This window comes from Mustela putorius, unplaced genomic scaffold (assembly GCF_011764305.1).
Source record: "Mustela putorius furo isolate JIRA1106 unplaced genomic scaffold, ASM1176430v1.1 tig00000759_pilon_pilon_pilon, whole genome shotgun sequence".
NCBI classification, from domain to species: domain Eukaryota; kingdom Metazoa; phylum Chordata; class Mammalia; order Carnivora; family Mustelidae; genus Mustela; species Mustela putorius.
In genome coordinates this window covers 8,132,947-8,205,035 of record NW_025421467.1, presented here as the reverse complement: position 1 = coordinate 8,205,035, position 72,089 = coordinate 8,132,947, and the positions used below count along the sequence as shown (strand labels likewise).

Genomic DNA, 72,089 nt, shown 5'->3' with positions numbered 1-72,089 from the left:
CCAAAGCCCTCCCATGCTAGTCTCCCCCATTGTTGCTGTTGCATCTCTTTATTAGTGGCTCTTGGAGAAATAAGAAAATAAGAGTGATGAGTGCCTCTACTAAAGCCATTTCATCAGAAAACCTTGCCAACCAGTGTGTGGCTTCCACTGGTAGGAGCAGGACTGGAAGAAGGGCTCCTTTGTGGCTGCCATCTCTAATACACAGGAGGTAACTTCATGGGAACCGAGAATGTCTACAAGTGCCAAGCATAATATTATTTGTGGCCATTCCCTCTCTCTGACCTTCATGTAACTCTCCCACATGATCATTTCTCCCCTATCTTATACCATAAATTTTAAAAAGTGACATATTTGGAGGAAACAACGGGAGCTCTTGCAGAAGACCGCATTCTGCACTATTGTCTTTGGGGGAAAGAAAGCGTTTGTCATTGTGGCTGGCCAACATCTTAGGGATGACTGCCCCACAAATATCTCTTAGTGGCAGTGATGGAGTTTTTCACTCTAGCATGTAAGACATTCCCCAAACCGGCATGAAACTGCCTGAGTAGCTTTAGAATCTGAACGGCAAGCATGGGTCAAAACCATGGCGTGTCCATTTAACACGTGATGGTTTCTAGTCAGTAGCCCCTGTGGCTAAGAACAAAAACCGCCTTCTCAAGGTCCACTAAAATGCCCTGCAGAGGGCAGATGCTGCTTGTTTTCTGCCTACAATGGAGGAGGATATTGACCCAGAACTCAAATCTATACCCAGCTTAAACATTTTACCCATCAGCATGTCTGCGGTCACAAAACACTTCTTCTTTCTGTCACTTCTCGTTCAGACTATTGATAAGATCATTTGGCTGAATCTGTTTGGGACCTGTGTAATATTGACTAGGAGTTAGAAAAGATGATCAGATGTAATAAGCCCAGAAACTGCCTTTCAAAATGGACATTTATACTTAAACCAGTGTTCCAAGGAGGACTTTAAATACATCAGCAAACTTGTAAACTAACCAAACACTGCTTGGATGTTGCACTAACCCTAAACTGATTTTGGTAGGCATAACGTTCTCTCTAAGAATATCTGAAACAATCTGTGATTAGCATCACAGCCTTGAATGTCTTCCATACATTCTCCCCCCCACCTTTTTTTTCTCACCCTGTTTTAGAGCCTGTTTGCTTGCCTGAAGAGAAACAGACACTACTGTATAAACCATTGCAAAACCTATTTTTCCCTCAAAATCTAACAGAAGTAATACATGGGATCTACCAATAATCACTTGGTAAACACACATTTTGCATACTGTCAGAGATACTCTTTGTTGAAAGATACTTGTTATTTATTAAAAAGAATAATACCTTTAACTAAGCTTTGCATTTTTAGATACCAAATAACGTGAGCACATGTGCATAAAGATTAAAGTCCACCTAGTTCCACTGATGCTCTCAAAAAAAAAAAAAAAAAAAGCACAATCAGTTAAGGTAAAGGTGACCTGGAAAGATGTAGGGATATCTGCATTTATTTAAAAGGGATAAACATCTCTTTGTCAGACCATGAAATGGCAAACAAATGGAAGCTCAAACCCAATGACCATTTCAATTTAATGCTATAGGTGTAGTGACTGAAAGGTCTGGGACTGATAGTTTTTTGCAATGAAAAGTGAAAAAGAATCAGAACAGTAGTCTCTCTTAAAAAAAAAAAAAAAGCTCTGAAAGTTATAAACATGAAACCTGGCAGTATACGCATAAAATTTATTCCAAAACTTTATGAAGTATAAAGGAAGGGAAGTATTTTACACACAACTCAACTCAGTCAGTATAAGGTCTAGGGTTTTCTCCCCCCTTAAAACTTGGCACTATCTTTAAAAATAAAATAAAGATATTTCAATAATTAGAACAAACTATGAAGGTATTGTGCATTTCTGTTTTATGTAGATAATAAAATATTACTTTAACATAAATATATAAGGATCTCTGCGTTTTTATTTTCCCCACAAGCACAACCAAATGTACCAAAACAAAGTATTCTTAAAGAGACTGAACAAAAAAAAAAAATTACATCCCATATAGATTTTGCTCATCTACTCATTTAAAGCTACAGAAAAACAGTTTCCAGAACCTTTTTGCTTTGAAAGAAATAAATATACATTGAGGCAGGCCACTTAAAAATGATATGAAAATATTTCCCTGGGTAGCATTAAAAAAAAGAAAAATAGACAAAGAAACATTTAAACTATTTCTGCATTTCAAAAGACAGATATTAAACATATATACATAGTGGTAAGGTTCAGTGGTAACTTTCGTCTTAGTAAACCTATGAGAGTCAGAGGAGCTATGGACAGGTCCCCTGAACTCCAGCATCTGACCTTACTCACTTGGTAATAAGAATCTGAAAATTCATTTCCTCCCTTTACCATTGGCTATTTGCCCCGCTCTGGATTGCTTCACTAAAGGCCAGTCCCCACACCTCAGGAACAAGCAGCGTGACGCACCCCGAAGCAGCAACTCCGTGCCCATCTCCTTGTGACATTCGTTGGGGGAAATGAAATACAGGCAAATAAATATGCCCATTATAAGTCATCATTTATCTTGCAAAAACATTGAAAATGAAACAATCACAGGTGTTTGAAAAGACAATATAAAGCATATTTCCTAAAACCTTAACTACTGAGTGCAGTGCTAATCTTGATGCTGAATCATAATTTTATGGTACTGAGAATTTATTTTTTTAAATAAAAATTTGCCTAATACTTAACCAGAAAAAAAAAAGCCCCAAACTTTTAAGATTAATAAAAAGTGTTTTCCCTTTGAGCGCCCTTTTGTGCTGATTATTTTTAAATATTTTAACTGATCACAGTTTAATGGTATTTATTTTCAATACAGTTAGAAGTTTTTTCACCTACACTTCCCAGTAGAGTCTTTTGTTATGGAAGTTAACCATTTTCCATCAAGGTAAGGTAAAAAAACGCACTTAAAACTATTAACAAAGGGAGAAAAGGAAGGATAGAAAATAGCATTTTTTCCCAGTTCATTTGGCTTCCTTAGTGAAAGAGAGGGGAAAAGCTGTCCAGGTCAAACTGGTATTTTCTGTAATAAATTATGAGAAGAGGGTGTGGGACCCTAAATGTGATTTGATAAACAAATGAGCTAGTGAAGACAAAACCAGTCTAGAGTGGAGATATTCTCTTATTCATGTGGGTATTTGTGTGGTAAGAAACAGTCTATGCATACACCATTAAGTTCCCAGATTATTTTCTTTATGCTAAAAAAAAAAAAAAAGCTATTAGAGGAACAAAGTTTAACTGCTGCTGTCAGCACAAATAATTCCTCATAATTAAGTTATTAAAACCGAAGGCAGAGAACTATACAGGGGTTTCTGAAGATATATATTTCCCTAGTTCTCTTCAAAGTGCCACTTTCTGTTGGACAACTCTGGAAATATATTTAACCTCCACACTTCCTCTGAGCTCTTTCACAATGGGCCCGCCTGATAAAATGAAGCAATCAGTCACTCACTATCGATTTTTCTTTTTCTCCCCTCCACAACCTCCCCCAGAAACACTGCCTGAAAATGAAGTTTACTTTGTGGCTGGTAACAAAAACCAATGCTTGACTCATTTTTTTTGTATTCCAAACCGGATTCTTGCCTTGGATAAAGTGGGTAGACCATGCACGTTTCCTGAAAGCAGAGAATGCTTTATTTTGTATGAAGCCAATCATTTTTGCTTTGGTAAAAGAACCAAATAGATGGTACACCAATGTTGGGGTCAGGTGGGGGGGGGGCGAAGGTAACCAAAGTTCACAAACAGTGAGAAGAACAAGGGGCAACGCGAGAGCGTTGGAAATGGAGAGTAGCCAAGAGCTGGCTTCAACTCTCTCTGCTGAATAAAACAAAACAAAACCAAACAAAACCCGGCAATTTCAAAATTGAAAAGAAAGATACGTTCATGAATTTGTTCATGTAAACTTCAATTTTCCTGCAGTGCAAATTTATGTGGTTAAATTCTGACTACATCAAAGAACATGTGTATTTTCCCCTCTTTCCTGATGAGGATCCACATTGAATCAACAGAGCAGCATGTGCCAACTCTGAGCATCAGGAAGCTGTTTGTGTTTATCACGGTTTGGTGGATTTTTTTTTTTCTTTTTGGTAATTTATTTAGTTTTGCCAGGTATTTAACTCAGTGCTTGCCATCTCTCTTTCTCTCTCTCTCTCTCTATTACACACTCTCTCCTCACTCTCTCTATGAGACACTCCACTCCATTGCCTGGGTACTAGCCTGTAAAGGTCAAAACACATCATTACACCTGCTACCGTTTAAAGGATAGTCCAGTGCCTTAGTTGCTTTCCTTATTATTACTTTTTTCTTTTTAAGGGACGGGGAAATAATAATTAAAATAAAAGAACAATCAGAAGTTAGAGAGGGAACAAGGGGGCCAGGAAAGGGCCGTGGACCGTAGGGGAGGGGGAGCCCCGCGCTCTGCCCCTCCCCCCGCTCGAGTTCACTGGACGGGCGTCTGCACCCCGTGGTGTGGTGGCGTGTCCCTACTCCCCCCGTACACATCCTCGGCGCCCGGCAGAGTCCCTCCGGGAGGGGTCATCCTTTTCTCTTTCTGTCTCCTGTTACAAAACCAAACTCTCACCACCTCCTTCTCCAGCTGTAAGCTGTCCGCGAGGGAGGTGATCTCCTGGGCCGAGGGCTTGGGGCATTTGAGGAAATGGCTCTCCAGAGCCCCCTTGACGCTCACCTCGATGGAGGTCCGCTTTTTCCTCTTGCGCCCCTGCGCTGCGATCTTGTCTATGCTCGTGGGGCTGCCCGAGGACGAGTCCGCCTCCTCCAACCACTTGTTCAACAAAGGCTTCAGCTTGCACATGTTCTTGAAGCTCAGCTGCAGGGCCTCAAACCTGCAGATGGTGGTCTGCGAGAACACGTTGCCGTACAGGGTGCCCAGCGCCAGCCCCACGTCCGCTTGGGTAAATCCCAGTTTGATCCGGCGCTGCTTGAACTGCTTGGCGAACTGCTCCAGGTCATCCGAGGTCGGCGTGTCCTCGTCCGAGTGCGGGTCGTGGTGCGCGCCGGGGTGGCCCGGCGGGCCCTGCGGGGGTGGCGGCGGCGGCGGCTGCTGGTGCGGGTGCGAGTGCGGGTGAGGGTGGTGGTCGGCGTGGTGCGGCTCGTCGTGCGCGTCCCGCAGGCCGTGGTGGTGCAGCCCCGCCGGCTGTCCGCCGGCGCCCAGCATGCCGTTCACCGTGAAGCTGGGCTGCGAGTAGAGCAAGCCGCCGTTGGACGCTCCCATGGAGGGCGGGAGGTGCGCTGCGGCCGCGGCGCTCCGCCATGCCCCGGGCCCCGGGTGGTGGTTGGCGGCGTGGTGCACCAGATGCGGCGGCCGCTGCTGCTGCTGCTGCTGCTGCTGCTGCTGCTGCTGCTGCTGCTGCTGTTGCTGCTGCTGTTGCTGCTGCTGGTGCTGCTGCTGCAGGGCGCCTGGCCCGTGCAGCTCGTCGCCGCGGCCGCCCTGCTGTACCACCACCGAAGGCTTGATGTCCGGCTGGCCCAGGGGGCTGGTGGACCACGGAGAGCCGTCGCCGCCGCCCCCGCCGCCGCCCCCGCCCCCGCCGCCGCCGCCACCGCCCCCGCCGCCGCCGCCGTGGGACAGCGCGGTGATCCACTGGTGAGCGTGGCTGAGCGGGTGCCCGTTGCTCTGCAGCGCGCCGTAGTCGCCCTGCACCAGGCTCTGAGCCTCGCGGTAGCCCCCCGCGCCCTGCTGCATGCCGCCCGGCGGCTCGGCGTGCACGATGGAGGCGCTGGAGGTGAGCAGGCTGTAGTGGTTAGACGCTGCGGTCGCCATGACTCTCGGAGCCGGACTGAGCGCTCCGGTTAAAGGAGCCGCGCATTTGACAGTTACTTTTTCGCCTCGGGCTCCTCTGCTCGCTCGCTCTCTTTCTCTCTCCTCCCTCTCTCCCCCAGCGGGCAGCTCCGACGCCCGCTCCGACGCCTTCTGTTGCTGCTCCTGCTATTACTGCTGCTGCCGCCGCCGCCTCCCGCCCGCCCTCGCTCTCTTTCTCCTCCTCTCCCTGCTTCTTGCTCTCGCTCACTCTCTGACTAGCTCCGCGCTCCCCCCTCTCCCTGCTCTCTCCAGCTCTCTCCCGCTCTCTTGGCAGCGCCAGCTCGCAGCGGCACGCGCCTGGGCCCCGCCCCCTCCGCCCCCTCCCATTGGCTCCGCGCCCTTTGATTTACGTGGATACCGCTAGCAACCTCCCAGGCCGGCGCCACTGATTGGCGTAGAGGTGCCCCCTCCTCCTCCCTCCCGCCCCCGGGCGCCGAGTCCTCTCAGCCCTCCTCCAGTTCCCCCTCTCCACCCAATTCAGATTCTCTTAGTTCTCACCACCCTAGCTCCCCAACCCCGGGGCTCCTCCGCCCCTCTTGGATGAGCCCCGCCCCCCATCTGTCTCCCTAGCAGACAAGCTGGGCGCGGGGTGTGTGGGGGGGTTGGGGTGGCGGCGGGGTGCTGGCCTCGCGGGGGTGTTGGTGGTGGGGCGGCCTCAGCCCTCTTTCGACCACAGCCACTTGGAAGACTCGGATGTGTGGGGGGGAGGTGGCGGGTGTGTGTGTGGGTCTACCTTCTCTTCCTATTAGGGCTGGGGTGGGGGGTGAAGGAGAGAGAAAAAGAAAGGCAGAGTCTCAGGGAGCCAGGGGTAGTCCCATATTTATTCACCTTGGGACACACACACACACACACCAGTGTTTCTTAAACCTAGAGCCAGAAGCCAGACTTGTCCCCCTGTTGAAGTCTCCTCCCCGCCCCCCTCGCCCCCAAGGTTAAATTTTCAGTGTCCACGTGCTCCAAGACGTGCGGACACTTTTGCCCCCAGCAAAGGTCCTCTTCTTTCCCGTCCAACCCGCCGCTAGCGCAGGCTCTCTTCCCTTTAGGTTCCAGGTCCAGTTGTCTCCCAGCCCCTGAGCGGGGACCCCTTGAGAGGCTGGCTCAGCCTACGCTCGTCCTCGTCCGCTAGTGAGAACTCCTGTAAAGGCGCGGAACTGCTCGCTCTGACAGCGCAGCGGCCTGGACTGAAAACAAAACAAAACTCAGAAAGTCTCCGTCAGATTCACACACTGGGGCGCGCACACAGTTTTTGGTTTAGTAAACCAGGAGCCAGGAAGGGCGGACCTTTGCCTGGTGCAAGGCTGCGGGAGTGCAGGCTAAAGGTGCTCCGTCTCCGGGTGCGGTGGCGGCACCGAGGGCCGCTCCGGGAACCCGAGATCTGGGACTGCGTACTCGCTTCCCAGAGCGGCAGGCGTTTTTCGATGCAACTTTTCCGTTAGCTGCTTCGAAAGGGTGGACCGGTGTGTGAAGGAAAATGGGCTGATGCTAGGGGAATCTTCCTAATTAGTAACTTCTACGGGCGCCAGCGGGTGGGGCTGGTCTAACTCAGCTCTCAGGCGCTCGCTAGCGAAGAAGCTCCGGGCTTAGCCTTCAGCCTTGAACTCCAGAACAAGACTGTGGGACCGTACGCTGGCTGCGCCGCTCTACCCAGCGCGAGCGCGTCGCGCGGTCCGTTCCCCAGCCGCCCCGAGCAGGTGCCTGCCGCGGGTTTAGGAGCCTGCGAGCGGGGTAGGAGACACTCAGGCACGGACCCAGGCTGGCGCAGTGGGACCACCAAGAAGGGCCAAGTGAAGGGCGCGGATGCTGCGAAGAGAATCAAAAGTTGCTGCTGGGAAGAGGGGGAAAAAAAAAAGACCCCAGGGAAAGTGAATCGCGTCCCCACCTCTCACCCTTCGCCCTTCGCGTTGCAGCGCTGGCGCTGCCGGTGGTCTTGTGTTCGTGAAGGAAGCCAAAACAACGCTCAAGGGGAGCACTTTGGGGCCTCCGAGCATCTTAATCTAGACAGCAAAGTGGAGCGGGCCAGAGAATTCATCACGACTAACGAGGAACGAGCTCTTCGGGGAGTGGCTGAGCTGTTTATAAATCACCACGATGAGCACCCGCCCGGGCAAGGCGCTTTGGCTGAGGATTTCCACGTGCCCTGTGTTTATGAGAGAGTGTGTGTGTGGGAGAGAGAGAAATGGTTAGGGGAGGGGCGATCCCACAGGCCGCCAACCGGACGGACCTGCATCCCCCCACGCGCGCACCCGCGCGGCGAGGCGAGGACACACACGGAGTGGCGCTTGGTTCCAGCGCAAGCGCGGAGCCACTCAGGCCGCGCGCCTGGGGGCTGCTAGGAATCCCATAACTTTGCCCGGCTAGGAAAAAAAGAAAAAGTCCTAGCCTCAGAGCGCGCAGACTCGGCGGCTGGCGCCTGAGGCTCCTATACTGGGAGCGGAGGGGCTGGGCGGCGGGCAGGACCGCCTCCTCGCGACGGCAGCCCGGAGTTCCCCGCGCGGGGCGTGCGGCTCTGCTGGGGCTTTGGGAGCGCTCGGGCAGCGTGCCAGTCGCGTCCGGTCCGGGCCTGCCTCTCCCCTCTGCCCCACCCCACCCCACCCCACCCCCGCCTCTCTGCTCGGAAAACTCAGAGATCCTCAGATGGAAGAATCCAGCGGCCGCCGGGAAGGGCAGTGTCAGGATACTCAGCATCTCACCTCCCCCTCTACCCCCAACCAGGGCAGGTGTCTGCTATTCTCTGGATTTGATTTCACATTTCTCAAGGGACAAGGCCCTTTGCAGCCCTTGGGATGATACAGTCAGGGAAGAAAAGGGTTTCCAGACGCATCTCTGAGAGAACCGAGGCGGCTGGGCTCCGAGTCAGTTTACAAGTATCCCCACCGTCCTCTTCTTCTGCTCACTTCCCCCAACCCATGGCCAAGGGCGCGGGGTCGTGCGGGGGAGCAGGGGTGCGGGCAAGGATATGCTGCACGTGTGCATCAAAACTTCCTGTCTGCAACGGGACTTCACTGGCGATTTCCACTCTGAGATCCATACTATGTTGAGGTTCCGGGTCTCTACTCCACCCCACCCGCCCCCACCTCATTTCGCTGGCAGGCGTTGGCTCCAAAACGTTCCCAACAGGGTAACCCGGGTAGTTCTATGGGATTAATACACCCAGTAAATCCCCGGGAGTACACAAAGCAGTACCCAACCCCCGGGCCTCAGCCTCTGCACCCCACCCCCAACCTCGGAGCCCGGCCAATCGCCGGGCGGGCAGGGCTGGGCGCGCACTAGGGCTCTGTGTACCACCTCCCCCCGCGCTTCCCCCGACTCCCAGCTTGTCGCCGGAGGCCCGGGTGGCGCGAACGCCGCCGGGTCCTGGGTAGCCTCAGCTTCCTGTCTGCCTCCCGGCGCGACTCCTCCCTGGGGCTCTGGGAACCCAGACTATCGGGGATTTTAGCTCCAGATGGGAGCTTCTCCGTCTTTCCTTTCCCCCTCCCACCGTCGCGGGCTCCTTTCTTTGCTGCTGACCCTGCCAGGGCAGAGTCTGCAGGTCTGCCTGCCTTTCTCCAACCCGCATAAAAAGCACGTTGAAGGTGTCTCGGGGAGACACCTCCAGGTTTTGATTCAGCTCATTCCCTTTCACTGTTCAAAGCAGCTGTTCAAATACAGAGGCTGCTTACGTTGACGTGGAGAGGATTTCAAACAACCCTAAAATGCTTTGAACTGACAAGGTGTCTTGATATCTCCCTCACTCCAGTACAGCTCCCTGAGATCACTCTCTAGGACAATGGCTGAGCAGGCAGTTCATGGGGGCCTCGCAGCCTGGGGGCGGCTGCAGGGTCCCTGGAGCCCTTTTCGCGAGAACAGGCTTGAGGCACCCTAAGAAGAGATGCTAGAAACGGTGCTAGCCCGTGCCCTTCCCCTAGGTCCCAGGAAGGGCTGTGCTCCTTCGGAGTCCTGACCTGGACTGGTTTGTAGAAGTGGTGCGGACTGTCCCGGTGCCTTGCATACAGAGGAAACAGCTCAAGGTATCCGAATAAACCAAGGAGACCCCTATTTTATTTCCACACTGTCTCACTCCTTTAAAGAGTGATCTGGGCCTAGCACCTTAACCCATGGCCCCCAAAGTCTTCACTCGAATAACAGTAATGGTATCAATCCATGCACTCTAACATGAACGTAATTTATTAACTCATTCATCTACTAAACACACCCACACTATATGTTAAATATCATTTATTTATTTCTGTGTACCAGGACTTGGCAAAAAACCCACCATAATCATTCCCATACATTGTGCCGAAAGGAACAGTTATTAAAATACAGATGAGACAGTATTCATTTGATAGATTTTAATGTATTTATGTATTCCCATGATAATAGAAATCAGGAAACAAAGGGAAATTTCTTAGGAAGTGGCAACTGGCTTAAATTTGGGTAAAACTACTGGTGTTTCCTTTGTAGTGTATCCACCTTGGAGGAAGATTATTTTAATCCCTTCTTTTCCCACTCCTCCTGCTTCCCCCTCCTTCTCTACCTCTCCCCCTCCCTCCACCTCCTCCCCACCCCCACCCACAGTCATTCATTCCTGCCCTTTCTACTCTCCAGCTAGCCCCAGATTATGTTTTATTTGGTGGATAGCTCCCCTGCATTTGAATGGAACTTCTTTGCTAAGGGCCTACAGAATGTCAAAACTGAGGCTCCTACTTTAGAACTGCAGCTCTAAACAGCCAATCCACTCAAAGAGCCAGCTGGCTGCTTTAATGAAAAGCTCCTGAAAGCTTCAAGAACTGCAGGCTTGAAGATGCATTTACAAGGAGCCTGGAAAATGCATTTTCAAGGTGTCAATTCCTATGAGAAACACAAACATTGAACTTCTTAAAAAAACAGAAATTAATATCTTTAATTGTGTAGCATCACATTGTCTCCTCAAATTAAAAAACCTCATGCAGAATTATATAAATTACTGTCTATCCGTGTATTTTGTATCTATCTCTATATCATAAATGTGGATCTATCTCTATGTCATAAATGGTCCCGAAGAAGGAAAAGTTTTCTGAAAGTTGAAACTTCCATCCTTCCTTTGCTTGGCAAATCTGTTTGTCCACACCTCACATATAGATGATTCTATTTTATCTTCAATACTGTGCAAACCAGTGAGATGTAACGTTCTAAGTTCAGTATTTGAAATGAAATTATTTGAATTCATGGATATTAATCCCTTCCCCCCTTTACTTCCAGTTCTGAATCTTGTCATTAAAAATGATCCCCCCTTTGTAGTCCACAAGTGAATATTTTATAGACAGGCACGGTTTGAAGACTTCTGAAACCACATCACCCAAGCAATCTGGCTGGTTCAGGGATTACTTTGAGTAATTTATCAAAGGAAGCCTGCTAAATTTTGAGTGGTGAATATAAGGCCTTACTGGGGAGAAAGCATAAGGGACACGTTCTATCAGTGTGCAAGATAAATTCTATTTAGAGTTAATACAGCTTGTTTATATTGAAATATCAGGAACAGAACAGAAGGTAATTGGTGGTTCCTAGTTCCCGTCCAGGAATTTTGTTTTTAAAGGGCTAATGACTTCCTAGCAATAGAGCCCGAGGGTGCCCACCTCCACCTCCCCACACCCCTGTCTTAAAGCAGGTGGATAGCTCCTACCAGAAAGGAATGCCAATCTTTGATAAATTAAAGGGATTTCAACACAAACCTCCTTAACTCTAAAGCATTTGAAAATGAAGCTCTTGCCGCAGTCAGTTCCCTTTCTTATGCTCTGGAGTAATTTGAGAAGCGGAAGGCGAGGGGCGAGAGCACCCGCACACACCTGCGGAGAGGCGCAGGGGAAAGGCGTCCTCAGCTATTTCACTGGTGCGGCGTCCAACGGCCAGGGGTGGGTTTTGATCGCTGGGCGAAACAAGGCGGCTGTTAGGTTGATCTTGGGCTTCGGTTTTTTGTTTCTGGCTGCCCAGATCAGGAATGCAAATCCCTTCTAAAGTGTACGAATGCACTTGACAATTGTGTTGTTAGTGTCCGGGGGATCTCATCTAGCAGGGGAGGGGTGATGCATCCGAGCGAAGTTTTTCTCAAGGGCATTTAACCACAGCGGTAGTAGCTGTGGGCCAGGACTTTCTCCTCGGTTTCTGAGTTTTAGATCTGTCATTCTAGGCACCTCTGGATTTAACAAAGTTAAGGATGACTACTTTTTTTTTTTTTTTTTTTTAAGGCAGATATCCAGAATGTGGGTCCTGGTGATATAAAGGGTGGCATCGTCCGGAAGACGGCGTAGGAAGAGGAAGCTTTAGGCAGGATGGATCAATGAGAACGGCTCGCTCCTCTTGTCTTTCCTTCGAGTTTTCGATGGTAATCTAGGGCAGCCGGGTCCCAACATTAAATGCAAAGGAGGAACACAGGACACGGCCGAGTCACAGGCCTGATCATATTAACGCCCTAGGTCAGAGGGAGAGAATAATGAATAGGCACGGAGCTCAGTTCGTGGAGGGGAACCTAATTAACCTTGGGAGAGTGAAAGAAAAAGTCAGAGATCATGGCTGGGATCGTGGTTTAGGATGCTTATATTTACGTGAATGCGAGTGCGTGCGGGTGGGTGGGGGGAGGCAGGGAGTAGTCCGCTTTGCGCATTATACTAATAATTTTTTAATTCGGGGGGGGGAGGCAACTGGAGTTTGTGCTCCTTAGGACCATCCAACCATTCACAATCCTGCGGAGAACTCGGCGGTGGGAGCTCCCGAGCTCTGCCAGGAGGTTCTGTGTCTCTGCCTCCGCCTGGAGGGGGTGGGGGGTGGGAGATCAGCCCTAGTAAGTGTGAAGGGGCTGCGGCGTCCCCGCGCCCTGGCCTGACCTCGAGGAGGACTGCTAGGGAACTGAGCGGGATGGGGGTGGGGGCGTTCCCTGCCTCTGAGCCACTGAGCTCCTAGGCAGGTCCTGGCTGCGATCCGGTGGAGGAAGACGAGGGCGAGAAGCGGGAGGCCGGGCCATTGTCCAGGGAGGGCGCATTTTTGTCCGGATGCTGCTGGTTGCTATAGCGAGGAGGGAAATCCAAACAGAAGGGCTCAGTTCGCCTTCTGCGGGCCTGGGAGCAGTGTTCTCTCTTCTCAGCCAAAATAAAAGTGCCGCCCGGGGCCTGGCACCCCTTCCCGGGAGAGCTGACCGCAGGCTCGAGGAGAGGGGCCCGAAGGATCCGGGGACCGAGCCTGGGGAGGGGGTATCCAGCCCCGCAGGGAACGGCCAAGCAGGTTACTGTTGGAGCGGGCGGAATGCACTAGCCACAACTCTCTCTCCCTCTCTCTTTCTGCCCCCTCCCCCCACTCGCTCGCACCCGAGGTGACGTCTTTTATTTAGGAAAAACCTCACAACCTCAAACTCCTGAGACTTTCCCAGTGGGTGAAACCCCCTCTTCGCCGGGGCTGATGGCCACGTTTGGGCGCTGGGAGCGCCGTCGGAGGAGAGCGACCTGCGCGCTGCACGACGCTGTACCGGGAAGGGGCGACAATACCAGCAGCAGAGAGACCTGTTTGTTAGAAGTTTAAAAATCACTCAAAGGAAAATTTCACTAGAGAGGCGTGGGGGAGTGTATGAGAAAATTTTCACATTTAAAAAAGACTTTTATTTTGCAGTAGTGTGTGGGTTTTTTTTTGTTTTTAATGTCTTGCTATTCAACTTTGAAAACTGTGTTGAGGAAAGTTTACAATAAAAGGCTCTTTACGGCTTATAGTTTCTCCCCAACAGTACAGCTCAGAATAGCTACGGGAAGGTATTTAGTTAATGGTGAGATGGTATCGTTAGGAAATTTTGAGTTGGTATATTTAAAATGGAGGATATGAATATACTCTAGGTCAGGTAAAAAGTTAGACTATTATTTGTGGGAACAAATTGTCTACACCAGAAGGGCACAGGATAGTAGGGACTTTAAAAAATTAATTCTCTTACTCTCCTGTGGCTTTTAAATTCTCTCTTCTTCTTCCCTCCTCTCTCTTTTTAAAAAATTTATTTCTCTGTCTCTCTTCTCTCTGTCTCTTGCCTAGAAGTTGCCTGAAAAACTAGAGAGAAAACTTTTATTTGACCAGAGGAAGCCATTTGAAAGGCATAGTCAAGAGCTTTTTTCCTCCCTTCTCCATTTAAAATACATCCTTTCCTTCCCAGTGACAAGTCCCTTAAAAAAAATAATAAGTTCACACAACTTTGTAAGAAGTTCCTTAATTCATAATAACATTCACATTTTTAAAAATGCTTGAAAGAAATCATGTTAATGAAGAGAACATTTGCAGTAATTTGGTGATAATTATCAGAATCGCCACATATTCGCAGAGGCTTGAACAATACGTGTTCAGAGAAAAGCAAAACACATTATTTTAATAGTCTGATATGCAAACTATGGACCGTTCAATTATGAGGCTTAATAATGCATACATGATGTGATCTTGTTATTGGGATGGGAAGGTCTGCGGTGAGTCACTCCTAAGACCAAGTGTGCTTTCACATCCAGTAAAATCCATTGCCATGGATCAGGGGCCCCTGCCAAACTGCATTTAAGAGAATAAAAATTAATGACTGAGAATTTGAGCGTTAAATTAACATTAATTATATGACCTGCATGCTGAAAGATTAAATTTCTTACGCCCTAATTAGATAACGTCTCCTCATATATCAAACAATTTCCATTTTCATTTCCAGGTGTCTGGAAAACAGGGCAAGGTAGGGAGAGGCAGTAGTTGAGGATTTTCCTTCTCTGAGGTCAGAGTTGGGGGTGTCCAGCCACCATCTCCACTGCTCTCCTTTTCTTTTCCCCTTGACTTTGCCATGAAAACCCCTTTGGCTGGAGGTCATATCACAGAGAAGTAAGCTCATTTTCCACTGCCAGTGGTAGTTGGAGAGCAGGGGGCTTGGTGGGCGGTCCCCAAAAAGACCCCAGAGCATTCAAGGGACCCCTTGCAGCGGTCTCAAAGAAGCCTGGGCCACCAGTCAGTCTAGGGCCAGGGAAACTAGGTGGTAAGTTCCGTGGCAAGGATGCAGAGGAAAGGAGAGTCCCGTCAAAATGTACCCCCAACCCTTTTGGAGCAGAAACGTCTGAGCTAGAAGTGCAAGGATGCAAGTGATCCTCAATGTTGTGTTCAGAGGAAAAAATAAAAAAAGAAAGAAAGAAAGAAAGAAAGAAAAAGGTTTTCTTAAGTGGGGAACAACCAAAGGCCAAGACAACCATACCCCTTTCCTGAAGAGGTCCATAAGAGGGTTGTCTGCCATCTCCCAGCGGTGCCCTGATATTTTGAAATCTCACACCATGCCAGCCACAAGCACCCATGACAGGGAGGCTAGCATGGCTTGTCTGACCGTGTCTGGGGCCAACCCAGGGCTGGCCCGGCCCCCAGGTGAAGAGTGAGTCAGGTGTGTGGGTGGGTGTGTCTCCAGTACTTGGAAACCTGTTACCAATGAAGCAGGGGTGGGGGGGGGTGGCAGGGAAATGTCAGGATTAGGATAAGCAGTACCCTCCCCCCCGGCCCCCAACGTGGTCTGTGATGACACGTCCCTTCCCTTATTCCAAAATGCAAGTCAGGAGTCCCAGGACTTCAAAGAATGTTGTCATGTACATTTGGTTTGGAAACAATGCACAAAGGCTTAAATTCCTGGGATCAGAATTCGGAGTTTCCTCTTGGGTATTTCATGTGGCCCCAGACCTCTCACGTTTCCTCCTCCCCCTTCCTCCTCGCCTCCTCATCCCCAGGGACAGTAAAGACTGCCGGGACCTTTCGGACAGCTGCCCCGAGCACCGGGCCGGACAAGCCGAGCAAGATTAAAACCTCAAGGCTGCGGATTCTAAGTCACTCAGAATAGAGTTTTCACGTGTCAGTGTTTCCATTCAGCCACTTTCAGGCTTCTGGGGAAAAGGGCAGGCGTGCGTGAGCGCGAGTCTACGCGGTCGTAAATAGTGTGTTACGTGCCAGGGGAAGGGGGGCTGTTAGGAAAGTCAGCAGATGCGGGAGGGAGGGGGCCTCGGCCTGCGGGTTCCCCTTCCCGCCGAGCCGTCGGGCCGCGGAGGGACGGTCGCCGCGGTAGGGGCTGCGCAGAGAGCGGCGCGTCCCGCCGGCCCCCGCAGGGCAGAGGCTCCCGGAGGCCCCAGGAGGGGCGGCTCTCTCCCGCGCCCTTGCGGCTCCGGGCCCTCCGGCCGCCCGCCCCACGGCGCCCCTGCGCGCTCTGCCCAACGCACGCTCCCCCTTGGCAGTTACCTAGCGCTCTCTGAGTCGCCAGGGAAAGCCCAGCTCAGGGGTGGAATGGACCTGAAAGTTAGCCCACCCAAGGCTCGACCTTGCCTGCCTCAGATCCGCGCCCAACCTGGGGCCCCGGGATTGCGGAGCTCCGCGGCGGGGCTGGGCTCCGAGGCCGGGTGGGGCGCCTGCACCGGGTCGGGTGAGGGCTGGGGGCCTCGGGAAAGTCTGGCGGCGTTTCGAAGCCGGCGTGCGAGCTCCCCTGCTCCCCGCCCACCTGCTGCTCACCGGGTGTGTGTGGGGGGCGAGGGGCGGGTGGAAGGGAGGGCGTAAGGATCCGGGGTAAAGTGGGTGAGGTGAAAGTGAAAACGGATAAAAGATGGTCCTTCCCGCCTTCCCGAAAATACAGAAATTTCTCTTTTGGCAGAGAAACGTCTCTCCTGGCAGGTCTACAGAATTAGAACGTCGCAGCTGTTGTGGCAAGAACTTCGCAGCCCCGCTACTTGGGCAGGGAGAAGCCTCTGTTCCGCTCCCCACAGCTCCCTCTTCCCCTCTCCGCAGCGCTTTCGGTTTGAAACGTGTTTCTCCTTGACACAAACCACCCCCCCCCCACCCCAGCGTGCTTTTGCTCGAAATGGTTACTCCTTTTAGAAATTGGAAAATCAATACTAGTTTAGCTTCTTCCGCGAGATGATGCACTGTCTAACCTTACAGGGAGGGAAAGAGCCGAAGGCACAGCTCCAGCCTCTGGAGAATTTTACATAGAAATTTACAATGAAGGATGCTCCTGAGCGCCGCCGAAATAGACTTTGGTTAGTAGCATTACTATAAGCCCAAGACACACCTCTTAGGTGCGTATTCACTATTTGGTCCTGGTTGAGGTTTGGGGGAATGATGGATCAGGAGCTCGAACTGTGGGTGTTTATTCTTCCTGTTTTCTTAAACCACTTCTTGGATGGTTTCCTGTTAGTTTTCAGATGTCATTTGCAGCACAGACAGATTTCATATGCCTAGTGCAGATTGTCTTCAAAGTTCTAGTTTAAAGAGCATTATGTAAGCCTCTCTCTATTTACATAAGAGCTTTAACTCAAACCTCTCAGAAAACCATTTATTACCAACAGAAACCCATCCAGGGGAGAGGCATAACCGACCTGTATCTTTCTGACACTCTCAAGAACAGCAGTAGTTCATTCATTTTGAAAAAAGAGAAAAGGAGATGTAACAAAGGATTGGAGTATTTTGCATTTTTATTCAGCTTGGTTTTATATCATTTAAGCGTTATTCTTAAGCTGCAGGCAGTGCCAGTATTTATAGGATGCACCTTTTCTCTATCCGGTCATTATTTAGGCGAGAGCGCTGGCCCTGTATCCCTCAAGGGCAATCCTAAATGTGAGAACAGAGATATTTTGGTTAGTAGAATCAATTAAGTATAAATTTTACTGAATTCTAAACTGAAAGGTTCGTGAATACATAATCACTGTAAACAAAGGTCAAGTAATAATACAATAAGCAGGATAAAAGGTTTTCTTTCTTTTTTTACTCTCTGTACTTTCATCATATTCCCTTTCCCGTAGATAACCACTGCTAGTGTTCCTTTCTCCCTTTCTTTCTCCCTTCCCTCCCTCTGTCCTTTTTATCGCTTTCCCTCTACTCACTAAACTTTGGAACAAGTTCGTATAGTTATACATTGTTACAATTACTTTTAGGAAGATGGAGCCTAGCGAGATAGGAAATTGAGTAACAAGGAGTTAAAAGTTGGAACACTATAGGAAAAGACAAGATCCTGTCCCAAATCACATGGGATGTTAGCTTTGGGTACTGCTCGATCTGTTACTGCATTAGCTGGGGCGGGGGGGGGGGGAGCCATTTAGATACTGGCACCTTCATGTCTATAGAAAAGATCAACAGGAGTCCTAGGGACGTCTTTGCTTAACTATTAGAAGCTGGAAATACTTTAGGAGAGTTCTGAGAGTCTGAGGTTCTTCATGGTGGCCATCTTTTATTTAAGCAATCTCTTTCCCTGTAGACAGAGGCTGTTCAATCGCCATGTCTCAAATATGGAATTTACCCCACTAGGTAACTTGTCCTGTTAGGGCATCTTCTCAGAGGATGCCCCTTCTAAGATGTTAAGTGCTGTTATGAGCAGTTTTACCAAGGGGATTTGTGAATCAGGCAGGTTGTGTCTCAAGTGTATTCTATTACCTGCCACCCTTCTCCTCACTCTTCCCTATCACTCTGGCCACACAGTTCCAAGTCTGCCCTTTGTGATATTTTAACCCATTTAGACTCTTCTCTCTGAGACTCCTCCCTATTACCTTCCTGTCATCATTAACCTGATAAGGCAATCAATGTTAAGGTGTTAAAAACTGATAAATGCTAAGAGACATTTACTTTTTCCAAAGCAGTTGGGGGGTCCATGTCACAGGCCCACAACAATGAATCTCAGTAGTGGAACTGGAATTTAAGAGTGTGGTTGGCAGATGGGGAAGATATTTTAGGCAAGAGGCATTCACAGCATTCCTAAAATAAAGCCACATGGCCATGAGTCATGTTCTTTGTCCTCTTTAAAGACCTGCTCTACCTTGGTGATGTACCAGATATGAAATTTTTACTGGAAGAACAGTGCCCTAGTAATTGAGCAGTGTTGGAAACATTTTAATGGGATTGATGTTATATTGAAGAATTTACTTCCAGTAACAGATTCCATGGAACACACACCACTGGCTAGGGAGAATGACCCATGATTGGCCAATAGAATTATTTGTCCCCATAATGATTGGTTCAGGAAGTACACATGACCTGAGCAGACCAATCAGAGCCGACGAGTATTTAGACTCATAATTTTGGCCAGAATGATGAGAAAAGAGGAAAAAAAAAAAAGCTCAGATACTGTATATATGAAGATAAAAGCTTTTATCTTCTAGGAGCGTTGATGTGCTCAGAATAAGCTAGATAGAAACCAATACAGAGAAAAGTAACATAACATGATATAATTGAGCCCCTGGATTCATCTGTGTCTAAGTTTTTTCTTTTCTTACTTAAGCCAAGAAATCAGCGTCCCCCACCCCCCATCCCTGAAGTTTGAGTTTTTATCACTTGAAGTTTAAACAGCATTGACTCATGATTCTCATGCTCTCAAGGACAGAAGGTTGAGTAAATCATACATCTCAGTGCATGGCACATTATGATTATTGCTTAAAGCAAAACCCTTTTCACAGCTGTCTCCTGTCCTCTCTTCTTTCCTCTCTTCCTTCTTTCCTTCATTCTCCTTATACCTATACCCTACTCTGGTTTCTATCTGTCATAAACCGCCATTCTTTTTTTTTTTTTTTTAAGATTTTATTTATTTATTTATTTATTTAAGAAAGAGATAGCAAGAAACACAGCATGAGCAGGGAAGAGAGGGAGAAGAGAGGGAGAGGGAGAAGCAGGCTCCTCTCTGAGCAGGGAGTCCAACATGGGGCTCCATCCCAGGAACCAAAGACAGACGCTTAACTGACTGAACCACCCTGGTGCCCCCGTAAGCCACCATTCTAATAAGTTGCATGTATTCTTGAAAATACATATTGTTTTTCTGAAGGACTTATTTTTAGTTCATGTAAATGACACTGTGTTGAATGTCTTTTTCTGTTTCTTGCTTTTTCACTCAGTACCGTGTATTTAATATCTTTTTGTGTTGTTTATGTTTACATCTAATTTGTGCTTCCGACTGCTACATAGTTCTCTTTTATGTGTGTATTAGTCAAGCTCCAGTAGGCAAAAAACCACATTAGGTGTCAAAATAGAGATTTAAAAATTTTTTTTAATTAACATATAATGTATTATTTGATTCAGGGGTACAATTCTATGATTCATCAGTCTTACACAATTCACAGCACTCATCATAGCACATACCTTCCCCAATGTCCACCACGCAGCCATCCTATCCCTCCCACCCCCCTCCATCCCAGCAGCCCTCAGTTTGTTTCCTGAGATTAAGAGTCTCTTATGCTTTGTCTCCCTCTCTGGTTTCATCTTGATTTTTCCCTCCCTTTCCCTATGAGCCTCTGTCTTGTTTCTCCAATTCCTCATATCAGTGAGATCATGTGATAATTGCCTATCTCTGATTGACTTATTTTGCTTTGCATAATACCCACTACCTTCCATGTCATTGCAAATGGCAAGATTTTGTTTTTTTGATGCCTGCATAGTATTCCATTATATATATATATATATATATATATATATATATATATATATACACCATATCTTCTTTATCCATTCTTCTGATGATGGACAGCTGGGCTCTTTTCATAGTTTGTCTACTGCTGCTATAAACATTGGGGTGCATGTGCCCCTTCAGGTCATTGCATCTGTATCTTTGGGATAAATACCCAGTAGTTCAACGTAGTTCAATTGCTGGTTGTAGGGTAGCTCTATTTTCAACTTTTTGAGGAACCCCCATACTATTTTCCAGAGTGGCTGCACCAGCTTGCATTCCCACCAACAGTGTAGGAGGGTTCCCCTTTCTCTGCATCCTTGCCAACACCTGTCGTTTCCTGACTTGTTAATTTTAGCCATTCTGACTGGGTTGAGTCAATACAGAATTTAATTGTAAGGAGTTGATTACATAGATGTTGGAGAGCTGAAAATTTAAAAAAGTAAAGACTAATGGAATATAGACGTAATAATTGCACAAAGAATAGGGCTGGGAGAACAAATATAAAAGATTGAGGTTATTTAAGCCATCGAGTTTGGAGGAAAAGCCCCAGGGAGCTGGGACTCAGACTGCTGAAGAGGGGGTGATCCTCAGCTGGTACCGATACACCTGAGGTAAAAGGAATAGTCTGGAGGAGTTAGGACTCAATACTCAGGAGGCGCTGAGGGCAAGACTAAAGAGGCTGCTTCCAGGTGTCACACAAAGCATTGGAGGTTAAAATTCACTGTTGTAGCCTGGGTGAAGTGTCTTTACTTGGGTGACACTGACAGGTGCCAAATAGTTGGCCATTTCCATGTTTTGCCTTTATTTTATACATTTATTTATTTTCATTCTAATTTTGCTTTCATGCCAATTGATATTCACATTTACAACTTCCTGTGAAAATTTTCTTTAAAATGTTATGATAGGGGCACCTGGGTGACTCAGTTGGCTAAGCGTCTGCCTTTGGCTTAGGTCATGATCCCAGCTATTTTCAATGCAGAAGAAAGAATTTTGCAGAATAAATTCTGTTAACATTTCATCCTCGAAAAAAAGAGTCTCTGGCTTTGTCTTGCATTGTTCGGGAATATTCCAGCCTTATTTAGTGCAGGAGAGCAAGCAAACCTCATCTAATTCACACTGTGGAATACAGGAAAAAGCCAGCAGCACTCACTAAAGCTGGAAGCAGGCATTACTGGCTACTCAAAAGAGTTTATAAGAAATGGCCATCCAGTAAATAATGTGTTGTTTACATTAATGTCCTTGAGACTGTCGTCCTTGGATGACATGCTCAGCTGTTCCAGGAGAATCCAAAGAAGTCCAGGTAAAGGTAAGAAAGGATGTATTTTTCCCTTTGCGTCATAGTTTTCCCTGGGTATTCAGTCCAGGCCAAACTCTGTGGTACACGGGCTGGCTATTCAGTACATGGCTCTGTGTTCATGGGGTTGCCCCCGTACACATGAACATGGAACTATTTGTTCTATTTTTCTATTTGAGATACATGAGCAAAATCTAATCTTTTCTTAATCTCCTTTTCTACTTAAAAAAATTTTTACTTGACCAAGGAAATTCCCTTTTTAAAAAAATTTTATTATGTTCGTCACCACACAGTACATGATTTTTTGATGTTGTGTTCCGTGATTCATTGTTTACCTATATCCCCCAGTGCTCCATGCAATCCGTGCTCTCCTTAATACCCCTGGGTATTAAGGGGTCGCCTATCCCCCAACCCTCTCCCCTCTGAAACCCTCAGTTTGTTTCCCAGAGTCCATAGTCTCTCATGGTTCATCTCCTCCTTCCATTTCCCCTGCTTCATTTTTCCCTTCCTTCTCCTAATGTTCTCCATGCTATTCCTTCTGTTCCACAAATAAGTGAAACCATATGATAATTGTCTTTCACTGCTTGGCGTATTTCATTTGGCATAATCTCCAGTCTCATCCATGTTGATGTAAATCGTGGATATTTATCCTTTCTGATGGCTGAGTAATATGCCATTGCATATATGGACCACATCTTTATCATCAAGGAGACTCCTTTTGCCTTCCTTCGTGTTGTCTTTCTCAACCAAACATTGAGCTCTTACTAGATGCCAAAGGATGTAAAGTGAATAAGCCACTGTGTTGGGAGAAGAGGCTAGCAAATACCAGTATGCTTTTCACAGACTAGTGGGGGAAAATGGATAGGTAAATATTACAATGTGGCCTGTGATATCTGTCACTCATTCATTCTATTTCACATGCCCTCTGTATGCCACGTATTGTGTTAAGCCTCTAAAGCAGGGGTTCTCAATCGTGGTTCACATTAGGTGAGCCACCAAGAAAACTAAGAAAGGTGTTGGTCCATCCTCAGGAGTAATCATGTAAGTGGTTAAGCTTGGGCCTTGGGAGTTTGAAACCTGCCCAGGTGATTCTCATCTGCAGCCAAGGTTGAGAACCTCTGTTCCAAAGAGGTAAAGGCATCTCCCCGTTTCTCGTAATTTCATGGCAGAAACAGACAAGTAACCAGACATCTATAATCCAGTGTGAAGAGCCTTATGACAGAGACAAGTATGAGGAGCTAAGTCCCTTCTTCCTCCCATTTTTACAGATGAAGAATCTAAGAGTCTTCGCAGGTTAATAGATTTGCCCAGAAGCATGGGTTGAGAGATCCAGGAAATAAATCCAGATCGACTGCGACATTAACTCCCAATAGATGGAAACTACCTCCCCGTAGAAGGAAAAGATATGAGCCAGGATTATTTATTTTCATTATTTTACAAGGGAATTCATAGCTTTTTTAATGTTTAATATGGATATGGTATTCATATGAGTTTCTAAGGGTTTAAAAGTGAAAAACTTTAACAGCTACAAAAAATACTCTGGTGAGTCCATGTTCTCAAAATATTATCTGAGCCAAATATCCACAAGGAAATCCTGCAAAGGTGATGTTTTTAGATCATGATCCCTATGTGTCTTGGAATATCTACCTAACACAATCGGGGAATGTTTACTTACTTATCATTCTCATGGGAGCATGATAATAGCAAATACAGTTCTGGAATTCAGGGTGGAGACCGCTATGATAATCTGACCCATAATGATTAACTCTTAAAATATACAATACAGTGTAATTTGGACATCCCCTAGGCCTTCTCAAGTGTCATTCTAGTTAATCATTTTTGCTTTCCTAGAGACTTCACAGCATCCTCTTATTTTTCATATAGGAAACTGTAAAAATCTGAATGCAAAGTTCCTGTTTAAGTTATTCTATTTTAGGTTTTTATTTTTTATAGTTTTTCTTTAGGAAAACTTTTGCCTGTGGAAAAACAGCTCATCATAAAAAGGGTATACGCAGGCAAAAAGCAAAATAACTTCTCTACATTTTCTACTGATGTTTTATACATCAGTGAGGTTGTGCATGACATGTCCAAATTGAAAAGAAAAAAAAAAAACAGAAAAACTGAAGCAGCATCTCTGTGATGTCCATCTGGAGGTTTCCTGAGTAAGGAGTATTAGCCAAACTGTAGAAGAAACCCCTAGCCCTTGCCAAAACAGCACTGGGGCTGGAACTGACAGAAAAGATGTAAAATAAAGGAGGATTTTACAATTTTAACTACATTGCTGCAGTGACCCAGTGAGAATGAGGGATTCTAGATAGAGCGTCAACTTCTAAAAATAAACCTTGGGAAAAAAAAAAAAAAAAAACCCAGGGAGGCAAATACTCTACAAGATAATAAACAGTTGAGTGTTACTGAGATATTTAATAGTTATATTAGAAGGCTTTTGATTCAGAGATTTCAGATTATCTGAAACTTAAAAAATCACAGTGATTCAAATTATGCATATCTATAGGGGGTCTGTTAAATATCCCATGGCCCTTTCATTTTTATCTGTGAAATTGTATTGAGTTTCTATTGAGCTGATTGTATGAAAAGGTCCTACAAAATCCAAGATAAATTTTCTTCCCTAGATCTCATCTCATAATAATAATAAGCAATGATTACTACTTTCGGTCATTGTATATAATTAAAACAACTTATTTCCATTCATGGGTTGATATATGCAAACCAGTTTCTTTCTGGGGCACAGCAGGAAGCAGATATTTGTCTTTATTTGGGATCACAAAGAGACTGGGACCTTCAGGAAATTCAGCATGGGTAACTCAGCATTTGATGCCCCGTGATAGTCATTTGAGCCTCACAAAACAATGTATAGAGGTTGAAAAGGGCTTTTCCAGGATGCAAAGTTATACATGTGATACGCAGCTTGCCTTCTGTACAAATTGTGTGTGACACTGGGCTGTTGTAATGTTGCTGGGGAGCAGAGCCCCTTACGTGAGGAAGGCTGCAAGAAATAACTTCTAACCCCCAAACCCAACTGTCTGAACAGTAAGAACGTTCTGCTGTCCTACATACCAAGAAATCTTGAGAAAGTGTAGCTCTCATGTCGTTCATTGGCTCATTGACTCTGCAAGAACGCGGTTCTATTTTTTCCTCTCAGCTGTCTCTGGTTTTCTCCTCAGCGAGCTTCCCTCAAGGTTACCAAGTGGTGGCTGCAGTTCTAGGCATAAGATGCAGACACCACAGTGTCCGAGAATTGAGTATCTCCGATTCTATAGGGAGAGGAAGCGAACTTCTGACGTCTCAAGCAGTCTGCACCCCAGACGGGAACTGGCTGGTACGCCTGCGCCGGAGCCAGCTGTGAGCCAAGGACACAGGATCACCCCAACTGGACTCCTAATGCGGGTTTACCCTGAGTCATAGGAGAAGAGAAGGGACACTTAAATTGGAGCCATTTCTGATAAAGAAGAAGGTGGAATGACTCTTAGCTGGGCGAAAATAAGTGACTTTCTGGGGAGAATAAAGAGAGTGATAGAGGAGAATGAGAGGGAAAAAATAGTTTAAGGAAATAAAGCTCAGAGATGATTCTTCATAACAGATGGATTTACAGCTATTGGGACTGGGTGGCGACAGAGTAGAAGAACCCTAATTTTAGCCGCCCTCTGTGGGCCTCTACACACACCAGGTCAGCACTGTGGGTGAAACAAGAGTGGGGAATTGGAAGCTTCCTGTATTCGTTATTGAATGAATGTCAGTCTGGTTTTTTGATTGACTAAGTTGGTTAAGGTGATTTCACCATAAAAATCGTGCTGCTGCTGAGTGACTTGCTCAGAGTCACATGATAAATTCGGTGATTCAGTTAGAATGGCCAAAATTAGCGAGACAGGAAACAACATGTATTGGAGGGGATGTGGAGAAAGGGGAACCCTCTTACACTGTTGGTGGGAATGCAAGTTGGTGCAGCCACTTTGGAGAACAGTGTGGAGATTCCTCAAGAAATTAAAAATAGAGCTTCCCTCTGACCCTGCAATTGCACTCCTGGGTATTTACCCCAAAGATACAGATGTAGTGAAAAGAAGGGCCATCTGTACCCCAATGTTTATAGCAGCAATGGCCATGGTCGCCAAACTGTGGAAAGAACCAAGATGCCCTTCAACAGACAAATGGATAAGGAAGATGTGGTCCATATACACTATGGAGTATTATGCCACCATCAGAAAGGATGAATACCCAACTTTTGTAGCAACATGGATGGGACTGGAAGAGATTATGCTGAGTGAAATAAGTCAAGCAGAGAGAGTCAATTATCATATGGTTTCACTTATTTCTGGAGCATAACAAATAGCATGGAGGACAAGGAGAGTTAGAGAGGAGAAGGAAGTTGAGGGAAATTGGAAGGGGGAGATGAACCATGAGAAACTATGGACTCTGTAAAACAATCTGAGGGGTTTGAAGGGGCAGGGGGTGGGAGGTTGGGGGAACCAGGTGGTGGGTATTAGAGAGGACACGGATTGCATGGAGCACTGGGTGTGGTGCAAAAACAATGAATACTGTTACGCTGAAAAGAAATTTAAAAAAAAGAAAAAAAATTTGGTGATTCCCTCCACCTGTACAGCCTGGAAACAGATGTGAAAAGAATCTAGAATGAATGTCCGATTCTCCTCATTCCCTTGTTTAATCACTCATTCATTCCCTCACTCATTCATAACTTTACAAATATTTACTGAGCACCTACATGACAGGCGCCATTTAAAATTCTGAAATAAATATCGTATTAAGAAGAGGGTGTCTTTCCTGAAGCTTACATTTTAGAGAGAAGAGAAAATATACATAAAGAACAGAATGTTCTGTATTCTCTGGAAAAACAAACCACTGCAGGGTAGGGGGAGGCCAATTTGGTGTTTTACATAGTACGTTCAGAGCAAATCTTATTAGAAGGGTTTTTGATCTGAGACTTTAAAGGAGAAGTGGCCTGGAGGTCATCTAGGGGAGGAATGTTTCAGACAGAATGAATAGAAGTTAGGATGATCCCAAAGTAGGATCTGGCTTGAAGGACAAAAAGACCAGAGTGGCTGGGGTGGAGAAAAGATGACAGAGGGTAATAGGGTGTGAGTTTAGAGAAGTAAAAAATCATGCAGGGTACTGCAGGCTGATGGTTTTCACAGCGTGCTCCCCAGACCAACAGCTTCAGCACCTCCTGGAAACTTGTTAGAAATCCTAACCCTGAAATTCTAAGGGGTGGGACCCTACCCTGGGTGTTTCAACAAGACTCCCGGTGATTCGGATGCTGTTGCAGCCAAGGTTTTAGATGTAGAGTTGGGAGACTATTGTAAGAACTTTAGATGTTGAAATTTAAACAAAACCACCCCTTTAAAAAAAAATGTTGTTGAAAGAGAGAAAGCGTGAGCTGAGGTATGAGAGGGGAGAGGGGCAGAGGGGGAGAGAGAGAGAGAGAGAGAAAGAGAGAGAATCTCAAGCAGGCTTCACACTCAGCACTGAGCCTGACATGGGGCTTGATCTCAGGACCCTGAGATCATGATCTGAGCTGAAATTAAGAGTCAGACACTCAACTGACTGAGTCACCCAGGAGTCCCCAGTGTTATCCCCTTTTAAACAGAGACAGGATGTGGTTTTACGCTCAGGCTGTTTATCTTGCTGCCCTTATCTTGGTCTGGGCCTTGTCAATAAATTATTTATTTAAAATTTTGAGATTTTGTTCATCATTAATTGTTTATATTTCTTATCTTTTTAAAAAAAGTTTATTTAAATTCAGGGGCGCCTGGATGGCTCAGTCGTTAAGCGGCTGCCTTTGGCTGAGATTATGATCACAGGGTTCTGGGATGGAGCCTTGCAAAAAGCCCTGCATGGGGCTCCCTGCTCTCTTGCTCAGCGGGAAGCCTGCTTCTCCCTCTCCCACTCCCCCTGATTGCATTTCCATTCTCACTGTGTCTGTCATATAAATAAATAAAATCTTTAAAAAATTTTATTTAAATTCAATTAATTAACATGTGGTATATTATTAGTTTCAGAGGTAGAGGTCAGTGATTCATCAGTCTTATAGGACACCCAGTGCTCATTACATCCCTTGCCCTCCTTAAGGTCCATCATGCAGTTGCTCCATGCCCCCACCCCCTTTCCCTCCAGCAGCCCTCAGTTTGTTTCTTATGATTAAGAGTTTCTTATGGTTTGTCTCCTTCTCTGATTTCATCTTGTTTTATTTTTCCCTCCCTCCCCCTATGATTCTCTGTTTTATTTCTTAAATTCCACATATGGGTGAAATCACATAATTTTCTTTCCTAATTGACTTATTTTACTCAGCATAATATCCTTTAGTTCCATCCATGCCATTGCAAATGGCAAGATTTCAGTTTTTGATGGCTGCATATTCCATTGTGTATATTCCACATCTTCTTTATCAATTTATCTGTCGATGGACATCTGGACTCTTTCTGTAGTTTGGCTATTGTGGACATTGCTGATGTACATTTTGGGGTGTAGGTGCCCCTTTGGATCATTACATTTGTATCATTGGGTAGATACAGTAGTGCAATTGCTGGGTCAAAGGGTAGCTATATTTTCAACTTTTTGAGGAACCTCCATGCTGTTTTCCAGAATGATTGCACCAGCTTGCATTCCCACCAACAGTGTAGGAGGGTTCCCCTTTCTCCACATCCTCGCCAATACTTTTCATTTCCTGACTTACTAGTTTCAGCCATTCTGACTGGTGTGAGGTGGTATCTCAGTGTGATTTTCATTTGTAATTCCCTGATTTACACTTATTTTCATTTAAAAATATTGTATTAAAACGTTATTTATCTTGGGACACCTGAGTGGCTCAGTGGGTTAAGCCTCTGCCTTCTGCTCAAGTCATGATCTCAGGGTCCTGGGATGGAGCCCTGCACTGGGTTCTCTGCTCAGCAGGGAGCCTACTTCCTCCCTCTCTCTCTGCCTGCCTCTCTGCCTACGTGTGATCTCTGTCTTTCAGATAAAGAAATAAAATCTTAAAAAAATATTTATCTCAATTAATGAGTTTTTGGCACTTCCTCAAATTTTCACCTGCAATGATTGTCTCACCCACCGTGTCCCATCGTCCAGATAAAATACACACAGAGCCTAGGAATACAGGCAATGCGACTCCGACAAAGGATGGCTCAGTGGCAGTAGTAGGATAAAATTAAACTGGGAAGATCCAAGAGGGAAAAGGAAGAGAGGAATCGAATACAGTGAACTTATACCATTCTTTTAAGGAGTTAGGCTATCAAAGAGGAGCAGAGAAGTGGTCATTAGTCATAGGGCATGTGGGGTCCAATGTGGGTTTTATTTTATATGGAAAATGTTGCAGCATGTTTGATGCAGAGAGAACATTACAGAATTGGGGGGTTGATAAAACAGAAGAGGGAGCCTCTCCCATAGATGGGAACAGAAGCTGGACACCTGCGTATGCAAATATGTCGCTGAGAGGGCCCCAGGCTTGGAGTAAGGAGAAGGACATATTTGTAGTTTTACTAAAGGCAAATCAAGGGACTCCTGGGTGGCTCCGTCAGTTAAGCCTGGACCTTAGGCTCAGGTCATGATCCCTGGGATCAAGCCCTGCATGAGGCTCCCTGCTTCCTGCTCTCTGGGAGGTTGCTTCTCCCTCTCCTCCTTGCTCATGTTTTCTCTTACTATCTCCCTGTCTCAAATAAATGAAATCTTAAAAAAAAAAAAAAAAAAAAAGAAGCAAATCAAGTCAGCTGTTAAGAAGACAAATGCAATATACCCATAACTAACCCTTCTAACTATTGTATATGTAACCTGGGTAATGGAACGGGCAAACTTTCTGAGCGACTGTTTCATCACACATACAGAAATGTGATCAGCACGGATCATTCTTGTAATGTCCTTTGAGGAAGGGTCAGGTCATGTGAAGGGAAGTTGCCTGAATATCTAACCTTTTGATGCTTAATACGCGACGTAAGTCAAGAGTTCGACTTTTAGAGGAGCAGACAGATGAGCATTCTTAAATGTACTTTCCGTCTCCTGGGTTTTTGGTTGGAACCGGATGTCAAACGCTTCGAGGTGCTTTTGTCAAGATTGGTGTCCATCAGTTATTCCCACTGGGGAATAAGGGAACAGGGCATCTTTTTGGGAACCAAGTGGTGGTATCAACACATTCATTAAGAAAGTTGAGGAGCCCGCTTGTCAGCCTGGCCCTGACAAAATGCTTCTGCAATTCACATGGAGGGTCACAGGTGGAACCAAGGGTTCTCCTCAGAAAGCAGCTAAACAGTGTTTGGTTAAGACTGCCTAAGGAGCATGGCAAAGATGAGTTTAACTTTAAATTTTTTTTTTTTTTTTTTTGGGTGGGGAGGATGTTACCAGACATCCAGAGCCATATAAAATGTTAGGTTCCTGCAGTATGCATTTACCAGCCCGGTATCCTGACGGGCTTCCTGGGGGTACAGAACACATCCCTCAGAGGACAAAATGAATTGGACTGATGTATGGAATTATTTGTTATTGATCTTTTAAAGGTTGGCAGCTTCAGCCTGGAATTGTCATTTTTTTTTTTTTTAAAGATTTTATTCATTTACTTGAGAGAGAGAGAGAGAGAGAGAGCAAGAACAGGGGAAAGGGCAGAAGAAGAGGGAGAAGCAGACTCCCCGCTGAGCAGTGAGCCTAATGTAGAGCTCGATCCCAGGACCCTGAGATCATGACCTGAGCCGAAGGCAGACCTTAATAGGCTGAGCCACCCAGACACCCCTCGAATTGTAATTTTCATTTAAATTTTCCTATTCTTGGGGCGCCTGGGTGGCTCAGTGGGTTAAGCCGCTGCCTTCGGCTCAGGTCATGATCTCAGGGTCCTGGGATCGAGTCCCGCATCAGGCTCTCTGCTCGGCAGGGAGCCTGCTTCCCTCTCTCTCTTTGCCTGCCTCTCCATCTACTTGTGATTTCTCTCTGTCAAATAAATACATAAAATCTTTAAAATGCAAACTATTTAAATTTTCCTATTCTTAGATTTTGTTTTTCTTTTTAACCTCTGAAAGTATGAGGCTAAAAAGGATTACTTGGCAATTAAGGAACTAGTCGGATAAACAAATGCTACAATTAAAGTATAGTCAAACTAAATATTTTGTGTAGTACAAGCTAAATAAATGTACACTAACTTGGAGCACCTGGGTGGCACAGTTGGTTAAGTGTCTGTCTCTTGGTTTCGGCTCAGGTCGCCATCTCAGTGTTGTGATCTCAGGGTCCTGAGACCAAGCCCCTCGGCCGGCTCCGCTCTCATTGTGGATTCTGCTGGAGAGTCTTGCTTCCTCTGTTCCTCCTTCTTGTCCCACCCCCACCCCAAAGAGATAAATAAATCTTTCAAGAAATGTGCATTGACTACCTTTTGTAAACTTCAGCTTGTGAGGTTCGTGGCAAGTAAACCCAGCCGTAGCTTGGGCTTTTTCTGCCACCAGTGAGGAAACTCTGTAAAGGGGTTGGGTTGAGGAGGAGAACCACAGTGACTGAGCACCAGCCTGCCCAGAGGAGCCTGGACATATCGAAGAGAGTGGAAGGAAGGATCAAAGTCTTGGGGCTATGGTAGATAACAAGGGGGAGACAGGGTGCTGAGGGGCCCAGAGAAATGTCACAGGGTTAAACTCATGCAGACACCAAAGTTCCACTTGGGGAAGATCACAAACTGCTACCCTGGGGTTAAAGTGCCAGGATTTTTATGAAACCACTAAGAAGTCCTATCTTTAAGGGAGTAACTATTCAAGTCTCTGGTCTCTTAGAGATGACTCATCTCAGAGTCATTTTATACTTTTGAAATTTGTCAGTGATATAATGGGAGCAAAGTTTTTCCTGTAAAGAAGACATAGGCTGTTTGTTCCCTGCAAAGGAAGTGAAAAATGAGGAAACCATCTGGCATTCGCTCAAAATATCTAGATAATTGAGGCCAACGTATCTTTTAGCTTCATTTTATATCAATGAACATCCTTCATGCCCCCTTCCACATTTGCTGTGTAGAAAGTATCTTGAGAAAAGACCCTGAAATTTTCTAAGAAGAATTTTGAAATAAAATGGTTATTAATACTCTTGGATTGTGCTCTCCATTATCCTGAGCAATTCTGTTCTTGAATTTAATATATGTGTGTGCATATATTAATTAAAAAGATAGTCTTTAAGAATTTTTATAGATTGAAAAGTCCTACCTTTATTGAAAATTTCATAGCATTGATCAGATATCTCTCACAGGTGATGTGATCTTTCTGTTATCTCTCAAAATTTGCATTTCAAAGCTGATTGATAGACTAAGTGAGATGAAATTGATATCCTTTCAGTACAACAGAGATGTAAGATGCATTTCTGCTTAGAAACATTATTATTTACTGCCAGAGTTATTTAATATATTTAGTTTTGCATTTCTAATTCAGAAGCATATATTCAATGCCACATATTCAAGTTCTGTTATAAGAACTCACATTTCTTGGGAAGACAGCCATATTTAAAAGACACTTAATAGCTCTATTTTTCCCCTCTGCATAAGTGTGTCAAGTATTGTTTTGTTATTCTTAAGTGTGATTATGTGATGGTATCGTTTCATGTCAACCTTTCATTCCTAGTTTTAATTTTGGTGTAGATAACTTTCTGGTTTACTGGGAATAAATGTAAAAGATTTGGGAAACACTGTAACTCCCTAAAGAAAAAAAATATTTATTTTATAAGAAAAATAGTATTAACACCTAGTCAAACTTGAAGTTACTTGACTTACGTGAAACTGGTGCTAATATGTTTAGGTGGGTTAACTAATTCTTCTAACTTGTCAGTATTTGAAAGTCACTATCAATTTTCCATCAAAATTTTTCCTAAATTTCATCATTCTAAATGACACAGAATGATTATATTGTATGTCATGTCCTTTGAAGTCTAGAAATTGAATGATCCAATTAGGTTGTAGGCTTGAAGGAAGCAAGTACTCTGACCAGAGTACTAAAAAAGGTAGAAATTTGTGGTTTTTCTGAGAAATATATAACAGGAAGTATATGACAGATATTTGGTTTTGTCCTTAGTATTCTAAAAAAATATATTCCTAGTCTTCAAGTTTCTTCTTCTCTTCCTCTCCTCATCTTCTGCCTTTTCCTCTTTCTCTTCTTCCCTCTGCCCCTTTAACTTAGGATTCGACCCCATTTTCACCAAAAATGGCAAGCGTCCTCTGGAGATCACTGTAGGTAATCAGCCAAACAGGAGATGAGTAGTGGCTTTTCTTAGTTGAAAAATCAACATGAAAAATGCTCAATGAATATCAAGGAAATCAGAAAAGAGGAAAAGGGGAACAAAGAATAGATGGGACAAATAGTAAGCAAATATGATGTAGTAGAAAAAACTGAATTATATTACTAATCACATTAAATATAAATGGTCTCAATAGCGCCATTTAAAAGAAGAGATTGTCAGACTGGATAAAAAAAGTAAGACTCAAATATATGATGTCTACAAGAAATACGTTTTAAGAGCTAGGACAAAAATAGGTTACAAGTAGAAGGGTGGGGAAAGATACACCATGCTAACCAACAAAGGCTGGAGTGGCTATGTTAATATCAGACAAGAGAGACAAATGACCTTCAAGACAGGTTTTACATATTACTCATTCCTTTATATAAGTCTGAAATACAAATATTACAAAGACTCAGCTTTGTCCTGATCTCATTCAATAATGTGATTCTTCAACCATAGCTTTAAAAACTGTAGATGCATGCTCCTCCATGCATATCTTTCTTTTAAAATTCTCTTTTCAAGGATGGAGAAGAAAGAGAGGGAGAGAGAGAGTAGAGCACGCGTGCAAGGTTGTGTCAAAATAGGCACATAAATGCAGAATGAATTCTTAGTTCTGCAGCTGATCTGGGGTCAGAAGAAGGGACAGAGGAAGTTTTCTTCCTTTTCTCAGGAGGATCCTTCCCTCCCCACCTCCACTTTGGAGGTGTTGTACCAATGCCTTGAGGTTTCCCCCAAATATGCTTAGGCATTCTCATTCCACTTGACAGTAAGTTCACCTCTTCAGTTGCTTGGACTAAGTGCCTGGGAATCATCCTGAATCTTCTTTTTCACACTCCACATCTGAGCAGTTAGCCTGGTTACTCTACCTTTGAATTGCACCTGAGTCTGGTATGTTATCATCTTCATTGCTATTATCTGGTTTGAGCTACTATATTCTCTTCCCTGAGTCACTGCAATGGTCTTTTATATGGATTCCCTGCTTTCACTCCTGCCTCCTAGTAAGATGCTTTATCTGTATAAAATCAAATCGTGCACTCTTCTCTCCAACACCCACCATACCCTAGCTTCGTCAGCATTCCTTCTTCTTCCAGTGTAAAATGTGAAATCCTTACAATGGCCCCTAAGGTTCAGAATGATCAGGCCCCCATTACTTCTCTGCCCACCTCTTTCGCTCTTCCCTTAGCTCACTCCCTCTGCTCCAAACCACTGGCCTGCTCTGTTTCCAAAATGGAGCCCACTCCTCTTTAGGGCTTTGTACTGACTGTTTGTTCTTCCTGGGACACCTCCCCCTCAGACATCCTCATGGATGTCTCTTCCTTCACCTCCTTCAGATCTTTGTTCAGGTGTTAACCTTTCAAAGAGGTCTATCCTGACTGCCTTATTGAAGTCAGTCAGGGTAGACCTCCTGGAAAGTAACCCTCCTGGCTTCAACCCACCTCTCCACTTGCTAACCACCTGCTCTCCTCTATCTTATCCTATTAATTTATTATTTCTTGACCTAATATATAATCTACTTATTTATTATGTTTATTCTTATTTTTGGTCTCTCTACATTAGCATAGAAGTGCTATGGGAACTGGAATTTTTGTCTGTTTTTTTCCACTGGTGTATATCCCAATGCCCTTAGAACAGTGCCTGCTACTAAAAGTTTAATATTTATTAGTGATTGAATGACCATTTGTAGAAAAGGGTGAAGATCTTGTCCGAAAATAGGAGCATATGTCATCTTTTCCACCAAAATGTCTACCACAGTGCCACATGCCTCTCAATTTATATTATCGGTTGACAAACATTGAAAGCGGACACTTATAACAGATGAGAGGATGACTAAAGATTTTGGCCACCTCTGCAGTTGTTTTATTTTTGTTACTTACATTCCTGTAATATAAAGATCTGATGGTTCCTATGTGGGTGTAATTCTTATATAACCCAGTTAAATGATCAACATTATTAGTTGTTAAGCCTAAGGGGGTAGAATTTTACCTGTTTAATTTTTGTCAATTGTCAATCATGGAGGAAAGAGATGTACCTTTCAGAATGGAAAATTTCTCTAGGCTTGTGGATTCTTGAGAGTCACTCTAAGGCTTTAGTAGAAGGTCTCAATGTTGTGAGTCTAAATACAGTACCCTTTACATGGAGAGAGATTTGAAGCAAGAAAATAGGGAGACAAAGCTTTGGTAAACCTGACTATGGGGCTACTGGACACACACACACACACACACACACACACACTCTTCCCATCCCCACTGTACTCCCTACTCAGGATAGTTGTAGAGTAGGACGAGTGCGATCGAGGATCAAGTCAACCAAGGAAGGAGACCACATCTTTCAAGGTAAATCCTTTCAGGGTTTGAGTTTGTTTAAATGTCTGGTTGACATTTGCAGTTTGAATTTGCTATGCATTTGGCTAGTAGTCTGTACAAGGCGCTCTGTTTCAAGTAGCCAAGAGTTCTATTTGCCATGCCTTGCTGGTTGCTGAAATTGCAGCCTCCTGTTTGACACGGTTGCGATAGCATCCTTTGAGCTAACTGAGGACACATGCTCTCTTTCTTTTCCAGTCTTCCTCTGCAATGGTGTTACTTACAAATGACTGAGGCCATGACTGTGACAGCCATAACATCAGGAACAACTGAATCAACTTCCGTTTATTGACTGTCTGCTATGCCGGGAAATACATTAGATATTCTACAAGCTTATAAATGTATATTGTTATTATGCTGCCTTTCCCTTTCTTTGGTTTTCTTAGGCCTCATGATAAACTTTGGAGGAGATGTACTTTCCTTTTATCTGTCGTATTAAGCAGGGTCATTAGGGAAAGGTCAGCGACAGGAATAAGGTGATGATGCTAGGGATGCAGAGTGTGTAGAGTCACTACCCGCGAATCCACAGGCAGAGAGATGAAATCTGTAGCCCAGATAATGGTGAGAGCCCTGCTGATGGAAAGTCAAGGGGGAACTCTTTGGCCGGAGTAACAAAAAACTGGGAGATGGAGGGTTAGGTCCAAGCCTTCCTAAGTGACTTTTGATAATTGGCTCTGAGTCAGAACTTTAATAAACTGAAAATACTTTTGAACCATTCAGTAGTTTGTCTGTGTTTTTTGCATATCACTTCCTTTACTAAGATGAGAGTCAAAACAAAATTTGCCAGTTTTCTCTTGTACTTTCAATTTTATTCTAACAAATCACATACATATGACATGTCATATATCATATACACACACACACACACACTTAGGAGCAGAATTGTCACATTTAGAGTTTGTGAATGTTTAAATTTACAAGGTTATGTTACATTAGTTTCTAATAAGTGGTGCTTATTAAAAAAAATTGTTTTTAAGCTACAGAATTACCCATGATTTATCCCTAACTCCAACCTGATCTCTGTATTCCTGGTTCTTGGCTGCTTATAGGAATGATTTTGATGCATTAAATTTTAACACCAACTAACCTCTCTTTATTGCTGTCTCTAATTATGAGGAAGATCATCTTTAATTTATTCCAGTGAAAAGATCTCCAGTCCTGTGTTGAGTAACTCAGAAGATGAAGGAACATCATAACTTTTGAGCTCCTCCTAGGAGGCAGAGGTGCTGGGAAGTTAATGATGCTGAATCTTCAAGACCCTTATATGCTCAGGTCCCTACTCACATCATTGGAGAATATTCATTTTTGTATACATTTTTAATTCATAATTTAAAATTATTTTTCCAAAAAAAAGATTCTATCTCATATAAGCTTACAGTCCCATGAAACCTAACTTTGTCCCTTGTTTCTTTTATGGTATAATCTTTTTACTTTGAGGCTTAATTTACATTTTATAAACTTTGTCTTCCCAATCTTCTACATTTCCCCCCTGAATATTTAAAAAATGATCTCAAACAACAGACTAGTGATTGAATTCACTAACGGGCTCTTCCTAGGGACATCATCCCAGTGTTAGTGAAGTTGCTTGGAAATGAGTCAGAATTCTAATTTAAGTCCATTTCTAATTTAAATCCATTCAGTTTAGTTTGGTTATGATGTGGCTCTATGTGCCAATTCAGATTTAAGGGTAAATGTATTGTATTAGTGTTTCATAGACTTGAAATACATACTAATACATAGACTCATACAGAGTTTCCCTGTAATCTCTGCTTGCTTTCTCCGAATTAAAATAATGGACAATATAATATATAATAAATCAATCAACTGTTTATGAGAAAGTGGTGTGCCTATAAATAGCTAACAATCTACTGGTGGTTATTAGTACATTTGATCACTATTTTAAAGGTATCTTTATGGACTTTTGACCATTTACATCAAGACACATGACTACAAAAAAGCACTTTTTAAGAAAATAGCAAAGTTGAATTGGAATGTTCCAGATTCATGGGGACAATTAGAAAAATCTCTGGTTTCTAACTAACGCCAGAACCTTCTCAAGGGCTTTTATTTTATGGCACTCTTTCCACACTGGTAATCCCCAAATCCTATTGTTATTCACTGAGGGCACCAAAGCTTCCAACTCTTCAACCATTTCTCTTATTGACTCCCCACAGAAGGAGTGATCAGGACAGACCTCTACTGAGTGTTTTGTCCTTTCTGTCCCAACCTAACCAAATGCTTTGCTAAACCTTCAAAACCCTTTCCATGCCTGAGCCCTAGCTACCTTCATTAAAAGGTAGCTTCATTACTTTGGGGCCACTTGGCTGGTTCAGTAGGAAGAGCATGTGATTCTTGACCCTGGGCTTGTGAGTTGGAGCCCCATGTTGGTTCAGAAATAACAAAAGGAAAGAAAGAAATGAAAAAAAATGTATATAATTTCTGTTCATAGTGTTTTATTCTTTTTCATAAAAGAGCTCCCAGATGCACACATTTCTTTTTTAAAGAATTAGATAATCTCAGAAGTGGTTTCAGTGTAAGATGTTTCTTGAATTTTAAAACTCTTAAGTTCCTTAGAATATACCCACAGACCTCCATTAAAAAAAACTGGTACAGGGGCACCTGGCTGGCTCACTCTGTTCAGCATCTGCCTTTGGCTCAGGTCATGATTTCAGGGTCCTGGGATCAAGTCCCACGTTGGGGTCTCTGTTCGGTAGGGAGCCTGCTTCTCCCTCTCCCCATTTCTCATGCTCTCTCGCTCTCTCTCTCTCAAATAAATAAAATCTTTAAAAAAAAAAAAAACCAAACCCAAAACTGGTATGGAGAATTTGACACTTTAGTCAACTTGGATGTCCTCAAACTCATCAGGCGAGGCCTTTTCCCTTTTAAGTCTGCCATGAGTATCTCCTGTGGATGCTTCTTCCATCCAGACCTTTCCTGCTCCCCTTCTCTGGGGACTTCTTGTCCAGTCCTAGCAGGTATATCTGCTGGTTACTCTACTTCCCAAGCAAGATTTGCCTTTGCCCTTCTAAAAACCCCAGCAGCCCCTCAGTCTCCAACAGGGTGTGCTTTGATCTCCCCCCCCACCACTGAAAGTAGCCCTAATCCATCCCCTGACTGTCTCAGATGAGATAATGGGATACTCAGCCAGAGGTAGGATGTTTTTAGCCACAGAATAGCAGCCTCCGTTAATTTGCACGGAATATCTTATTCCGATGTCTCTCTTAGGTAACACTTTCCTTCTGGTGAATGTAAGACTCCTCGAGCAATAATAACTTGCATTTATACAGCCTTATGAACATGAACTCACATAAATCACATTCATTAGTGCCTCTTCCCTTCAGAGGTCCCTTTCCCAGGTGACTAACGCGTCTCCAGCCTGCCTCCCAAGCTCTGCCTTGCCTCTATTATTGGTATAATCGTACTTGACTTTCCCAGGGGAGGCCCACCTGCCCAGTCCTTTTTCTCACTCTTCCGTGACTCTCTCACCAATTTAGCTGAGCCCCCGTGACTCCCCCTGTCTGTTCGGAGGAGCCCTCCCTCCTGGCTGCTCCACTCACCTGTGTCTCCTCCAGTCGGAGTCACTCTTCTCTGGGTTTTGTCCAGAGGACTGAGGTCCTCTGTCTGCTGTCCTACCTGTCATTCTCTCATCTTTCCTATAATATTGGCCGTCTCATCAGATGAATCAAAAGAGCGTAGCATAGTATTCAAAAGTATAAGCTTGGGTTGATTCTGGCTTGACTGCCAGTATTCTTAAGAAGTATCCTGTCCTTAAATATTTTAACCAGAATTAAAAAATATTCTCTAGGCTTTGGTTTTCTTATTCATAAAATGGTTTTAATGCTAGCAAATACTTCAAGTTGTGAGGGTTCAATGAGAAAATAAATGGTAAAGTATTTATCGAAGTGGTCAACATGCAGTCCATGGACAATAAATGTTAGTTTTCATTACAGATTTATCTGATAGGATTGCTATTTGATCTCTCTGTGCCAAGGAGAGTGACATGTTGACACTTTGTGCAATAAATCCAAAAAGTTTCAAATCTGAAATGTTATGCTTCATGCAACATGTTTGATTTATTATTGATTAGGGCTTTTAGTAGGACTGTCTCTTCTTTAAGTGTTTGAAAATAGAACATCGTCTTCCTCAATGCTGTGTGGATAGTGTTTTTCTACATAAGGCTGAAATTCTTCATAAATAAATATTTATTCATTTTATTCATCTTATTGAAAAAATTCTAGGACAGGAGCTGTACTTTATAAATAGCATTCCCATTTCCAAGATGAAGCAATGAAGGCATCGAGAAAAAGGCAATAGGCCTGAGGTCACAGAATGACTAAGTGGAGGAAGATCAGGCATAAGCCTAGACTTCGTTTGCTCTTTGTGTAATTTTGTATCAATATTTTAAAAAATGCACCAAAAAACCTAATCAGAATCTTCTGAATAGCAATCATGTGCTGAAGGATGGTGTATTCTTTTTGCATAAAAGATTTTCTGCATTACAGCAGGGGGCCCTACCCTGATGTGTCAGGAGGAAGAAGAAAATTCATTTCTTACACCAGCCTGTCAGCTGCCCTTTATGATTGAACCATATACCATTAGACAATCACAAACAGTGACAAGAGCTTTTGCTCTGTAGCGATTCTCCTGTTTGAATTGGTTTGCTGCAATGCTGCACTATGCTGCATTACTGGAAAACACTACAAAGAACAGATGTGCAGTACCATGCAATATTTATCATTTAGATGTTTAATCTGGGTGTTTTAAATACTACTCCGGTTTTGTTACGGTGTATTTGTTACTTGAAGTGTTTTTTTTAAGGGCCATGTTAAAAGCACAATAAATGATATATTTTTATGGATTAAGTAAATCCTTCGTTGTTGACATAATCATATCCTGAAAGCAACTGAAAATAAAAATATTTCCAATTTTCGTGTATACATAATGTTGATGGTGTATCTGTAGCAATTTTATCAGAGTAAATTCACTTCCTCTGTAGCTGGTATAATTCTCACACCTACCTTAGGGGAGACTTCTGTAGAAACACAGAAGATCTGTGCTCTAGTATTAACTCCCAGTAGATTACAAAAAGTAATCAGAACCAAATGGAAGATATACTGTCCATCATATATTTTCAGGCTTGAAGTAGTATTTTTTTTCCCTGCATACTAAAGCAAGGAGGGACCTTTTACATTATCTCTGGTCCCTTTATAACTCCTTGAGTAAGTGTATTGCAAATAAGCACATTTATCATTGAAGACTGTTAGCAAAGAATATGGTATTTATTCAGACCATTCAGAGACACAGCATTTGAAGAGTTTTTAAATTGCTTACTTGGTTTAGAGCCATATTCACTTCTTGACTAAGATATTGTTAAGTGACGAAAGTTAGAAAGCTTATCATTTCACTGATCTCTGTCATAGTCAATGAAAATATTCATTCTAAAGAATTAAAATGTAGGAATAGGCTATATGAATTTTAATAATGTTTCATGTTTAAATTATTAGAAAATTTAATAGAACATATATTCCTAAGGTTAATTTTAAAGACACTGCATTTCCTGAGTCAACATGAACGCTATGAAGAGATTTCAGGATGAAAAATTAGTACAGAACAAAGCCCACTGTGGAGAATCACTAAGCACCGGCTATGATAATAGCCTATTACAAGGCACCTGGTTATACCATGGATTTGATCACGGAGGTCAAATCGTGCTCTCTGTGTACATAGTGATGCGTGGTGCGTCCCTTTTCTTATAACTTGGAAAGCATGCAATGAGGGGGTTCTGTGTGTCCTCTGGCTCCTGCATTATAACAAGACTCTACGTGGTAAGGCCATTAAGACATTTATGAATGCATCAGTGGAGACTTAGCTGGAGGTTGCAAAATGCCTGTGGATGGAAAAATTCATGCTTGCATATTTATTTATTTATTTATTTATTTAGGATTTTATCCTTACTGCCATAGGATATGGCGTGGCTTCCGTACTTAGAGCAATGAAGTAAATATATCAAAACAAATATTAGCCTTTCAGACAAACATTTTCTCATTAGTCTTCTCTCCGTGAAGAGAATGAGGTTAAAAATGGTTTGAAGTTTCTTAAGTCATTATGTTCTGTGGCTTTTCTAAAATTAGAGTGTCATGTTTTCAGTAACTGTGTTTGTATTTACATAATTTTATTAATTTTTATTACAGTTCAAAGCATACAACCATTTTACCAATTGCCTTTTTGTAATTAGAATGTTATATCTTCACTTTGTTTTGGCTCTCAGTGAATACAGTAGCATCACATTTCATTAGCAAATACAGAACGGTATTTCCTGATGTAATTAGACAAGTGTATTTGGTGTTTAACATGATTTTCATCTTCATTAGAAAGAGATATGAAACTTATGAGTCTCTTTTATCACTTAGAAAATTCTTCTGCCTTGAAAGAAATTCTGTGTATTTCTTTTTTTTTATTATTATTCCTGTTTAATTTTGTGAGGCCACACATCACCTCGATCTGTGGACATAGCAGATTTCTTAGCTCGTCTGGAGGAAGAAGACAAGGGGGTATGTGTGTGTAAGAGGGAAAGGACCATGCTTGAAAAAGATAACGTAAAAATGATTGCTCTGCTCAGACTGAGAAAGATTTGCCATTAGACTTGAACATTCGACTGAGACCTTTCTCTTGAATTAAAGACTATTTTTGAAGGCGTCAGCATTCAAAGCATTAGGTGCTTGGTTACCTACAACCCACTCTGGGGAGACTGATGGAGGTTTTGGGTTAAGTAGAAGAGAGTGATGATACACGAGTGGACAAACTATTATTTAAGAATGCTGGAGAAGCACATCCTGTAACAGTCTTTTGTCACTCTATCTCCTTCTTCTACTAGATTCAGAAATTTTGTATTCACTCTATCTTACCATGCCATAGACTCAACAACAGAAATAAGGTTTTTGTGACACTTGAAGTTTTTTTCTTTCTTTCTTTCTGTTTTTAACAAAAAAGTCCCCCAATCATGTTGATTCTTTCTCCCTCCCCTTTTACTGGCAAAAACACAATTTGTATATTTCTATTTATATATTTGTATATTTCTATTTATATCACCGTTGTGTGGTCAGTTTTAATTTGGCTTTTATTTCTACACAATATTGTTTTTCATGAAAATGTCATTAGCAGTGGTGTGGACTTAGAAATTTTATAGGATTAGGTACTAGTTGTGATAATGTAAATTGGTATTTGGAAGTACATGGAGGTTGAATACTTGTGATATTTTTCATCTAGAAAATTATTTATGACATTTACTTGAATTTAGGATAGTTCATTTTGGTGAGGTCTTCTTTGTAGCTGTTTTGAATTAAATTTTTAGTTTGGTGGAACAGGTAGGTATCAGTGAACTTTTGTAACTATCTCAGAATTGGAGCATGATAGGATCAAATATTATGCTCTTTCTGTTTGTCATATATGTCTTTTAAAATATTATTCATTATTCATTATACTGTATTTCCTCAAAGGATTTGAGTTAATTTATCAAAAAAGGCAAAATACAAATTACTAAAAGAATAAGATTAAGAAAAATCGGGAGTAGAATGAGTGTCAAGGTCAGAAACAAAATAGGACACAGATGAAATAGCTGTGCTCTGCAGTCCTGTAAATTTCTCCCATATCGCTGCATATGAGAAGGCCCTCAAGAGCGCTCTCAACAATGTTCTCATAGTCAATACAAGGAAGCATTTCTAAAAACAAAGCTTACTTCCTTTCCATGAATTTGAATGAAAACTAAAGACAGACAATGAAAGAATAGTTTACTATAAGCAACTCTGTAAGGGGTCCTGACAATAGGGTAGTAATGTCAGCGTTTGATCTGTACCTTCGTCCCTCTAGAGGAATGGATCATGGCAAGCCATTCAAATTCTTCTCCCATGGATGGTAGGCAGTTGGAGGCTGCATCTCTGGTAAGGTCCTCTGTGTTGTGTCTTGAGGTTCGGAGTGCTCGTGGTGCTATGGGTGCACACCCCAGACCCACCCTTTATGAACACATAATTCCTTGTATAAACATTTCCTGCCTGTTGTTCCAGCCACAGCCAGAGTTGGACCTGCAGTTGGTGCTAAGACCCATGTGAGCACCTGAGTGGCCTGGAAGATCTCTCCTTCCAAAGCTGTGCTCTAATCTAGATATGGACTGATTATGGAAATGGCATCTTTGCTCCTTGGGAGAGTGACTTTCAAATAAACAAAAAGATGGAGGCCAACAGGGTGGCTCTGGAGAAATGAAGACATACCTTGAAGGGAGAGAAGTGAAAGTCCTGAGCTAGAGAGAGAGGAGGAAAGGGAAACAGAGGCACACAAATGGCAAACTCCTGGAGCTGCCGTTGAGCTTCTGGAACTGCAGTGGAACCAGGAGTGCTGTTCAGCTTTTAGGAGTCTTGTTTGGGGGAATTTTTCCTGCTTCCGTATTCACTTGGGTCTCCTTTCAATAGAGGCCATTATACAAGGTAATCTGCATATTTTGTTCTTTGTTAATGAAAAGAGCCAAACATAAGGGTCAACCCATGTAATCTGGAGATTAAATGACAGGAGAGTTTATTATTCTTTTATAGAAATTGAACATTCTAACAAAATGCTTACCAGGATGAATCATTATATATATTTAAGTCTTCTTGTCACTAGTGATTGAAACAAAGCATCTAAAATTTCTTCTTGGAATAATTATAAGTAACACCCACTGACAACTATGGAGGCTTATGTTTTTGTTAAGTCCAAACAGCATCTAAGAATTATACATAGAAACCTGGTAATGCGTTTGCTTCAAAAATAACTCTGGGATTAAAAGTTGCGATGTTTTAAAATAGCACAATATCTCTTAATACAGTGGTTTAAATGTTAGAGAGCACTACAATCTCGAAAGTAAGGTCTTCTATGATTTAGCTAGCATATATGGGGCTGATATCTTTGACTATAATCAGAGCAGGTGGGCTGCTTTTACCCTGTTATGTTCCAACAAGAGGAATACAAAATCTAGGACTTCTGAGTCCTCTTATTGTCTCTTCCTACTGTAAAATTAGAACATAGAGTTACAGTGAGGTAATGTTAACAAATCGAAGTACGTTCATTCTTCAGACCCTTGTACATTCATTCTTCAGACCCTTGAAGAGCACTCCGCTAATGTGATCTCCTTTCTTTAGCATTCCAACCTCGAATAGGTGATGACCCTTCTAATGACTCATAAAGCCTACAATATGGAACCTTACTAATGTATTCTAATGTAACTAGGTCACAAAAAAGAGGCTTGTTAAGTTTGCAGTGTCGACTTTTGCCTTTACTAGAATTTCTAGTTGTACCAGAAGTGCCTCACCCCTCACTGTCACCGTCATCCTACTCCAAGTAAACGGGAGTTTATTAAGTAAAACTTCTAAGCATTATCACTCTGTAAAATATATGTGTTTGATGATTAAAAAATCATGATGGTTAAGAGTAATAACGTTTTACACATTACTCATAGCCATGCCATATACTATCATTTATATATTTAAAGACTGTTTTATATATATATATATATATATATATATATATATTCTTTTTAGAAAATTTTCTTTATTTGAGAGAGAGTTAAAGCAAGAGAGATCACAGGAGAGGAAGAGGCAGACGCACTCTTGAGCAGGGAGCCCGATGCGAGGCTCTATCCCAGGACCCTAAGATCATGATCTGAGCCAAAGGCAGACCCTTAGCCACCTGAGCTCCTATTACGTATCTCTTCTTAAAGAGATATAATTTGACAAATGAATTAAATAGTTCCACGTTTAATGCTGTCTTGTGGTTGTCCTCATTAAATGGTTTTCTTATTAGGAATAATTCTTTGTTTAGAGCTGTTTCCTTCCTAAGGAAACATCCACAGACCAATGTCCTGGAGTGACCACACTTGCCCATTTTCAGCTGCCTACTGAAAACTGACATTTCAAAATCACCCCCTAGTTCTTCTGAAAAGGTGCTAACCCTCTGTCTTATATAGGATTGTCATATATATGTATGAAATCACCCAATGACCTCTTAACGTACATATACTATTTTGCACGAGTAAGTATGGAAAGATGGAAAGAAAAGCCCTTTGAACTACAAGCTTATCACTTTATTCTCTTATCTGGGTACACATGGCCACTCCTAAGCCGAAGTTTCTGGAGCTGCTGCACCCGCAGAACACGGACTGGCCAACGGCTCTCCAGAGATGCACAGTTGCTTACTTTCCGTGTGGGATCCACATTACACAGAGAACCGTCTGCCAGAACTAAACCGAGCCCAGGAAACTTCCTGAAGGTGTGCGATGAGATCCCACCCTGCGGAGGGGATGGCATAGGAGATCCCCGAGGGGCGTCGGAGGGAGCAGGCGGGCTCGGTGGAGGCGGCACACTCGGCCGGGCTCCCGGCAGGCGAGTCTGGGCTGGCTTCGCTGCGACTCAGTCACCTCCCGTGGACGTTGCTGCAGGCACATCAGAATCTCTTAACGTGCTGAAGAAGAAAGGCGACGAGGACAGCAGGGAAGGAAAACTAGGGGGAAAACGTATAAAAAATTCACCACATAAATTAGCTGAACCTCTCATCGCCCAAACTGACGATTTCATCTGAATGTGAATCCCCGGCTGCTGCTTCAAGTGCCTGGAGGAATTGCACCACGTCATCTACAAGGTAATTATTAAACGTGCATAGATGGCCACATAGGAACAAAAAAATTTGGAACGCTGTCTCCAGAAAAACATTAAAAGATCTGCATATGTCCATGAATTAGAGTTGGTTTTCTTCTAACAGCTGCTATTTTGGGAATTCCTCGGAGGATGTTTAAAGAGCAAGTTTTGTATATTGAGGTGGCTGGTCCATTGTCGGGGACAGTTGAAACCAGAGTAGGCTATTGAGGGGAGCTAACGGTTTTGGCACTGGTTTTGGGTGTTAAGTATCAACTAACATGTTTATGCCCGCCCTTCAGATGTCCACATACAAAGACCCCTTTCTCTCCCTTCTGGCAAGAATCCAGGCCAATCTTGGAATGCTTCGTCCCCCGCCCATCATTAAGGGCACTGTGTTAATCGTGGGGCTTCATCTGAGAAGCACCCTGGAAAGGAATGCTCACTGACCCACAACATCCACATTTCCGCTGCTGTGGAAATTGCATGCACATGAACATGGGGTTCTGAAGCAGAACTAAGAAACAATCAAGTTCAAGTTCACTTAAAACTACCTCGAGATTTACTATTTTAGCCAGGCTAATGGAGAGGTCATTGAATTGTTGCAACCAGTTAAAAAAAAATTTGTGTTCTGGTAGAGATGTATGATACAGGTATTATATATATATATATTATACATATCTATGTATAATATATATGTAAATATATATATTTATTTATATATGTATATACATGTGTGTATATATATATATATATATATAATCTTTCTCACCATTATTTCCATGAAGATCACAGATACCGCATATTTTATTCAGTGAGCTGTAGACCAGTCTTAGGCTGCTAAGAAGATGTTTGCTTGATCTAAAATAATATCTTCAAATTGGGTTTGAGAAATAGGTGGTAAATAGGTAGGCAGAGCAAACATTACATCCTTCCTTTATAGCTCTAAGTCCAGGACTAGAACTGTGCTGGTGTAACTAAAACAAAATAAAACAAAACACTATTTTCTTTTGTGAACTATTTGGCATTAAAATTATCTTGATATGCTGTAGGCTTTGCTGAGACTGAAGATTTTAATGAGTTGTATGTTTATGAATTTATTAATATAAAATCTGCTGTCAATGGAGAAGAGAAATCTGAATCATTCTCCTAGTAAACAATTTGCAATGTATTTTTTTTTTGGAAAATACAAAAGAAAGGAGTACATAGTTTCTTTTGTGAATATTGCAAGTTGGGACCTTCAAATTGTTGTTTGGGGGGAGGAGTTAAACACAGTCTCTTATCTAACTTTTTATGGATTTTTATATCATTTAAGTGATTTTTTATTTACTCAGAATCATGACATATTTAGGTTACATATAGAGCAATATAGTTTTTTTTTTAAAGATTTTATTTATTTATTTGACAGAGAGAGATCACAAGTAGACGAAGAGAGAAGTAGGCAGAAAGAGAGAGGGAAGCAGGCTCCCTGCTGAGCAGAGAGCCCGATGCGGGACTCTATCCCAGGACCCCGAGATTGTGACCTGAGCCAGAGGCAGCGGCTTAACCCATTGAGCCACCCAGGCGCCCCTAGAGCAGTATAGTTTTTCTCAGTAGTTAGTTTTTATGATTCAAAACTGAGTCTTGACAACCACCATTCTGTTCTGTCTCTGAGTTTTATTTTCTTTTGCTTGTTCATTTGTTTTGTTTTTTTAGATTGCACACATAGGTGAAATCATATGGCCTTTGTCTTTCTTTGTCTGACTCATTTCATTTAATATAATATACTCAAATTTCATCCATGTTGTTGAAAATGGCAAGAGTTTGATTTTTTATGGCTGAGTAGTATTCCATTGTGTGTGTGTGTGTGTGTGTGTGTGTGTGTGTATAAAAGTAAACTTAATTCATTATAAATTATAATTGCAATAATTATAATACTACATTATAAAAGATATCTTACATATTACTATATATTACATCTTCTTTATCCATTCATCCATCACAGATTGTATCTGGACTTACTGTGCGAATCAATTACATTGTATGCAAATATGAAATCATTAGGTGGTATTCCTGAAACTAATATGTTATATGTCAATTATACCTCATTAAAAAAAAGAGTCTTGAGTCTCTTAAAAATTCTCCCCTACATGCCAACTACTTTACATATTTATGCTATTCAATTTGCATTCTTTCTTTCAAGATATTAGTGGAAGAAAAGAATAGTGAGAACTAGAATAATTTGTTTATTTCTTTAAAAAGCCCTCACATGTTAGTTTTATTTATTACTTCCCCAGTTACTTTGCCAGTGTGGTGTCTTTTTCAACAAAGCACAGGCATAATTCTTTACCCTTCAGGCTGGAATTGTTGTTTTAAAAATCCTTGGCGACAAGGCTTGAGCTCCTTGCCGGGTGGGACATCTGTCCTGCTTAGTACGGCATGACTGGCACATAGCTGGCACCCAGTAAATAATTTTTGAATAAATGATTGGATAAAGACCTATAGACCTTCGTGATTTATGTGAGTGTGGGAGGAAACATCAGGCCCTGCGTCTGGTCACGTGTGTGCGCCCTGCAGACACCACAGCACTGGGCAGGCCTACAGCCTGGATAAGGTTCCCTTAGGTTTCATGACAACAGGCTACAGCTGTTGGGTCCTTTGGGCCCACGCGCTGTCGCCCTTTGTGCCACTGTTGGGAGTAGTCAGTTTCACCCAGCCTCCTGTCCCTGTTCTCACTGTGGAAGGCAAATGATTTCTACTGGAGAGAATGCAAGAGCAGGGGTGGGAAGGACAGATGTTTGCATTGTTTGTTTTCAGTATCTTCTTCCCCGTTCACCTAGGTGTCCCCTCTGTGATCCAACCCCCATAGACTTCAAGGTGACACCTCACCGCTCTTTGGTATTTCTCTCCATTCTACCTTAGTCACCATTTACTATTCAGTCCTCTGGTGTTTCCGTAGTCTTGTTACTCCTTTGGCATTACTTTCTATTTTTTGCTTCAACTCTGATAGCTCAACATCCCGTTTTCTGACCTCATGTAATCCATCATTTTTTTCCGTCCTCACTCGCTGCATTTCTTCTGCAGCCAGATAAGAACTCCAGTTCCTTGAACTCCTTACATTCTGACTTCTCTCTTTTTTTCCCTACTTCACTTTGTACTCTATCCCTTTAACGATTCTCTTGCCTATTTTACCCCCTTGCCCCCTGCCCCGCATACTTGCAGAACCCAGCCCCAGCTCAATCTAGCTCTTTGCCTCCTCCAATCCTATCCCAGGCTGCCATGCCTTAATAGAAGAAGACCACTTGACAAACCAGAAATTTAGCCATCAACCTTGACCACTCTTTCCCCACTCTCCCCTCCCCCACATCCTCTTCCCTAAAGAACTCTGAAATTTGTCCTACTCTCATTTTGCTCACTGCCCTGCCCTTAGATCGGGCATCTGTTACTTTTCACCCACATAGCTGTGGTAGTTAACTGGTCTTGCTACGGCACTCTTGTCTTCTTGCTAGCCAGGCTCCACATAGCAGCTAGAACATTCTTTACACATTTTAAATATGATCAAGAAGCTTCTAATACCGTTTAATGGCTCCTTGGTTAAAGGCACAATCCGAAGTTTTAGAGATGAGTGTCTCTGTGTGATCCGGCTCCAGGCCATAGCTCTGATTTTCCCTCCTGCCCTTGTCTCTCTTTCCTCCAACTTCAGAAGTGCCTTTCTTAAAGCCAGGGAGGGGAAGTGACACATGGTGATGGACAGATGGAAAGCAGGGTAAACAGACAGGAAAGGCCACAGACAGTGGGATCAGGAAGGGGCTACTCCAAGAGAGGCCCCAGTCTTTCCAGTCTTGCCTCTGTGGGTGGGAGAGGCATGACTGACTCTCAGGGCCAGGGCGGTACTTGGAGGGCCACGGCCCTTTATGGGGTAGACCAGTAACACCATGGATTCTCAGCACTGCGGGTGCCTGGACTTCCAAGGTGCCTGGACTTCCAAGGCTGCTGTGGCTACAGACACTTCTTGGTCCTCCTGGCATTGGTTCCCCAACAAGATAGTAGTGGTGGGAAGGGGTAGACTTGGAAAGCAGCACCTTCCCTGGGAGCTTCCCAGGCTGTGGCAGAGAGTAGCCGGCCTGGAGTGGAGGCAGCTGGGTCTGAGGAGGGGCTGACCCACCCATCACAGAGGCTCTTATGAAATAGGGCATCTAGATCCCTGATCAGCCCTGGGAAGGGGGGTCATGGGTTTCAGAAGTCACCCCCAAGTAGGCTGGGCTGGTTGAAGGTGGACGCTGGGGATAGGATATGGGTGGTAGTGGAGCCAAGGGCATTACCACAGTGGGAGGGTAGATGGGCAGTAGGAGGCGGGCAGCTGCCCCTGAGGTGAGGCCCTGTGACTCACACTGAACAGTCCCCCAGGGTCTGGGGTACCCTATGGGAAGTAGAAGGGGCAGAACTTGTGCTTAGCGGAGAGGGGTGAGGGCCTACTGGTTCCCCCCAGGGAAGGCTCCTCCTCTGCTCTCCTAGGAGGGACAGAAGGGCCACAAAGTCCTCTCAGAGGGCAGGAGTGGAGCGGGAAGCAAGTCCTCCCTGCCATGCTCAGACCCTGCCCGGCCTGGGCTGCTCCTGCTGCCCCCATTTTAAGGTTCCCTAGCAGAAACTCTATTCTGAGGCCCTCACTGGGCGGAAGCTGGGGATGGGCCGCGGCTGGAGACTGGGCTGCCACTAGGGCCAGCCGTGCATCACGCTAGGGCCCAGGTCCTTGGTGAAGGCTCCCCGTACATCCCTGCCCCACCAGCCCTGGAACAGGGCCGTGTTCTGCAGCCGCAGCACGTAGCCCACAATCGGGCTCATGGCGACCGCCACCCACAAATTGCCGGTGGCCGGGGCTTCGCAGGCTTTTTAGGCACCTCATGGCCACATCAGTAGTAGAGGTTGGAGGAGAGATTGTGGCAGGTAGAATCCTTCCAGCCCTCGTGGTCGCCCCTGAAGATGGGGACCGGGGCTGGACCCCACAGATGATCCGGGCCAGTTTTAGCCTGCCTGGGGGTCTTCGCATTGCGCAGGTATCTCCTGCCTCCTCTCCGAGGCTGGAAAGAGGACCCCGACCCGCCTGGAAGCCCCAGGCCTGGGTCGCTGCCCCACCCTATGCGGGGCTGAGAAATACCGTGCGCAGGGGCCGCCCCACGCAGAGGGCAGGGCGCCAGGCCAGGGAGAAGGATGGGGGAGAACTGTGGGGACAGAGGGCTGGGGAGTGAGGATGCTTCCAGTCCTTTGCGGTTCGGCACATGCGCCATGCACTCTCTTCCCTCTGGGAATTGTCTCTCTTTCACCTTCCTCTTTACCTTCTCACCTCCAGCTTTATTTCTCGCCGTGACCTCCTACTCATCTTTCCAGTTTTTGTTTTCTGCTTCAAGGGATTCATCTCTGGAATTCCCTCTCCCTCCAAAAATATCTGACTTGTGCACACTATAGCTCCTCTAGGCTAGTACGTAGAATACTGTATTTTAATTGCTTATTCATCTTTATCTTCCACTATTTCATGAAATCCATGAGGGCATAGGGCTCTATCTGCCTGGTTCATTGTTGTGTTCTCAGTGCTTAGGACAAGGTTTAGAATACACTGAGTGTTAATCAGTATTTGTAGCAGGGAGTATAGAGTGATGGGAAGGTAAACGAAGAGGAACCAAACCGTCTGGGTTCAAATTCTGAGGCTGCCTGTTATTTGCTGTATAATCTTGGATAAGTTACTCAACTCTCTCTATTCAGCTTTCTTATCTGTAAGACAGAGATTGTAATACTGCTCACCTGATGTGCGTGTTGTGAACACTGAATCGATACACAGAAAGTATTCAGAACAACACCTGGCACAGTAAACACCCAACTGACTCCTTCTTTGTCAATGTCCGGGATGTGGCCATCAAAAATAATAGGAGTCTTATCTACCTGACTGTCACCTAGCTATCTGTATCTAGAGATGTATCTTTAGCTGAAAATGGTCATGTCTTTACACACTTTTATGAATCAGTTGTGCATGTTAAATGGAAACTGAGACTCAGTTAGTTGAACACATTCCCCATTTGAATAATAGAAACATCAGGGGTGCCTGGGTGTCTCAGTCAGTTAAGGGTCTGCCTTTGGCTCAGGTCATGGTCCCAGGGTCCTGAGATCAAGTCCCGCATGGGGCTGCTTGCTCAGAGGGACCCTACTCCTCTTCCTCCAGCTCCCCCTACTTGTGCTCTCTCTTTGTGTCAAATAAATAAAGGAAATATTAAAAAAAAAGTTGAATAATAAAAACATCTACCTGGAGTTTGTGACATGGAGAGCACACCTGTGTGCCCTTCTATTCATTGATCTGTGTTGGTTCATCTTTTTTTTCCAGTCTTTTCTTAAAGTGATCTCACTCAGCACCGCCAGCAGTGAATCCAGCTATCACACTGGCCATGTCTGCCTTTATAGCCATGGCTAACACCTGGCATTATCAGGTTTACTGAATTTTCAAATTAGAGCTTTCCTTAATTTTTAGAGGCTTGAAATGGCCCTTCATCTACATAGTGTGACCTGAGGCAGAGGCAGTCACCCCCCTCCTTTTTTTTTTTCCAAGGAGAAGGAGATTTCCAACCATGTTTTTAAAGTAGGAAAACAGAAGCTTAGAAAGGTCTAGTTATTTGTCTGGAGACACATATCACTTAATACTAAAACCAGGATAGAGAACCAGCATTCTGTGGCTCTCTGTTGAATTCACAATAACACATTACAATATATGATTAGGAAAAGAAACTCAAGTATGAGAACATGAAATACGGTGTTCTTTTTGAAACTATAACCGTGAATTTGTGCTACACTGGTCCAATTTTATCATACAGTGAAAAAAATAGATAAACAGAGGTCCTTCAGTGAGGGTATGTATGTCTGTACATACATGCATGTCTCCCTCCCTCATCTATCTATAGATCTTCGTACTCTATCACCTATGCAAATAAAATGAAGCATTGGACAAGAAGTTAGGTAACAGTCGCTATTTCTTCTAGTTGCTTTGGGGCCAGACTTTTGTTCAATTTTTACTTTATCTCTTTGGAGAGTGCGATGAAAATCTTTCATCTCTGTCCTCGATGGCCTGCAGTCCCAAATCCTAGGGTCCTCGACGTGAGCGGTGCTCATTTCCTTCTTGCCTTTTACCCTGTCAGTCTTCTGCTGCGATGCGTCGTCGTCCATCCCAGAGGACGCCACTTCCTAACTGCTTTCTCATTATTCTTTGGCTATCTAGATTCTGGTCTTTTCAATGGATCTATAAGTAACAAAAGTCACCTGTGGCCTTCTGACATTTTCTTAGCTGTGATTCACCTTGAAATTTCTTTCTAGGTGATGCTGTCCATCAACTCTACACTGTTGAAACATACTCCTGCTGGGATGGCAAGGAGCTTGAGCTTATCCATGTCATGTTATCCTGGTTCTCTCCTGCCTTGCCCTTCTCAGCTTCCTCCATTGGTTCTACTTCCTTCTTGCATGTTCTACAAAGGACTTGCTGAATTGAAGCCTCTTTTTTATCTTCTCTAATTTCTGCCGCTGGGGCATTCCGTTCTCCTCCACAGTTTGTGCTGATCTCCAGGAAAGGAGGAACTCTCTCTCTCTCTTTCTCTGTCATTTTTATATAACTACTCCTCATACACAGCACAAGCCCTGGGTCCTGGTAGGTGTTCGAAGAGGTCTGTTGCCTTAAACTTAAGCTGTGCCTATTATTCCAGAATTTGAATCAATAACTGACTCTCACAACCTCTAGTTCTGATAACATTACCTACTTTCTGGGTATTTCTAATAATAGTAAAAATAGCTACTGCTATTAAACCCCCTCTGTGTGTTAGTCAGTCACTAGGGGATAGCAACACGTTCCTTGTACTCTGTGCAACCTCCCAGGTACACATTGTCACCAGTACTTCATGCAGGACAGAATCAACATCCACTTGGATATCTGGTAAGCATCTCAGACTTTTGGCCAATAAAGAACCCTTGCTCCGGATCAGCTCGGATCCAGTTTTCCCCATTTCAGGAAGCAGCCCTCTATTCATGGTTATTCTCCACTCAATGCTTTGCTTTCCAATATCCAACCCATTAACATGTCTAGTTGACTACAAAAAATATTTCTAATCAACCCGATTTTCTTCATTTCCCAGTTTGGGCCATCATCGTCTTTTCCAGACCAGTGCCAGAGACTCCTAACTGGGCTTTCCTTCGATTCCCCTGCGCACCGTTCTCCACACAGCAGCCTGTGGTCCTTTAATCAGATCATGTTACAGGAGTCATTACGTCCTGCTGTGGCTGCAAAAACTATTTACTGGTTTGATTTGATGGTATTGGCAGTGTGGCTGCACTCATGTTCTACTTTAAGGCAGATGTTTGAAAATTGAAGTCAGCTGAAAATCTAAACTGAGGATTGGTTCACCTAGGAAGGGATTCACATCTACATCCATAAGCAAACCTAAGAAATGGTTATTTTATTAGAAAATGCTATTCTTTATAGAAACATCGTATTTCTTTAAATAACAGGTACTTAAATTATTAGCTCATTTAGCACAATTTATTTGCAAAACACTTTGAAGAAATATATTGAATACATAATGTGAGGGACATTTGCACCCACATATGGATAATGTATGCTTCCTAAATTTTATTATCCTACCCAAGCAAGTACAAAATGATACCTCTTATAATATTTGTATTGCCTATAGTTTTGGTTTTCATTGAAATCTAACTAGGGGAAGAAGAAACAACCGAAGACAGAAGTAAGATAGCCAATGGAACTGCATTCATGGTTCATGGTTCTGACTTTTTGGCTACTATTATGTATTTAGGATCAAGTTAGCTGGTGCTGGATGTGAGACTCATCGGTGTCACCTGCTCTGGTTATTTCTGGACTCAGGTATTCTTGTCCAGAAGGCAAATGCTTGGATACTAAATATAACTCCTACTTTTTTTTTTTTTTTCTGAAGTGGGCTTCACATCCAGCATGGTACCCAGTGTGGGTCTTGATCTCAGAACTCTGAGGTCAAGACCTGCACTGAGATCAAGAGATGGATGCACAACCCACTGAGCCACATGGGCGCCTCGAGTCCTGCTTATCTTGAAACAGTGTTACATATGGAAAATTTTCTCATACAAATAGATTCATGTTCCTGTTTTTGAACAAGTATTTCTTAAAAAAGTCATTTTTATTAGAAAAATATAACTTTTGATGATTATCAGTGATTTTTCTGTAATGCAAACATTCATCTTTCTTTTAATTTGTGGAGACAAGTTGCAAGCTGAAAATTGTTGTGAGTGTCTGCTTCCCAGGCAGCAGTTTTCACTAAAAAATATTTACCTATTTGTTAAATGATCTGAACTTGTTCTCATGGAAAAACAAGGGTGGAAAACATCAAAACTTTTTCTACATAAAAATATTTTTTGAGAGGTTTTTCTTTATGCTTTTGGGCTTTTCCTGAAGTTTATAAGTTTATGAAATTATTGACTTTGATGGACAATTTGTTGCCTAGAAGATCTTCCTGTTGTTTATTTACAAATAATGTAGTTACTATTCAGCTACAAAAAAATAATCAAATTAATGGAAGGGAAAATGAAATATGAGGAAATTTTAATCCAAATCTTCATCAAGAATAAGATTATGTTTTGGAAATTTAAGGTGGTCAGATTCTAAATTTTTCTCATTTATTCCCCTTTTGCTTTCCTTGCTTCCCTCTTTTGTGGACTTTTCTTCCTCCTGTCAGCTCTTATAGTCAAGGGTTACATCCTGGGCAATCTCTTCTTTCCTCTCTGCTTGAAATTTAGCATCACTGCTAGGTTCACTAACTTCCTTGACTTCAACTGTGGCCATGACAATGACAAGCAAATTTATATCTTCATGCTTTACCTCTTCTCAACACGTGAGCTGTTTTTCTTGGAATAACTTAAACTCAAAATATCCCAAAGTGGGGGCATCTGGGTGGCTCAGTGGATTGAGCCACTGCCTTTGGCTTGGGTCATGTTCTCGGGGTCCTGGGAGCGAGCCCCGCATTGCGCTCTCTGCTCGGCGGAGAGCCTGCTTCCTCCTCTCTCTCTGCCTGACTCTCTGCCTACTTGTGATCTCTCTCTCTGTCAAATAAATAAAATCTTAAAAAAGAATATCCCAAAGTGAACCTACTAACATCCAAATCAAACTTCCTTTTCTCACATTTTCGTGTTGGTTAATGCTTGACCAAGGGATTCACCATCTCTCCTCTTGTTCAGGATAAGAACTGTGTCATTCCCCACTCTGATCTCCATCTCACTCTCTACCTTGTGTTCACAGGGTCACCAAATCCTGTTGATGCTGCCTTTAAATATCTTTTTGTTCTTTCTTCCTGTGCAGACCTATCATAATGACTAAAATCCTCACCATCTCTTGCCTGTGGTTTTGCGACAAAATTCTTAATGGGTCTACCTGCCTCCAGTTTTCTTGGTATCCAACTCATTCTTTAGGCTGACACTATGGTAACATTTCCATAATCAAATTATGATTGTGTTATTTCTCTGCTTTGAACCTCAGATGATCATACTCTATCAAGTTCCAACTCTATTGTCGGGCATACTAAGTTCTTCACAACTTGTCCTTCCATGATCATGGGATGCTATGTAATGGTTAGGACCTGTGCTATAACATAGTGATTAAAGATAATAATTCTGCATTATTATTACTTTTTGAAATTGAGGTCAAATTGATATATAACATTAAATTTGTTTCAGATGTGCAACCTAATAATTTGATACTTGCACATACTACGAAGTGATCACTCCAATAAATTTAGTTACCGTCCAACACTATACAATTTTACCCCTTTTAATCTTTTTACCTACCCCCTAAGCCCTTTCCCCTCTGATAACCACCAATCTCTTCTCAGTATCTATGAGTTTTCTTTTGATTGTTCCTGTGTCTTTTATTTTAGATTTCACATATAAGTAAAATCTTAAGGTATTTGTCTTTGTCTGACTTATTTCCCTTGGCATTATACTGTAAGATTCATCCATGTGGCTGCAAATGGCAAGGTTCGCTTCTTTTTTTTATTGCTGATTAGTATTTCATTGCATATATACTACATTTTCTTTATTGATTCATCCACTGATGGACACATAGGTTAATTCCACATCTTGGCTATTATAAATAATGTTGCCATGAACACACTGGTGGTTTGAATTAGAGTTTTTGCTTTCTTCACATAAATACCCAGAAGTGATATAGCTGAATCGTATGGTGGATCTGCTTATAATTTTTGGAGGAAACTCTACAACGTTTTCTATAGTGGCAGCACCTATTTACATCCCCACCAACAGTGTCCTAGGGTCCCCTTTCCTCCACATCTTCTCCAACACTTGTTATTGCTTGTCTTTTTGATAATACCTCTTCTGACAGGTTTGCGTGATATCTCACTGTGGTTTTGATTTGCATTTCCCTGATAATTATTGATGCTGAACACCTTTTCATGTGTTTGTTGGCTACCTGTATGTCTTTAGAAAAATGTCTGTTTAAACCCTAACCCTCTACCCATTTTTTTTTTCACAAATTGGGTTTTTCCATTTTTGCTATTGAGTTGTTTAAGGTTTTTACATAGTTTGGATATTAACCCTTTATTGGATATCTGATTTGCAAATATTTTATCCATTCAGTAGGTTGCCTTTTCATTTTGTTGATGGTTTTGTTTGCTGGGTAGAAGTTTTTGTTTGATGTTGTCCGCCCCCCCCATCACTTTTTTTTTCTTTCATTGCCTTTGGTTTTAGAGTCAGATCCAAAAATTCAACATCAAAACTGAAATTTATTGCCTATGTTTTCTTACAGGCATTTTACAATTTCACATCTTACATTCAAGTCTTCAATTTATTTTGAGTTAATTTTTGGGCATGGTATAATATAGTGGTCTAATTTCATTCTTTTGCATGAAGCCATCTGGTTTTTCCAGCATCATTTATTGAAGCAAGTGTCTTTTTCCTTTGTATATTCTTGTCATTAATGAATTGATAGGTTTATTTCTGGGCCCCTTATTCTGTTCCATTGATTTATTTATCCATTTTTAATGCAATACCATACTGTTTTGATTACTAAAACTTTGTAGTATAGTTTGAGATCAGGGAGCGAGCTATCTCCAGCTTTGTTGTTCTTCCTGAAGATTACTTTGGCTATTCAGAATTTTTTGTGGTTCATACAAATTTTAGAGTTGTTCTAGTTCTCTGAAAAATGCCATTGGAACCTTGGTAGAATTGCATTGAATCTGTATATTGCTTTGGGTAGTCTGGACATTTTAACAATATTAGTTTTTTCAGTTCCTGAGAACAAAATGTTTCTTTTCATTTGTGTCGTCTTTAATTTCTTTCATCAATGTCTCAGTTTTCTGCATGTTGATCTTTCACCTCATTGGTTAAATTTATTCCAAGATATGTTATTCTTTTTGATGCAATTGTGAATGAGGTTGTTTTCTTAATTTCTCTTTCCGATAGTTTGTTATTAGTGTTTGGAAACACAAAGGATCTATGTGAATTGATTTTGTATCTTGTAGGTTTACTGAATTTATTTGTAAGTGCCAAAGGTTTGCTTTCTATATATAGTATCATGGCATCTGCAAATAGTGACAGTTTTATTATTTCCTTTCAAGTTTGGATGACTTTTGTTTCTTTTTTTTCTTCACTAATTGAGAGGGCTAGAACTTCCAGTACTATGCTGAATAAAAGTGGCAAGAATGGGCATCCATGTTTTGTTGCTGATCTCTTGTTCCATTGAATATGATGTTAGCTGTGAGCTTGTCATATGTGGCCTTTATTTGTTGTTGATTATGTTCTTCTGTACTCAAGTGTTGACTATTTTTATCATGCATCATTGCTGAATTTTGTCAAGTGCTTTTTAGGCATCTTCTTTTTCTTTTTTTAAAAGATTTTATTTATTTATTTGACAGACGGAGATCACAACTAGGCAGAGTAGCAGGCAGAGAGAGAGGAGGAAGCAGGCTCCCTGCTGAGCAGAGAGCCCGATGAGATGCAGGGCTCCATCCCAGGACCCTGGGATCATGACCTGAGCTGAAGGCAGAGGCTTTAACCCACTGAGCCACCCAGGCGCCCCTAGGGTAGGTTTTTGATTACTGATAAGTCTTCTTAAATTGGTCTATTCAGATTTTCTTTTTGATTTTCTCATCATTCAGTCTTAGAAGATTGTGTGTTCCTAGGAATTTATCTATTTCTTCTATGTTATCCAGGTTGTTGGTGTGTAATTGTTCATAATAGTTTCTTATGAGCCTTTGTATTTTTGTGGTATCAGTTGTAATTTCTTTTCTTTCTTTCCTAATTTTATTTATTTGAGACTTTTCTCTCTCTTTTTTTTTTCTTGGTGAGTCTAGCTATAGGTTTGTCAATTTTGTTTATCCTTCTGAAGATCCAGATCTTCATTTCATTGATCTTTTCTATTATATTTTTAGTCTCTTTTTCATTCATTTCTGCTCTGATCTTTGTTATTTCCTTCCTTCTGCAAACTTTGGGCTTCATTTGTTCTTCTTTTCCTAGTTCTTTTGGTTGTGAAGTTAAATTGTTTACTTGAAATTTTTCTTGTTTTTTTGAGAAAGGACTGTATCACTATGAACTTCCCTCTTACAACTCTTTTGCTGCATCCCAAAGATTTTGGACTGTTGTATTTCTATTTTCATTTGCCTCAAAGTATTTTTCGATTTACCATTTGATTTCTTCATTGACCCACCTTTTGTTCAGTAACATGTTGTTTTATTTTATCTCCTCCTAATTGTGTTTTTTCCAGGTTTCTTATGATTGATTTCTAGTTCCATACCATTATGTTTGGAAAAGCTTCTTGAATACGATTTCAATCCTCTTAAATTCATTGAGACTTATTTTGTGATCTAATATGTAATAGATCCTGGAGAATGTTGAATGTGCACTTGAAAAGAGTGTATATTCTGATGCTTCTGGATGGAATGTTCTATGTATTATCTATTAAGTCCATCTGGTCTAAGGTGTCATTGAAGGCCGATGTTTCCTTGTTTTTTTTTTTTTGTTTGTTTGGATGATCTATCCAATGATGTAAGTGGGTGCTAGAGTCCCCTACTATTATTGTTTATCTCTCTATACCTCTCTTTAGTTCTGTTAATATTTGTTTTATACATTTATGTGCTAACAATTTTGTATTAAGAACTTCAAAATTGTTACAGACTAGCTCTTACTTTTTCCCCCTGTGAATAAAGAACTGATAAATATGTGATGTGATAGAAGTGTTAGCCGATACTATGGAGGTAATCACATTGTAATACATAAATGTATGAAATCAACACATTTTCCTTTAATTTGCACAATGTAATATATTCATTATATATTAATAATAATAAAAAAATGCTGAAATCAGGCTATCTGGGTTTGTTTGTTAGTTTTGCCCAAATGAAAACCTTGAACATATTATTTAACTTACCTAAATCTCAGTTTTCTCATCTGTAAAATTTGGGTTACTTTGAAAGGTCTTTTGAGGACTAAATGTGTTAATGCATGGTAAGTGCTTTGAAGAGTTAATGTTGGCTAAATAATGTTAAATAAATAAAAAATCCTCCTTCTGTATGCATATGGAATTTCACTGTTTCCCAAACAGGCCACATAGTGTCTTGCCTTTGGAAATTTGCATGTGGGTTTGTTCCATTCAAGAAGCAACTTAAATGTCCTTCCTCTGGTGAAATTTTCTTTGAGACAGGCTAAATGCATGACTCCTTTCTCTGTGTTCCAGTAGGGCCTCATAAAAACCTTTATTACAACCCCTGTTGAATTGTTTTGCAATTGTTTATGTATGTGCGTCCTCAGATAGACTGTTGGAGTAGATGATCTTATTCATCTTTTTATTTCCCTCAGTGCCTATCACATAAAAAGTATTCAATAAACATTTGTTAAAAGAATGGATTAATTGTGGCACTCTCTTTTCTTGGACTCATGTTGTTTCAGTACCATAAAAGATTTTTTTTTTCCCCTAAAAGACAATAGTATTCCAAAGGGAGAGTTAATAATTTTGTGACTTGAAAAAAATCCACACTTTGTTTAGGATGAATGTTTTTCTTCTCTGGGAACTTTATCCTGCTGATATAAGCAAAATGAATACAGTCTTACCCTGATTAAAATTAGCTTAGATTAGGCTTTATTTGATTTTTATTTGGAAAATAGGAAATATCTAGACAAAAAATGTTAAAGGAGAATTCATTCTCTTCTTTTGCATAATTCTCTTGAGGCACTATTACCTTTTACACTCAAACCTTGTTGATTACCAGGAAAGTTGTTCAGCACCACAGTTAGATATTGTGAGAATTTTTGAGTTTAATCTTGCAAATATTAGCAGTTTTGCTGACCTGGAACAAAATGTCAAAGTAGGTGAAGTCTGGAGTTTGAAGCCTCCACTCCCAGACTCTTCTCTCCTTCTGGGATCTTCCGCTGTCATGATGACCTCTGCTTTTTCCAGCCTCATCTGCCAGCCATCTTCCTCAGGATTCCTTCTACATGCCTTTCCTAGCTCCTCCAGTCTCTGGAAATTTAGTGACTATTGCATTCAACCAAAGAATGTCCATTGGATCTCAGTTCTTCTGATCCGATCTCAGGCAAACAGTCTGCACTGTAACATCTAGAATGCAAAGCTTTGACCCAGGGGAGAGCTTCAGTGCGGGAAATAACAGAGCCTTTACCAGGAACGTATAAGAGATATTTTGTTAATGAAGAGCTGATCCAAATCACTCTGTTGTGGGTAAAGGAGCCCTTGAGTGTCAGTGCTCTCAACTACCATTGGAAACCAGAATGAAAAAGCAATTATTCCTTCATTCATTGTGTTGTTGTAAATGAGTCACAGACTATAAGGTCAGGAAGACTTGGGTTTGAACTTTCTCCTAAAAAGTCTGATTATGGTTGTCATTGCATGACTTCTTTCCCAGTTTCAACTTAAAGCAAGAATGTAAAATGGGAACATGGGAAAGATTCCCAGCTGTAAAATGGGGATGACACCACTATGTAGGAAGCATTTTGGTATAGGTTAGATGAGATATCAGTCAACTACTTAGAAATGGGCCTGGCACCAAGTAGTATGTCATCAGTAAAATATATAACAACTAGTATTTTCACCCATTCAAGCTTTAATTGATGGCTAACTTCATCCTACCTATTGTGTTAATAAGTGAGGCTTCAGGTAATCTCATATCTTTATTGTAGCCTAAACTTTTGAGCTTATATATACTCAAACCCTTTAGACACTTTCCCCAAATAATTTTCCACTTTATGCTTCCTCCCTTAGGAAGAGATGAAAGGTTGAGAATGGAAAAGGACAAGACTGTTATTAAGGCACAGATTGATAACCTGTCCCAGAATGCAGTGTGCCACCATGACAACCTGCCAAAGTTAATCAGGGAGTATTAACATCTTAATGAAACCCCTTATACTTAAGGGTACAGGAGAAGAAGAGATAGGGGATTTATTTATTTATTTATTTATTATTATTATTTTTTAAAGATTTTATTTATTTATTTGACAGAGAGATCACAAGTAGGCAGAGAGGCAGGCAGAGAGAGAGAGAGAGAGAGGAGGAAGCAGGCTCCCTGCTGAGCAGAGAGCCCGATGCGGGACTCGATCCCAGGACCGTGAGATCATGACCTGAGCCGAAGGCAGCGGCTTAACCCACTGAGCCACCCAGGCGCCCGAGATAGGGGATTTAAAGGAGGTCATTTGGTAGCCAAATGAAAAAGCCCATAGTATTTAGTTTGAATTATCAGTTCCAAAATAGTGTGAGTTGTGTCTAGGTTCCATGAGGACCTCCTTTCCGCTTGGAGTAGTTTACCTGAATCACTTTCTTAAAAAGTAGTAAAGGTTCAAAATGAAGACGAAGATTTTTTAACCTAGACCACTAACAGCTACTGCGCAACCACACTGGAGAACCTACTCTTTTGGAAATATAAAATCAGTATCACTAACTTACCACCTTTAATCGCCTTTTCTATAAATTAAGAATATTTGATAACTGAAATTCACTGGAAGAATATTTTCCCCTTTTCCTACACAATTTCAATGGCTTATTCTGTGGTACATGTTAACAGCACATGTTGCTTCTATTTCTGCAGGTAGAATCTGTCTGATACTCTTTCATAGACCTTTGATTAGTTCTCAGTTGCTTGAAGGCTATAATTCAGGGATCATTCAGGGACAGAGTCACCCTCAGAAGATTGACCAGACTCCTCCAGGGGAAAGCTGCCAAGTTTCTTTTTGGCGTGAATTTCTTCAGCAAAGACCTCAGTAGTCATATTTATGGAAAACTGCATTACCCTTCTCCATTTATTTCACTATTGAACCAATAAACATCTTTTCCTAAAATGGACTCTATAATGTAGCTTTTACTTCATCCTTTTATTTTTGTTAAGTTTGGTGTTCAAGCTGTGTGCACTAAAGTTGCTATTAATGTTCAGGAGATCAGATTAAGTATAAGTGTAGTTTTTACTTTATCACAGTTGCTTCATTCAAGCTTAACTGTAACTAGAAAGTTGCAACAAAATGTTCAGTATTATTATGTACAGCAAAAATTTTACATCCTTGCACAAACAGAATTTATGAGACAATGTAACAAAATAATGAGTAATGAGTTGGTAATGAATATATACAAATTTTCAGGTAAGATTTTAAGTTCAATTCAGGCAATTTTGTACTACATGAAATAAACTTTATGTGGCTTAATCAATTTTTAAATTATTCATTTTTTTTTTAAAGCAGATTACCTAAAGTAGTGCTTCTCAGACTTAAGCATGCATTAGCATTGCTCAGAAGACTTGTGAAAACATGGCTGGCCCTCCCTTTCTTCCCATCCTTCTAAGTCCTACCTCTCCTGCTCCTCCTGGGGTTTGATTCAGTTGGTTTGGGGTAAGGTCTGAGAATTTACATTTATAACACAGTTCAGATGAGGCTACTGCTACTAGTTGCAAAAAACCACAATCTGAGAACCACTGATCCAGGGATTGTGAGGTAAGAGAAAGAAGAAAGTCTTAGGAAATGGATTCTAGTATCATTGGCTTCTCCACATACAAGCAGTGTAACTGTAAATGGCTCTTCTTTTTGGGGGGCTTATATTTTCACTGATGAAGCTGGGATAAGACTGTTTGTCTTGCCCACTTCCCATGGATAGGAGGATCAAAGACCACACTCTGAGTAAATACAAGACAGTATTAGCATTGACACAGAGTAGGAATTGCTTGATGGAAGCCTTGGAGCTTCTCAGGCTATTATTTACAAAAGGGTACTTTGAATTAATTGAGAAGACCTGTGTTACAGAATGGGAATTCAAACCTCTCAGTTTTCTAAGAGTTGTCTTAATTTACATGCTGCATAAATAGTAATATTTGTAGAGAACCTCAGGACTCCAATACATAATCAGGTCAGAGGAGCTGATTACAGAGACAGTAAATTAATCTTCTTTTAGTACTAATTAGCATAGAAACTTGGTTCCGAGTCTGCCTTTACTTAAGAAGACCTACATCTTTTCCTTTTCATTTTTTTACTCATCCAGAAGGCATTTATCGAGGGCCCACTGCGTGTGGGGCATCGTTTTAGGAGCACCGTTTCAGAGATGCATTCATTTTACTCAGAGTCTGTGAAAATACTTGGAATTCAAAGTAGTAACTGTTACATAGAGGACCGTGCTAAGCCGTGCAAGAGCACAGAGCAGGGAAGACCGGATTCTGCCTGAAGGGGTCAGGGAAGGCTTCCCGTTAGCTTTCGTTTTAAGAAGCAAGTGTGCAGATAACTTGGAGGCTGCTCCAAAGTCAGTCGAATATATCATCCTCAAAATCCAAAGGAAAGAGGAGAGATGACTACATTTAAATACTTAAATGTAGTATTTAAGGAAAACCAACACCTCAGAGTGATTTGTGCCTCCTTCCATTTTAAAAGCTCTTGTTCCTGAGGATCAAGTACTTGGAATCATTCATTCACCCCATCTCTAGATCTGAACATTTTTGGGTCTTTTCAAAGCACTTGAAATAAAATCCCCATTGATTGTCATGGCTGGTGAGGTCACGTGCAAATTGGTCTTGATCTGGCCAAAGATGGCAACTCCCTCCTTCACCTCCTGCCGCTTAGCTCCGTACTCTTTTGAACTACACTGGTTGGCTCTCCGTTCTTTTGTTTGTTTGTTTGTTTTTGGATCTCCATTCTTTACTAAACCATACCTTTGCCTTCTCAATGGCTTGGCATTTGTTGTTTCTTCCACCTGGCTCTTTGCATAGCAAAGTCTTCTCATCCTCCGGGTCTCAAGGTCCATGTGTCCTCCTCAAGATGTCTTTCCCCGTCATCGAGTCAGAGACCCATCTCCCTTCTTCCTATCATCCCTCATCAGAGCGCTGTCCTGCTCCACTGCAGGATTGCACAGCCTTAAATGATACGCTGGTGTGCTACTAATTTGTTATCTACCTTCCCAATTTTGTTTTGTCTCCACTGTCAATCACAACGCTTTTTCTACAAAAGAGGTTTTTTAATACCCATTTGTAGAATGCACAAATATTTTTAGAATGGTTGCCAGGGTTAGAAATATGATCACCTGAGATAAAGCTGAGAACATAGGAGCCAGACTGCACAGTTAAGAGTAAGCTAACTGGGGACCACAAACGAGGGTTCTGTTTTCTGAATAGTGAAATTGGGGCTTCTAAGCTTCATCCCTGGGACATGACTCCTGGTAGGAACAAATAGCAATCTACCCTCTAGGAGCACAGCCATGGAACCTGTGGTCACTCGCTTGCCTCTCTTGTAAGGGTCCTGTGGTCACTCGCTTGCCTCTCTTGTAAAGGTTGCTGTTACAGATTTGGGAATACTGTGTGGAAGGATCATGAAGCTTCTACCTACATTGAGACTTTTGAGTTAGCCAACTAGTAAGAATTTTTTAGCACCCACAGGGCATAGCATTAGAATAAATAAGCAAATAAGCTAGGCTACATTTTAGTTCAATGCAAGGTTTTTTTGTTTTTTTTGAGAAAATGTCTTGCACTTAGTACTAACCTGGGAAGCAAGGAAAAGGAATAAATGTTTTTGATATGTAGTCCTTGACCTTAAGAAGTTTCCAAATGTGAGGACACAGGAAGTAGGGTTAAGTAACTGTTAAATCAAAATGTGGAGCAATGTGTAACTGCAAAATGGAATGGGCACATTGGATTTTGAATACCTTAGGACTAAATGTTCTACTTTCATAAAATTGCTTTATCCCTGTTGAAAAATAGCCCTGCTGTCTAACGTAAAAGACCTCATGGTTGAAACTAATGCAGCGTTGTCCAGTAGAACTTTCTGCAGTAATGGAAATGCTTTATAATCTGTACTGTCCAATAAGGTAGCCAGCTACCACAGGTGACTTTTGAGCACTTGAAATGTGACTAGTGAGACTGAGGAACTGGATTTTTAACTTAACTTACATTAAATTTAAAGAGGTGTCTATGACTAGTGACTGCTGTATTAACTAATAGTACAGGTCTATGGGGAAAGATAATTTGTGTCCACTGGAAGTTTCAGGAGAACCAATATTAGATATGTCTTTGTATAAAATAATTTTTTATTACCAGAAAGCAATTTATTAGGGTGGCACAATATGTGTTTGTTATTATCATAAAATAATAATTCTAAATAATATATTTGGACCATCTGTATCACCTTTAAAATGAAATGGCTTAATGGAATGTTTGTTTCTATTTTTAAAGCATGTGTTCTTGAAAATACTCTATTTCTTGAGTTTGCAAACTTTGGTGCTGAGACTTCTGTAATTTTCAAATGATTGTGATGACAGAAGGAAAAAAGTAATTGGAATTGTAGTTGAAGTGGGTACTCTGCAGAATTTTCTTTCACTAATTTAAATAAATCAACATCTTTCCTTGTATGTAAAATTTTTGAAATAAATGCAAAATTGTCTTAAGAAAGGGCTCATAAATATCCATGTACTTTTTGGATATCATTTAGTTAAAGGGCATGAGAGAGAGAGAGAGAGAGAGAGAAAGAGAAAGATGAAGAGAGTAAGGGAGAGAGAGAGGGGGAGAATCTGTATAAAGCAAAGCTTCTAGGCAAAATTTGGGAATAGTCTCCAAAGTTAGAGGACTGTCAAAGACGTAATTTGCATAATCCATTCATCACAACTCATCCAACAAGTATAATCTAGATCAATCACCCACTAGAATCTAATCAGTCACTGCAAAGACACAATTATTCACCAACTCTGCTCACCTCACCCACCGGTATCTCCTTACCAATCTTGCCTCAACCCCCTCAGAATATTGAGCAACCCTGACTCATGCCTACAAAATATTCCTAACAGCCAGCATCAACTCACAAAACCAAGGACCCTAGGGTATTAAAAACTTTCTGCAAATACAACACCCAGCCAACCCACCAAACAAAGCCTGCCTGGCATCCCAATGCAAAACCACCATTTGAGAAAATGGACGCAGTTTTATCTAGACAGACTGGAATAACTTTCCTTCTGCTTTGCAAAAAAGAGCCATGGGATTTTGAAGAATGACCCCAATTGTGATGATAACAAATGGTGTGCCCTGCCTGACTTCTGATCACTTGAGATTTTGATGCTTTTTTTTTTTTTCCCCCGCAACAGGAGCCCTTCATCTGGAAGGGCTTTCCTTCATTTGGAAGGAAAACACAGTGAGACTTCTGATCACTTGAGATTTTGATGCTTTTTTTTTTTTTTCCCCGCAACAGGAGCCCTTCATCTGGAAGGGCTTTCCTTCATTTGGAAGGAAAACACAGTGAGACTTCATGATCTTGGAGGATGATTTTCTTTTGGGGTGGAATGATCTTTCAGTATTCCCTTAAATGTTGCCCAAGAGCATTTACTTGATTTTTAAAGCCTGTATAGAGTAAGGAGAAGAAATTCCCAATTTGGGGGCCAGTGAAGGCTGGCTCTGTGACAGCCAGTCAGGGGACCATCCTGGAGAAGTTAAACATGAAAGATGCTGTAAACTCCAAAACAGAAGCAGTGCTGGGCATGTCTCTGTGTTCCTAGAGTGTGTCTCAGGGCCCAAGAGACATGCCCTGTGGGCCATGTGCCCTGTTGAGTGCAGGCTGGGCGGTCTGAGAGGGGACACGTGTACCTCAGAATCACCCACATGCCCATTGGAAGACTATATTGGGGTTCCGGGTATACACTGTGTTCTGTTTTTCATAAAGATTTGTGGGTTTTTTTCTTTAATAAAGAAGTGGAGCCCCAAATAACTTGGATCTGCTTGTCTTTTGTTCCCTACTTAGTAGAGTAGAAGGTTCGTCACTAGCATGCATGTGTGAATGGCTTTTTATGGCCAGTGATGGGGAGGGTCAGAATGCGTTTGGTAGCTGTTTAGTGAAGGCTGTTTTTAGGTGGTGATTTTAAGTGCTTTTGTGGGCATAATAGGGGCCAGTTTAGGTGTTTAATTGGGACCTCTGGACAGCTGTCACAATCCTGCCTACAACTAGGGAGGAAGAAAATGTAAATAATGAAATTCACATAGAAAATTAAACTAGCCTGTGTGCTGGAGATCATTACTAATATGAATTACAAAATGAATATTTTATGTTTGACAGCTAAATTGCTTCATTTTTTTTTTTTAAATAAAGGATTTGGATCAGTTATAAAAGTGTAAATTTGATCAAAATTTGTCCAGGAGCTTGTTAACACTTTTCACCCTAAATGCATGCAACTCTGACATGCTATGGAAACACTCGGCTATTATTGATGAACCATAAATGGCCAACTAACCCAGACTTCAATTGTACCTCATCTTTTGGGTATTGAATTCACTTATTTCCCCCCAGTCTGAATTGGTGTCTGAAATAAAGATGCTCTTCTAAACACTCCTCAGAGGCTTCTGAAGTTTACTGAGTGTTCAGTCACACTTACTCTGTGGTGGGGGTGGTGGTGGTATTTGGAGTGTATTTCTCTGGAGACCTCAGGAGGAATGAAAAGGTGAGACAACCCTTGGGTAGAAGGCCTGTGTGGGCCACTTTGCCTGTTGTCCACACAGATCGGCTGGGTCTCTCACAGAATAGATTTGAGGTGCTCCATATGGATGCCAGAGGCAATTCGTATCAGGGGGGCATAAATGCCTTTTTATAGCTGTTGATATACTCTTGGAGTTTAATTGGGTTGAAGGTTTACCAGATAAAACGGATGAAAGGATTGTCTAGGTTATTAAGTCAGTCCTTAGCTCTGGCAGGCAAGCCAGAAACTTCTGAACAACAGGTGAAGGACACTTTGACTGGGTCTACAAAGGAACATTTGAAGGATTATAAATAATGGTCTCCATTTTTGTCATTGACATTCTGTGACGTGGAGGGCGGTCAAGTGCTTCAACGAGACAATGGAATTGAAAGTGGAAAGCCGCATGTTGTATCTGTGTCCTTTGGAGTATTACACCAGTTTAAATAATCTCCTCTGTGGGAAGGTCTGTGGAAGACTTCAGTGGCGTAGGTACAAGTGTTTTACTTCTTTGGAAGGCCCTGTGTGCTGGTGGCCATTCGTGTTTATCTTAGGTGAAGGGAACGTTGGAAAAGGGAAAGAGACATTTAGAGCTACACATACACGGAGAGTGGAGCAGTGTCTAGTTTACAAAAGGAAGGGTTAAGGTGTGCAGACACCTGTGCAGTGGTTTATCTTGGAGATTTCTACAAAATACTCCAGGGCAGGATCCTTCAGCCAAGGGCAGGGCTAAACCCCAAAGCGCCCAGGCTCTGGAGCCAGACGCCCAAGTTTGAGTTCCCTCACAGCCAGTAGACAGTTAACCTTGCACCTCTGTGCCTTAGTTTCCTTGTCTGTAAAGTGGGGATCATAGCCGTATCTGCCTCATTAGGTTATTATGAAGATCGCATGATCTACTATTAGTGAAATGCTTTCAATAATGTCTGCACATATTAAATACTATACATGTTCATTAAATAAATACATCAATACTTGGGGTGGCAGGACCTTCTTAAGAGGTGGACCAAGATTGATGGTAAGGACAGAAGTCAAGAAGATGGATGAAAATTAGTTTGATGTTATGCTGCCTAGCATTGCTTGTACACATACCTTTCTCAGGAGCAGTTAAATACCATCAGCTCCTTGTCCCTGGAGCTCCCCCAGGTGGGGGTTGTGGAGATACAGGTCCTCAAAACCTGGTATAGGCTTCCTGAAGAAGCTGCCTTTTGAAATCGAAGAGATCTGAAAGGCCTTCAGGTTTACCTGTTACAAGTGTGACTTTTGGACAATTAAGTAACTAGCAGGGTCTGAGTCTAAGAACGTTAGCTCAGGCCAGACATGTAAAACAAAGTTAAGCCATGCTCTACCTCTGAAATGAAAGTCAATGCGATTTAGAACTGTTGCTATTTTATTATTAACGGCACACCCTAGCCTTATTTCTAGAGGCACCACAAGATGTATTGACGAGTCAAGCTCCATTTCCTTCTGATAAACTAGCCAAGTTTAATTCTCTGTTCATAGTCTTGGTGAGGATAAATCATCAGCCCATCAGAACCATTGTATTCTGATGTGGAGATCTAGCTTTGCCCGAGGAAGAAGGCTTGGACTGGAAGGGTATTATTTTGGCAAACTACGGAAGGTATCTCTGATTCAGCAACATTTTAGGGCCATGGTGACCAAAACAAAGGTGAACTAGGAAACATTTTGACCTTTTCACTTTGAGAAAGTAATCCTGAAGTTGCACCTTTGTTCCTAGACAAGTGGAAATCCTTAAAGAAAAATTGTCTGGTGCCCTGAAGTTGTTCCGGGGGGCAGGGGTTAATAGGATGTGATGGGGAAACAGCCTTCCTCTAGATCATTGGGTATAAGCAAACAAAGGAATGTTAAATCAGAAACCAAGCCTCTAGAGATGGTATGTATGTATGCGGTGCTGCTCAACCAGCAGGCACTGAGAACGCAGTGTGGTCCCCATGCCCCCTCGCGGGGACACACAGAGCCCCTTCCTCCCTCTCTTTTTGGCCTTTACCAGGAATGGAGATGGTCAGAACCAAACTAGCACCCTGCTCCATGTATGCTGCAAAGTGGGAGAAAGAATTGGTTTTGGGCTTTAGCAGAAAATCCCGAGGTTCATGATTATCCCATAATTTCTCTTTTCTACCAGCTTGCTCTGATTCTCTGATTCTCTTGTTCTGCCAGAGCAGAAACCACGTGAGCCCTCTACCTGGCAGCCTTTTAAGTTGTTTACAAGATGGCCTGCTCTTTAGCGGTGTTGATGTTTAAATCAAGTTGAAAGTGCTCCGAGATGCCTCCTGGTTTCTGGTTTGGTGGGTCCCCAGGCTGGGTTGAACTTCCTGTCCTCAGCATCCTGTCAGGGACACACTGATGTGGGGTCTTGGCAAATGCTAAGCTCTCTGAGGCCCATATGGGTGTAAATGTGGTCGGTGTTATTGGTCCTTAAGGGTTCTTATAAGGGGCTTCCACTCCCCAGGGTCATAAATAACCTAGAGAAAGGCAAAAGAATCAGGCAGATGAAGATGAACACTCCAGGTTTATTCCTGATGGAGATGTTGGAGAGCACAGGTGATGTACACTGCTGATAAGGCATGCTTCCTAAACCAAGCTCAGAGTGGGGCCTCTCCATTCCAGAAAACACAGGAGAACCTTCCATTGGATGGAGGGTAGAGCTGAAAGAAAAGCTCTTCTTGAGGTGAAGGCAGATCCCAAAGGAAGTGGATCAAGTGGCCAAGGCACGGATAACAGTTTAGTATTCTCAGAGTATGGTCATCAGTTCCCTGAAGTCTAAAGTATTTGCATTTTCACTCTCTTTCTCTCAAGAGCATTCAGTGGAATTTTCCAGAGGTCACATAGGTGTAATATTACAAAAGATGGATAAGAAAATTCATGTGCCTTCTCTTAAGTCAGACATTAAAGAGATTTGCAAAAGTGTAAAGCAATGGTGCTCTTCTCACTAAAATCTTGTTTGGCAAATACATTCTTTCATAAAAATGTTATTTATGTTGACATATGGTGAATTTATCCTAGTTATTTTAAAATAAGTAATCTTGAAAGTTCTCAGTTTTAATTTCGAATGCAGTAAATATCGATAAATATAACCTCCCCCACTAAAAGTTCTTCGGGTTTATTTATGAATTTTAAGAGTGCACAGGGATCCTGAGACCAAAAAATTTGAGGGTCACTATCTTAAATTAACAATCACATACATCCTGCCTCATTCCCTGGGTAAGAATGAATGAGGGGAGAAGAGAAGCCAGAAAGTGTTAGCTTAGTACATTTCCCAGCGCAGGAGAAGTACACTAACTGCCCCCCCCCCCCGCAA

The 72,089-nt window shown here is 42.5% G+C and overlaps 1 protein-coding gene and 1 pseudogene across 1 annotated transcript; both read right to left on the bottom strand.

Annotated features, from left to right (window-relative positions):
• Positions 1–1,722: 1,722 nt before the first annotated feature.
• Positions 1,723–6,091, bottom strand: POU3F2 (POU class 3 homeobox 2). The gene has a single exon (XM_045084246.1). The coding sequence runs from the start codon at positions 5,824–5,826 to the stop codon at positions 4,486–4,488; it is 1,341 nt and encodes a 446-aa protein (XP_044940181.1). The 5' UTR covers positions 5,827–6,091; the 3' UTR covers positions 1,723–4,485.
• A 43,703-nt stretch (positions 6,092–49,794) lies between these two features.
• On the bottom strand, positions 49,795–51,080 carry LOC123393161 (annotated as a pseudogene).
• Positions 51,081–72,089: the final 21,009 nt, after the last annotated feature.

Coding starts and splice junctions, on each gene's coding strand:
- POU3F2 (XM_045084246.1), bottom strand. CDS start 5,826: ATGGCGACCGCAGCGTCTAACCACTACAGCCTGCTCACCTCCAGCGCC.